The 72089-nt window shown below is 37.8% G+C and overlaps 2 protein-coding genes across 2 annotated transcripts; one reads left to right on the plus strand and one right to left on the minus strand.

Annotated features, from left to right (window-relative positions):
* Positions 1-22089: 22089 nt before the first annotated feature.
* LOC127129746 (uncharacterized) lies at positions 22090-23004 on the minus strand. The gene has a single exon (XM_051058869.1). The coding sequence runs from the start codon at positions 23002-23004 to the stop codon at positions 22090-22092; it is 915 nt and encodes a 304-aa protein (XP_050914826.1).
* Positions 23005-34129: 11125 nt separating this feature from the next.
* On the plus strand, positions 34130-34892 carry LOC127129747 (uncharacterized). The gene is made up of 3 exons (XM_051058871.1): positions 34130-34205; positions 34305-34495; positions 34635-34892. Exons 1-3 carry the CDS (start codon positions 34130-34132, stop codon positions 34890-34892), a joined length of 525 nt encoding a protein of 174 aa, XP_050914828.1.
* The last annotated feature ends 37197 nt before the right edge of the window (positions 34893-72089 follow it).

Raw genomic sequence — 72089 nt, forward strand, 5'->3', positions numbered from 1 at the left:
AGCAGATGATTCTATCTGATCTCTCCATATAGAGTCAGCCCCATAGGCAGAAAGTGTCTATCCTTTCTTCCATATTCCCCATTGAGTTATGTCCTCGTGGATGATTTTTGGTTTCAGCTTCCTCCCAAAACATGTATTGGGACGGAATTACTCCCCTGAGTTTGTATCCTCATTGGGTTGAGTCTTGTTTCATTGTGTCTCTCTAGTTTGTTCCTAGATTGACTACTCTTGTTATTTCCCCTGCAGTTCCCTGTGGTTCAGGTGACCAATTGCTCAATAAACAGTAGTTGTTCATTCTCTCCCCAGCGGATGTTGTGGCCTTCTACCCAGTAACCGGTAGTTATAAGTCCTATTTTCTTTGGTTTTCTACCCAGTAACCGGTAGTTGTAAACCCCATTTTATCCCCTTGCAGAGTTAACCCTTGATTGTTGTTCATCCTAACTGATGACGGTTACTCTCTTCTGTGGTTTTCTATCCAGTAGCCGGTAGATGTAATTCTCTCTTTGTTGGATATTTTTATCCGATATTCGGTATTGATATTCCTTCATTTTGTCGAGTATACCACCCTGTAGCTGGTGATATACCTCTTGGATAATTGCGCTGATTAAGAAATTTATCCCTAGCGAGTTATCTTTCATTTACCCTTGTTTGGTAATGATTGTTTCTCCCCTTGATTGGTCATCATTTTATACCTTGTAGCCGGTATCCCGATGTCCTTTCTTTTCGGTCGATTTATCCTTTATTAACCCAGTAACCGGTTATGGATAATCTTCCATGCGAGTATGTTATCTACGTTCTGACGGTAATAGATAATATGTCTCATGCGCCCTTCTGTCGAAGTCTTTTGCTTCCCCAGTTGAGTAAGATTCGTATGTCCTTATGGAATCGAATGTCCATCCTGTAATCGAGTTTGCTTTTTTCAGCCCTCCTTTCGGATGATGAGTGTCTTGGATATATTCCCCAATTCACGCCTGGTTGGTCACCTATTATATGCCCAGTAACCGGTATCCCTGGTGTTCCTTCCTTCTGCTCCCTATTATGACTTTTTGTCCCCTGTGGAGTCAGATTTTCCTGAGTTGAAGTATACCTCTTTAGGTCTTCCTCGGATGTTTTGGATGATTGATATCTCTCACCCTTGTACCGGTCTTAGATATTCTTTCTTCCTGAGCATGTCGTTCTCTCACCCTCATACCGGTGTTTGAATCACATGTCTCCCTTTTTTGAGTTTATTACCCAGTATCCAGTAATACCTCATTTGTTTCTTCCTCAGCTGAGTCCTTTTATGACATTCCCAGCCGGAGTCCAGATTTTTATCCGAGGTATCCTTTGTGGATAATTTTGCTGTATTGGCATATTCCCCAATACATGCATCTTTGCGTCAGCTCGAGTCTTTCCATTGATTTATTTTCATGGAATCCCTCTCGTGTCTCCCAACAAGTTTTAAGTCGTGACCTGCTCATGCATTTTATTCCCTTTTTTACTCAGTAAAGTCTCCAGAGTCTCTGTCTCCTTAGTGAGTGTATCACTCCTTTGGATTTCTTCAGTTTCTCCTGATTTCTTTTTCTTTGTGGACATATATCCCCACAGAGTATTAACTTTTGCATACATACATTTGCATCATGAGGTCTCTTAGGGACCAAAATTCGTCTCTTTGTTATTATTTAAGCCCATTCTACCTTATCGAGACGAAGATTTTAACCTTCATATCTCCAGCTAGAATAACCTTAAATAGGGGCATCTGTAAGACTCTAATTTTGACCCTAAGATCCCTTATGGCATCATATCATTGCACATTGCATTTGCCTCAAGGATCATAGCATCTTGGCTCCTTAACCCTTGGGTTGGGATTTGTGTGAGTTGGTTTGAGACCACCAAGCATGCTTGAATTGTATATTATTTACTAACCAAAAGCATAAAAATATGTCACTAACTTTGTTTGTTTTGAAGCTCAAGCAATCATGTGATCCAAGGCTCCTAGGATGGCTCTTATGCTCATTGAAGTGGCCAGATGAAGTTGGAAACAAGCATGACAATGGTTCACAAAGCTCTCAATCATCATATATGCCTCCCAAGTATCTCAATTTGTCAATTTGATCAAGATAAACCAAAGGGCTTGAGGATTTGTTTCCCAAGGAAACCCTAATTCAACTGTGCATTGACTGTGCCTTGCTCATGAAGCAACCTCAACCTATGATAAAATACAATCAAGGGGAGTTCTTTAATTCATAATTTTATGCATATATGAGCTTATGTGAGTGTCCTCAATCATTTTTTCATCAAGATTTGAAGTTTGGCTTTGAGAAGTTGATCAGTCAATTCATTTGACTATTTTGAAACCCACTGAGATCTAACTTTTGATGTGTTTGGCAAATGAAGATGACCCCAAGAGTAAAAATGTTCTTAAGAACCATATGAACAACTTTCATGTTCATCAAAATTTCATTTGAAACTTTTAAAGGTCATCATTCATTTCAAAACATTATAGGTCATTTTGACTAAAACCCTAATTTTAGGTCAACTTCCCAAGGACCTAACTCCTTCATTTTTTATGATTTTTAGGTGGTACCAAGTGAATTGGAATGTTTTAGATGTCTAATTCAATTGTTATGTTGGACAAAATTTCATAATCCTAAAAGAAACACATGTGATAATACAAAATATTATAGGTCACTTTGGACCAAAGCCATTGAAATGTGAAAAAGTCCAACTTCAAGTGCCCATGACTTTCTCATAAAAAATCTAAATGATGCAAACTTTAAGTCCAAATTGATTATCTTGAAAATATATACAACTTTTATGTTGAAGGTTTTGTCATTTGAGGCTTGCATTATTGAAACAGAAGGGCTTGAAGTTGGTCCATTTTGGAAAATTTTCCATATACATGTTTTGTACCTTGAACTTCATGGCCTATTTTCAATAATTTCCAAACTCCAAATGGATTTTTGTTTAACATAACATTTGTTCCTTATGTCAAGACCTTTCCAACCATTACCCACATGCCTATGTTTCAATTTTGCAAATGGCATTTTCGAAGAGGTGAAGTTTTAGGTTCAATTATGCATAACATGTGAAATCTTTTTGTACATTCCATTGCATGGCTATCTGCACGTCCAAACTTGATTCATGTGACTTCAACATGCAAAACTAGTTGCTTTTGGGCCTCCCATGCGCCTGTACAGGCCCATGCATTGAGGATCCAACTTCACATGCACACGAGTTTCCCACCATTTTGCATCACCCTTGGCTATAAATAGAATGCCTTGCACACTTCAAACTTCAACCTAATAATTTGGGCTTTGATTCCATTGTTTCAGGATTTAGTTTAGTAATATGTATTTAGGGTTCTTGAGATAGATAGGTTCGGTTTGGACAATAGGTTACGAATTGTTTGAAATTAATGATGGATTTAAGTAGAGAATGAACAAGTGCGTTGAATAGTATAGGTTTTGCATGGAATGGCCCTCCTCCGTCTTTAGAGGCGACGTCCTGTGCGTCGGAGGTGTTTCTTAGTTTAGAGTTTAAGATGATTCAATTTGATATAAGTGTGTTATGAAGTTTGAACATGATCCTCTTCCCTGCTCACATGAGAAGGCCAATTGGACCTTGGGAGTGCCCTGGTCCATTCATTTTACTCCCTGCACCTCTGACCAGGCCTACACCGCCATTCTCTTTCTTTATTTTTTGTTTCTCATTATTTTCTTTTTCTATTATTGTTTTTGTAATTGTTTTTGAAATTCTGAAAAGCAAATCCCTGATTTCGTACACGATGTCACAACCTCAGGGTCAACACATTACCACACCACAAACAATAACAGGATTAAAATAACTGTATGACAGTAAATAACATAATTAGTTGTTAACCCAGTTCGGTGCAACGTCACCTACATCTGGGGGCTACCAAGCCATGAAGGAAATCCACTATCGCATAATTAGTTTGAAGTCCTGAATAACCTCAAGTTTTACAAACTTCTCACCTAATCTCTATTCCTGGAAGTTTCTATTTAGGACAATCCTAGATATGAGACCCCTCTCACTTTCCTCAAACACACGACAACTTACACTTGAGAAACACAATCGACTCTTGCTTAAAAGCTTATGAGGGATTGTTAGTTACAACTCAATACACCAGGTCCAATTCAAGTATCGAGGAGATACTCGAATGGATCTCACAAAGCACACACACGAAACCTTAATTCTAACAATATACTGTACTGTTTCGATACGTTCTTAGGTTTAGAACTTCTCTATAAATAGAAGTGAAGAGGCTCGGGCTTCGGTCTTGATTTGCAGCAGATCCAAGATCTCTGCACAATCTTCTGAAGATATGATCTCAATCAAAACAGATGTTTCCTAAAATGTCTTGACATTGTAACTTCGTAAATAAGTCAAGACACAATAGTCTTAAGGTTTATGGAAAATGCTCAACAATATATGTGAACTAAATCTTCAGATAAAACATTAAAGAGACTAAATCTCACAAGATACGTAAGCTAGGTCTCGATGTAATGTTGAGACAACATATCAGGACATATTGTTTAACATCTATAAAAAATACTTGTTTTTCTAAAATGCATCCAATCACAATATGCCAGACCTTACAATCTCCCCCTTTGGAAAATTTTGGCTAAAACAATCTTTTTAAAGACCAACAGGTTAGAAACAAGGATATACCCCAGCAAGAAAACATAGGACATCCTTTTTCACATGAACACCAGAGGCATGCTGTTAGATGCCAAAGTGTGTTTACTTGAGCTATCAAATGTGGGCATCTTTCACTCCTTTCTGTCGAAAAAGTGTTCGAAACCGCCCTTGCTTTTGATGATTTGCAATACAATGTGAAATGATCTTGGTACCTTTAAATTGTATGTTATTGTGCAGGAATTAGGCATGAAAGAGTAGAAAACTAAGGCACAAGAAAGATGGCAAAGGAACCAAGAAAGAAAGCAAACATCAGCAAGCTCGCTAGGCGAGTGAGGTAGCGAATCCTTCGCTAGGCGAGCAGGCAACGAGATGCCAGCGAACACTCCCAGAATTTTACAGTAGCAAATTGATCAAAACTCGCGGTGGCGAGGGAAGTAGCGAACCCTTCTAGTGGAAAATTCTTCAACATTCGCTAGGCGTGCATCCAGCGAGCAATTCCAGTAGCAAAACATCAAACCTCGCTGGAGCGAAGGTGTGAAGCGTGGGCTTCGCCTAGCGAACAGATGCAAGCAGAACTTGGATGATTTCTCTGGGCGCAGGCTCTTCTGGTGGCTTATTTTGGGGCTCGCTAGGCGAACCCTTCTGCTCGCCTAGCGAGCATGACAGCTCAGTAACCAGTACTATAAGTAGCATGAGCTACTTTTTGGAAAGGACACTTAGATATTTTTTAGCATCTTTTCATCTTCATTTTTCTTGGGATCATACTTTGTAACCTAAAAACCCATTTTTCTCATTTTGCTTCTTCTCTTAACAATATTTCACAAAAAGAAGGTGGATTCCCATCCAATCTCGATTCTTTGACTCGGATGTTGATCAACCTTCGACCGAAACTTGTTGACCAAGCTACCATGAAAATGAGTAGCTAAGTCCTTCATTTTGTCAAGGTTAGATGTAGATGATCATAAGCTTTGTATGTATATGGGATGATCTTCATTTGTAAACTCTTTGATGATGAATATATGGTGAAAACCTTGTTTCATTGATAACTCTTTGTGTTGGTTTATTATTGAAAGGTGTTTTCCAACTCTTGACCTAGGTTTTCATCCATCCTTGTTCTTTAGCTAGAGATAGTAATGAATGAGTTTGTTCACTAAAAAGGTTAAACCTAAAAGTTGTCATTTTGATAGATTGTGTGAGAGATCAACAATGGATCAAAATTGGAAAACCCACAGTGTGTGTTAGAGATAAACACATTGGAAGGACAGTGTGTGTTAGAGATAAACACATTGGAAGGACTTTGTGAATGTGTTTAACATCTAATGGAGTTTATGAGTTTGTTTGATCGAACATATGCATGCAAAGTGATCGTCGAACCCTAACTTTGACAATCTTTCTCATATCGAAAAACCAAAACTTTTACCGTAATTTCTTGCTTTTTATGCAAGCTACCGTAACCAAACTAAAACCCCATTGTTACTATAAGTTAAGAACTTAACAACTGTTGAACGGCGGCAATATCACATAATCCCTGTGGAGACGATAACAAACCCCGATACTCTAACCCTGTATTCAACAAAATGGCGCCGTTGCCGGGGATTGTGAATTGATATTGCGAGCATCGCAATAGTTGCTAAATTTTTAACTTCTGAATTTTTGACTTCTGCTTGTTAATTTGTTTGGTTTAGTGTGCAACTTCCGTTTTATGCGAGGGCAGGTTCCTGAGGACCAACTTCTTTTTGATCCCGAGATCGAAAGAACCGCAAGGAGACTGAATAGCAGAAAGAGACGAAGGAGGCAACAAGCTAGACAATGACAAGAACAAGGAGAAGGTTCTTCTACAACACACAGACCACCTTTCATACCTATCATGGACCCACCACCACCACCGCCCGTTTCTACACCATGTGTCAACAGTCCGAGGAATACAGCTCAATTTGCCAACCACACGGGAAGGCAAGCCGAGATGAAGACGGGAACTCTTAACTTGCTATACGGAAGTCCATTCACCGAAATGGACCATGAAGACCCCTTTGCTTTTCTCACCAAATTTTACGAGATAACATTGGCAGTCGGAGTCGATCAAGCTCAAGAGCTACCGTTGTTCAAAAGACTATTTCCTCATGCTTTGCTCGGCAAAGCCAAAGATTGGTACTTGGATCAAACACATGCAGTCATGACGGATTGGAACGTGTTGGAAGACAAGTTCATTGAAAGATTTTTCTCCCACAACCGGTTCATGGAATCCAAAACGGCTATCTCTGTGTTTTCGCAAGGAACCAATGAATCATTGAATGAGGCATGGGAAAGATTTAAATCCATGCTTCGAAAGTGCAAAGGGCATGGTTTTGACGAATTGACGCAAATCCACATTTTCAAGAATGGCCTTCAACCTAATTGCAAGACTTTGTTGGATGCTACTTCAGGTGGTTCTTTGTTGTCCAAAAGCGCCGAAGAAGCTACTGATATCATTAACCGTATGGCTCTAAATGACCTCCAAAGTCAAAGTAGAGGCAATACGTTGAAGAAACCGGGAGTGCTTGAACTTGGGACAAAGGATGCTATTCTTGCCCAAAATAAACTCATTTCTCAACAAGTTGAACTCTTAACTCAACAAATAAAAGAATTGAGAGAACCTTCAAAAGCTAAACAAATAGCTTGTTGTGAGCTTTGCAAGGGTGACCATGACACCGGGTTTTGTCCACCTCCCGGGTTTGAAGAAGTGAATTACATGGCGAACCAACGAGACTACCAACCGAGACAACAACAACAACAACCGTATCAACAACATCCTCCAAATCAACAACAACACTTTCAAGGGAATCAAGGGTTCCAACCAAGGGGTAACTATCACCATAACCAAGGTTATGAGGGTGGTACTTCTAGCCGTCAAAATCCTTACCAACCTCAACAACCGCCGGTCGTGACTTCAAAGTTAGAAGAGACATTGACACAATTTATGTAATTGTCAATGGCTAATCAAAAGAGCAACGATGCGGCAATCAAAAATCTAGAAACTCAAGTCGGTCAACTTGCTAAACAACTAGCGGAACAACAACCCGGACCTTCTTTTTCGGCGAACACGCAAACAAATCCAAAAGAGCATTGTAAAGCGATAACGACGAGAAGTGGAAGGGAGTTGATTAGTGAAAGTAAAAAAAGAGATGAGAGTGAAAAAAGAGAGGATGAGAAAAAGGATGAGGAGAAAAAAATAGAGGATAACATTGATGGTGAAGTTGGGGAGTGGAGTGTGGAAGAAGTTGAAAAGAATGAAAAAATGGTGAAGTAGAAAATAAAGAAAGTGTGGAAGTTGAAAAAAATAAGAGTGATGAAGTGAAGGTGGAGGGAGTAAAAAAGAAAAGAGAGAGGAATTCTAGAGTTTCTAAAGGAAAGGAGGTAGTGGGCGCTACTCCAATCCAAAACCTTTCGTATCCACATGCTCCATCTAAGAGGGAGAATGAACGGAATTACGCCCGGTTCATGGATATATTCAAACAACTTCAAGTGAAGGCCATTGTCTATTGTGAAGAGGCTTGGAAACATTGAAATGAAGGCCATCTGGATGACTTTGCAATTGGCCGATAAGTCGACTACCCATCCTCATGGGTTAGCTCAAGATGTATTGGTCAAAGTTGACAAATTCTTCTTCCCGGTTGATTTCATTGTGATTAATATGGAAGAGGATGATGATGCTCCGCTTATTCTTGGCCGACCGTTCATGAAAACCGCACGCATGATGATTGACGTTGACGACGGTTTGATGAAAGTAAGGGTCCAAAATGAAGAAGTTACTTTTGATCTATTCGAAGCCATGAAGCATTCAAAGGATAGGAGTGATAGCTTTCACATTGATGTGATTGAAGAGGCGACTTTTGAAGTTTCTAAACATATTCATGAGATATCTCCTATGGAGTTAGCTCTTGATGACTCCTTTGAAGTTTTCACAGTTGAAGAAGAGCAAGCTCTTGATGAATGCCTAAGGGAACTTGATAGTCTAAAAGAGTTACATCCGTGGGAAGTTGAGGAGGAAGTATTGAAGAAGGAGGTTGATGAAAAAAAATCGCCGATTGAATTGAAGATGTTACCTTCTAATTTGAAGTATGCATTCCTCGACGAGACCGAAGCAAAGCCGGTTATCATAAGCAATCTTTTGTCAAAGAATGAAGAAGTCCGTTTCATCAATGTTTTGAAAAAGAATCAAGAAGCCATGGGTTGGACTCTTTCCGATCTCAAAGGAATTAGTCCTTCCTATTGCATGTATAAGATCTTAATGGAAGAGGACTTTAAGCCGGTAGCTAAACCGCAACGCCGCTTAAATCCTACTATGAAGGAAGTTGTTAGAAAGGAGGTTGTTAAGTTATTGGATGCGGGAATGATTTACCCTATTTTGGATAGCCCATGGGTTAGTCCTGTACATGTGGTTCCGAAGAAAGGTGGCATTACCGTGATTCGAAATGAAAAGGATGAGTTCATCCCGACAAAAGTGGCAACGGGGTGGCGTATGTGCATTGATTATAGGCGGTTGAATACCGCAACTCGAAAAGATCACTTTCCACTCCCGTTCATGGTCAAATGCTAGAAAGACTTTCTGGGCAACAATACTATTGTTTCTTAGAAGGCTATTCCGGGTATAACCAAATTGCGGTTGATCCGGCCGATCATGAAAAGACGGCTTTCACATGTCCTTTTGGAATTTTGCATACCGTAAAATGCCCTTTGGGTTGTGCAATGCACCGGCTACTTTCCAAAGATGTGTGCAAGCTATTTTTGCCGACCTTATCGAGAAAACAATGGAAGTCTTTATGGACGACTTCTCCGTATTTGGTGGTTCATTTGGCCTATGCTTGGACAACTTGGAAACGGTTCTTGAAAGATGTGTGAAGACGAACCTTGTTCTTAATTGGGAGAAGTGTCACTTCATGGTGACCGAGGGGATAATGCTTGGCCATAAAGTCTCTTCAAGAGGGCTTGAAGTTGATCGTGCTAAAGTTGAAGTGATTGAAAAGTTACCTCCTCCGGTGAATTTGAAGGGAATCCGAAGCTTTCTGGGGCACGTCGGTTTCTATCGGCGCTTTATCAAAGACTTTTCAAAGGTAGCTAAGCCTTTGAGTAACTTGCTAGCTAAGGATCAGGTATTTCTCTTAACTGATGAGTGTTTACAAGCTTTTGAAATTTTAAAGGAAAAATTGGTTACCGCTCCAATTATAGTCGCTCCAAATTGGAATTTAAATTTTGAGCTCATGTGTGATGCGAGCGACTATGCAATCGGAGCGGTATTAGGCCAAAGAAAAGAGAAAAAATTTCATGCGATACACCACGCAAGTAAAGTTCTTAATGAGGCTCAAGTTAACTATGCCACCACTGAAAAAGAATTACTTGCGATAGTGTATGCGCTTGAAAGTTTAGGTCCTACCTTATTGGTTCCAAGGTCATAGTGTATACCGACCACTCGGCGATTAAATATTTGCTCACCAAACCGGACTCGAAGCAAAGGCTCATCCGTTGGATCCTCTTGTTGCAAGAATTTGATGTTGAAATCAAAGACAAGAAAGGATCGGAAAATTTGGTGGCGGATCATTTATCTCGCTTAGTTAATGTGGAGGTTACCGCTTCCGAGAAGGAAATCCGGGAAGAGTTTCCTGATGAAAAACTTTTCAAAGTTCAAGTTAGGCCATGGTTTGCGGACTTTGCGAACCATAAGGCTAGTGGTTTGGTGCCTCCCGACCTAACTTCGAACCAAAAAAGGAAATTTCTCTCGGATGCTAAGTACTACGTGTGGGACGACCCATACTTGTTTAAATTGGATGGTGATAACCTTTTGAGGAGGTGTGTTACCGGCGATGAAGCGCAAAGCATTCTTTGGCATTGTCACAACTCGCCTTACGGAGGACACTACAATGGGGTAAGAACGGCCACTAAAGTCCTTCAGTCAGGATTTTATTGGCCTACTATTTTCAAAGACTCAAATGCCCATGCGCAAAGTTGTGATAGTTGCCAAAGAAGTGGGGGGATTGGTAAGAGAGATGAGATGCCTCTCCAAAACATCCAAGAGGTTGAAGTATTCGATTGTTGGGGTATCGACTTTGTTGGACCATTCCCACCCTCATATTGTAATGAATATATGCTTGTGGCGGTTGACTATGTTTCTAAGTGGGTTGAGGCGATTGCCTCACCTCGGGCGGATGCTAAAACGGTAATCAAATTTTTGAAGAAAAACATCTTTTCCCGTTTTGGAACCCCCCGTGTGTTGATTAGTGATGGAGGGTCACACTTTTGTAATGCACCGTTAGAAAGCGTTTTGAAACATTACGGTGTATCACATAGAGTGGCAACTCCGTATCAACTACAAGCAAACGGTCAAGCCGAAGTCTCTAATCGTGAGATTAAGAGAATTCTTGAAAAAACTCTATCAAATTCAAAAAAAGAGTGGTCACAAAAGTTGGATGAAGCTTTATGGGCATACCGTACCGCTTTCAAAGCCCCAATTGGGCTAACTCCTTTTCAATTGGTATTTGGTAAGACTTGCCATTTGTCGGTCGAATTGGAGCACAAAGCTTTGTGGGCTCTGAAATTATTAAACTTTGATAAGGATGTGGCCGGTGAAAAACGAAAAAGTGCAATTGCTTGAGTTGGAAGAAATGCGCAATGCCGCATATCACTCAAGTTGGTTGTACAAAGAAAAGGTGAAAAAGTATCATGACAAAAAGCTTAGGAAGAAGGAATTTGTGCCCGGACAGTTGGTCCTATTGTTCAATTCTAGGTTGAAGCTATTCCTCAGAAAATTGAAATATAAATGGTCCAGGCCATTTTGTGTCAAACAAGTCAAAGAATATGGAGCTGTTGTCATTGAGGACTTGGAGAAGAAAGAGAGTTAGACGGTTAACGGCCAACGTTTGAAGGTTTATCTTGGCGGTCTTGTGGATCGCGAGAGCTGTGCTATCTCCTTGGATGCTCCTCTGTGAGCATCTCGAACCGTCGAGCTTATCCGACGTTAAACAAGCGCTTGTTAGGAGGCACCCCAACATTGTAAGTATTTACAGCTTTCTGTTGTATGGTATTGGTGTTCAAATTGATGGAACCTTGCTGAAATGTGTTGTGCATATTGTTTTTAAAAAATAAAATATTGTCATGTTCGCTAGCAAGCTCGCTAGGTGATACAGTAGCGAGCTGATTCGCTAGCTGCTCACTAGGCGATGCAGTAGCGAGCGTGGCAGAAACCCAATTAATTTTCAGAAGGCCACTCATTTAGGCCCAAAACCATTTTAAATTGTTTTAGTCTGAACCTCACGAACTCACAACTACTCTCACACTTTTCACTCCCATCTCACACAAACCCTAACTGTTGCATTGCAAACCCTAACCGTTGCATTCCAAATTCAATCGACCTCTCCAATCAGGTTTGTTCTATCTCCATTACTTTATGCTTTCAAGTTGTAAATTCTGAAGTATGAGACATTTAGGGTGAATTTGGGAGATTGGGTATCATTAGGTTTTGCATGTATGTTTAGGTTTGCATGTATGTTTAGAACGATTCCTAGCATGTTAAATCACTGTGTTTCTGAAATGGGTACCATTAGACTTAGGGTTTTCTGAAATCGGTTTGTTATCAAGGAAGAACTCAGAATCCCGTAACATTCGCTAGGCGAATCAGTGGCGAGTGTCGCATCCGCTAAAAACAACCGGCGGGACTCAAATAAAAACACAACACAGAGCCGCCACTGCGCGTTATTTATCCCAAGATAGGGAAAGGAAACGCTCAGAGAAACCTGGAAAGGAAATGGTCTCGCGACCAAAGAGAAAGGGTAAGGGAGTCGGTTACGCAAGGGGAAGGTATTAGCACCCCTCACGTCCGTCGTACTCGACGGGATCCACGTTCTAAAATAAAGAATAGGTTGCTAAAACATCACACACACACGGGAACGCAGGTGGGGTTAAGAGAAGGGAGCTCGATAGGACGTCGCATCTTATGCCTACATATCTCGTCTGGAACGAGAATCAGAGCCACTGTAGTTCGGCTTACGCACGCCAAACAACACAAAACGCACAAACAGATGGCAAACGTGGAGCCCGACCGCCAATCACTGGACTTACGTCGGCATCCGAACCAAACACACAATCAGATAACAAGTAAACACACACAAAAAGAAAAAAAAAGTGCCCGGAGTGGTCTCGCACGACCACCTGCCTACATACCTCGTCTGGAACGAGGATCAGGGCGATGTAGTTCCCCCTCAAGGGAAAGAAAATCTAGCCAGAAACCGAGGGAAGACACACTACCAGGGAGCTGGACTCGAGCCTAGTGTTGTCATGCATCGTTACCCTACGTTCAGGTTTCTACCTACTTGCACAACTGCAAGCTACTCCTATCCAGGAAGCAAGCATACAAGCATACAAACAGAACAACCCAAGCATTTCAAACAAATATTCACATAGCACACACTATAACCAATCAAGTGAGGCTCACACAATGGGTTTGACTGCCGAAGCAAGTCATCTGTACATGGGTATTGCTCGCTCTTAACCTTGCCATTACGAGGCTAAGGTGAAGCAGATGAAAAGGTGAAGTGAGGATGAGACCTCACAGCTCTTATCCCTGACCAGGGAGAGCTTCAGACAAAGGAGCGTGGGTCCAGAATGGAGGGACCCTTCTACGCTCAAAGACTCTGACTCGATTGTGCAACAGCACGGGATCTTGGGTTTGTGTCCCAATGCATCAACACACAGCCGTGTGAGCAGAGGGACGACTCACAGAATAGTGGGGGATAGATTGCATATCCCTTTGCTTCCACCAATTGCCTTGATTAAGGACTTTACCTGCTTAGGCACAATTTTAAACAATCACAAACATCGCCTCTTAAGGAGGACTTCAGACAGTTTGCCCGGCCAAATAACAAACCGGGTCTCCAGACTACATGAAGAATAGAAGTCCTACCTCAAGTGGTTTAAAAACCAAGCAGCAGCAAGCAAGTTCTTAAAGAACTGTAAGCAACTAAATGTACCTGAAAACAATCAAGTATCATCAGTACTCAGACAGACAACAATAAACAGCAAATGTTAATCAGTCAGACTATACAGATAACATAAGCACATAAATGCAAGCTACAAGCTCAAGCTCAAGCTTCACAACCTACAAAACAAAGTTATGTTAGTGTACAAACATCCAACAAATCCAATTTTATTGACTTGGATCATTCTCCTTAAGCTTTGTGCTTCTCATCCTGAAAAATCAAGCAAATGTGAGAAACAAGACCACTAGGCCAAGCCTAGGGTCCAAAAGTGAGAAAAATGTCTAAACAGCAAGGGATTCTCAACCAAACTCAAATTAACACAAATAGAAAACCAAGGCAATTGATCCCATGTTCATATCATTCACCATATTCATTTCATGCACAAATCAAGCCAAACTAGGTCAAATGGAACATCCAAAGTCCAAACAGAACTATTGCATTCAAATCCATATCAAAATAATTCCAAAAATCCTCAAATAATTTACACCTAAACAGGACAAATTCAAGGTATAGCATGTCAATTTTCAGCTCAATTGGACAAAAGGAACTATGTCAATGAAAATCAAGAAAAGCAGACACAAATATATGATCCAAATCATAGCATCAACACATGCATTCACTTCAAAAAATCATAAGTCAATGAAAACAATAAAGAAATGAATGGGACCAAAAGCATCATGTCCTATCATGTGTCTACAACCAGCATACCAAATTTCATCATCATCCAATACCATATGAGGATTTCACAAAGATAATGCCAACATGTATCACATGGACTTACACATTTGACCAACAGAGATGAAAAATATCAATCAAATTGAAAATGCCACATAAAAATCCAGAAAAATTCACATAGCGTCTTAACATATCAATGAACATCCATGCAAAATTTCAAGTCAAACCATCAAGCATAGGTCATGAAAATAAATCCAGAAAGTTGACCTAACTAGGTGTGACACAAATTGTCACACCTGGATTCAAAAATTCATAACTCAATCATCAGGTATCCAAAATTCACAAAATTTATATGTAAATCACCATCAGCATGTCTACAATCACCACAAAAATTTCCAAGCATTTCCTTTTAAGTATGAGGATTTCACAATAGAAATGGCAAAACATGTCAAAATTACACACAAGTCAAACAACCCTAGGTCAAACCTAATTTTTACCATGCACAATTTCTAAAAATAAGTCCATAAAATTCTACAGGGAATTTGGAAACCATAGAAAAAATCCTCACATTTTTCTGACTTTTAAATAATTTTTTATGAATTTTTAAAGGTGTTGTGGAATTTTTTAATAATTATTTGAATATATTATAATTAATTAAGTTTCATTAATGGCATTCTTGTAATTAGTGAAACAGTGGCGCGGTAAACCTCCAGTTCAAACTTTCAAACGAAAATATGGATCAAACATAGCTTTTCTCATCATCTTCGCCCAGAAATTTTCCAGAATGGCAAGAACACGAAGAACAACGAATCAGCACCAAAATTCACACACTCATACTTGTTGGAACGGTCTAAGAACGAGGAGTCCAAATATCATCATGATTTATCCTAATTGTTCATATATTTTGCAAATCGAACGACTTAGGGTTTGGTGTTCTAACTTTGAATCAAGATCTCTCGAGCTACAGTTCACTATTTCCTAAACTAATCACATCACGATGCTCTATGTTCTTCACTCTACAAAACGCATACAATTATTCATAAAATCATGACATTCGAATTTTGAGCACCTGAAATGGCAGTGTCGATTCAGAGGTCCTTTGCGCTTTTTGTTTCAAAACAGATGGAGCATGATGATGTGTGAGGTGAGTGAAGTGCTCAGGTTCGATTGCAATCGCTTCTAGTGCACGAATTCCTCAATTCACCATTGATGCATCATGTGTGACAGTTGCGATTTGGAGCTCCTTTGATCGTGCCTTGCCAAAACAGTTGGAGTATGAGAGGAATGAAGATCAACACAAAAAGAATCTTCGAATTTGATCAAGAATTGAGAGAGATTTTGTGACTTTTGCTTTGATGTGTTCTTGAAGAATTTGGAGAATTTGGATCTTGATTTTGATGATTGTGAATTTCTGTTATGAATTAGTGATGATTAAGAATATATACTCATGATTAATCCATGCTTAATCACACCAATTAACAAAATGCAATGTGTTAAGCATAAGTGTCATTTTCACACCAAGGGCAAAATGGTAGTTGCATATGCCAGCTCATTGCCAGCTCAATGCCAACTCATACAAGCCCTAAACACCTGTCATGAACTGTTGCCACTTGTTTCATGTTCATTGGACATGTATTTCTCATTTTCCACATGTGATGGCTATGTCATACATTTTCAAGTCCATTTCAAAAGCCAATTCTCAAACCACAAGGCCTTGGCATGTTATGAGTATTCCAACAATTTCCAAATGCCAATTGTGAAGTGTTGCAAAAATCCCCATCCAAAAATTCCCATTATTTCTCAAGTTGGACAATTTTGCCCCTGGTTCTTTTAACTGTACAGTTGAAATTTGACTTTTTTCATTGACCATTTTTGAAGAAATCCAATTATGCACCATGAAAGTACATGTCAAATGGAGTTTGTGCATAAAAAGATCACTCAATTTGGACACTCCATGTGGAAGTTATGCCCTTCTGATTATGGGTCATTTTTGAAATTGAATGGACTATAACTTGCCAACCATACATGGGATTTTCAAGTTCTTGGACTTTTTGGAAAGGTGGGAACAAGATCTACAACTTTCATGTTGAACAAATTTTCATTTGAAGCTTCCTTGGACACGTGGTCTTGAGGTCAAAAACTTTCCATTTTTGGAAACTTCCATTACAAGTCACTTTCTATTTTTGGCAGTTTTTGTTCTGACTTGATTTTCTCCATTCTTGAGCTTTGACATGTCAAATAACACTTGTTTCAACATGAATGAAGTGTATCCAACTCATTTCCACCTCTAAATCCATAAAATCATGTACAGTTGACCACAGTTGACTTTTTCAACTGATAGATGAATCTGGCAATGCATTGGTCAGTCTGAGCTCCAATTCTCTGATGAAATGGCTCAAGGGTGAAACCCTAGCCTCAATTAGCTCAATAAAACTATGGGATGATCCCCATATACATCATAGACCCCATCTCCTGATCATGCCCTGATTGGCCCAATGCAACTGATTAGGGTTGACCAGTGGTCAAAACCCTAATCTCAAGGTATCTGACCAATCTTCTTGAATCTTCTGGATAATACAAGACCATGATGATGATGATGATGTATCACTTCAACCAAGATGAAGACCAATCCCCTTGAGAATCATGAAACCCTAATTTGGACCTCCACATCCTCAGATGATTAATGACCAGTCCAATGAAACCCCAGCTTGCACATGACCTCCTATCTTCTAATCAAGACTAAGGAGGATGGCTTGCACAATGTGATCACATGATATGCAATATGCAATGCCTAATGACCTAAAAATGATATGCAATATGTTATGCTAGTCCCAAGAGAGGAGGGCAAATTTTGAGGTGTTACAGCGAGCATTCGCTTCCACTTCGCTAAGCGAACCCGTAGCGAATCTTCGCTGGGTCCTTGCTAAGCGAAGCAGTAGCGACCATGACAGCAGTTGGTTTTTCTGTTTTGATCTCTAATCTGTTTTGTGGTTGTGTGCTGTTTCTTTTCTATGATTTTACAGATGGCATCCAGGTCAAGCTCTGCAAAAAAGAGAAAGGTCGGGAGAACTTCCCGCACTGTGCCAATACAATTTGACACAGATAAGTTCGTTGGGCCAAAGCAAGCCGCACGTTATGTGGCTTTGGAAAAAAGGAAAATTTTACCTGAAAAGAGGTTTGTGATCAACGAACAAGGCGAGTATAGGACTTTTGCAGGGTTGATTCATAGCAAGAAATGGGACCGATTGATCTCTCCACTTGAAAGCTATGACATCGAGATAGTGTGTGAGTTCTATGCGAACGCACTGCCAAATGACGACGAGCCTTTCACTTGGACTACTAGAGTGCTAGGACGTCAGGTCGCTTTCGATAGGGATGCTATCAACCGTGTGCTGGGTGAACCGCTCTATCTGGGAGCTAATGAGAGGGACACATACCACAGGGATCTGAGGCTCCACAGGGACACTGATTATATTTCTGCAGCCCTGTTGTTTGAGGGAAAGTCAGTTGAGGTGAACCCATCTGGGGTTCCTATGAGGTACCATAGGGAGGATATGATTCCCTTGGCTCAGCTGATCCTAATGCTGGTTCTGACCAATATTAAACCCAAGTCCCACATGTCGATCGTGCCGATCCCAGTGGCACACTTGGTCCACTGCATTCTCACTAATATTCAGATCGATGTGGCGAGAATCATTGCTATTGAGATGAAGTCCGTGGTTGAGAGCGGGATGAAGTCGGGGGCACGAGTTAGCTGCCCCCTTGCTTTTCCTTGTCTCATCATGGCTTTGTGCCAACAGTCGAGGGTGAAGCTACCCTCCCGCAGTCAAGTGAGGATTCCGTCAGCCATCGACGATAGATATGTGGCCAAGTACAGTAAGCCAAAGAACTTCAGGAGTAGTACAGGTGCTGGTGATACCAGGGCTGCTGATGGTCCTGGTACTTTTTCTCAGGGATTTGATCCTTTCCAGCAAGCTGTCTGCAATTATAATTGGGATTGGATGGCGGCGACTCAGCGCGCCATGATTGATATTCACGATTCTATGCAGTTGTTACAGTTGCAGGTACGCGACCCTTCTGGAGAGCATCCTCTGATGACGCGTGAGCAGTTCTTGCAACATGCTGGCTGGCCTGAGGACATGCCTGTTTTCGGAGAAGGGGCGGGTGCTGGTGCTTCTGGTGCTTCTGGTTCTGGTGGTGTTGATGATGCTGCTGATGATGATGTTAGTGATGATGGTTCCGGTTCTGAGGCCGGTAGTGAAGAGGGTTCTGAGTCCTATGAGGACTAAGTTTGTCTTTTTTTATGTTATGTTTTATTTTCTTTTATTTTCAGATATTTGGTAGTTGGTTATGTACTTTTTGGGGTGTTTTGTCCCCCACGCACATTTTTAACATTTTGAAGTAATAATTATTATTTATGTTTTAAATTATTGTGTTTGGTTTGAATTTCTTTTGTTTAATAAATTTTGTTGTTGTTGTGGATCAAACCTTCTAGATTGGTTGCTCCTCAAAGAAGTATCCAATGAAGGTGCATCCGAGCTTGGATGGCGATGATAAAAATAAACAAGCGAATAATGCTAAGGTACATGGTTACCTCCGGTTAGAATTTTAGAATGCATTAATAACTTTACTCTTTTCATAAGTAAATATTGTTCTTTTTGCAACATAATTGAATGAATGATTCACATAGGACTTAGAACCATAAATTGTGAGGAAACCTCCATTGTACACTAAAATGCTGGATTCTAATAAACTGTGTCGATTCATTTGATTCATGCTTTGTCTTTTATTATTGTGAATTTGTGGAAGCAATTAGAAATGATCAAGGCACTTGTTTTCTTTCGAGCACAACCAGTTCCAAATACAACTTACCTGTGAGCAGAGAGTATTCATGAACCCCTTTGAGCTTAAACAGTTGAATCTCTGCTTGAAATAAGGCGAGATGCCAAAATCTTTTTTCTTGAAACCCTGGAATTTTTTGATAATTATTCTTTTATCGTAAAAAGTCAAGAGCATTCACTTGGGGTGAGTAAAAGATAAGTTGGGGAGAACGAAAATGAGAATCGGTAGGTGCCACAACTCTTGAATAACCGAGCAAGCATTGAAAAAAATAATTAGAAAAGAGAAACATTTGTTTTGTGAATACGATGTAGAAAAAGAAAAAAAATAGAGAAAATGAAAATAAATGCTTGCTTGGAAGAAAAATAGTGAAAAACAAAAATTGAGTTGTGAAATAAGAGTTGTGAAGGTTTCAAATGAGAAACAAGTGGAACGAAGTTGAGATGTGTGAATAGCTTGTACAGTGAATGTCTCTTTTGCGTCGGCAAGTTCGTTTTCAATGGCCTTAGATATGACCCTTGTTTGTAAACCTAACCAAGCTACAACCGGAAAAGACCTTAGTGATCTTCGTGCTTCCGCATTTCCATTTATAATTGTTAGACATTGTATGAATTGAAGTGACTTTTGCATTGTTTGTTGGAGAGTGAAATTGTCCCCGCGGTTGCAAACGCGTAATTTCTTCAATCCTTATTCGAAGAGGAGAGATAGGGTGATTCATTCAGGATAACATTGTTGTGGATTGATACATGTTTTGCATTGCTATAAGGTTTTAGTTCTTGTGTATTGTGTTATTCTAACCATTGGGAACTTGTGTCTAGTTGATTCTCTTGTGTTTGAGCCGTTTTATCCGATTTCGGAGAAATCTTTTTCTCTAAGCAAATCCTCTTGTCCCTCAAGAGGCATACTTTGCTTGAGGGCAAGCAAGAATCTAAATGGGGAGAGTTGTTAGATGCCAAAGTGTGTTTACTTGAGCTATCAAATATGGGCATCTTTCACTCCTTTTTGTCGAAAAAGTGTTCGAAACCGCCCTTGCTTTTGATGATTTGCAATACAATGTGAAATGATCTTGGTACCTTTAAATTGTGTGTTATTGTGCAGGAATTAGGCATGAAAGAGTAGAAAACTAAGGCACAAGAAAGATGGCAAAGGAACTAAGAAAGAAAGCAAACATCAGCAAACTCTCTAGGCGAGTGAGGTAGTGAATCCTTCGCTAGGCGAGCAGGCAGCGAGATGCCATCGAACACTCCCAGAATTTTACAGTAGCAAATTGATCAAAACTCGCGGTGGCGAGGGAAGTAGCGAACACTTCCAGTGGCAAATTCTTCAACATTCGTTAGGCGTGCATCCAACGAGCAATTTCAGTAGCAAAACATCAAACCTCGCTGGAGCGAAGGTGTGAAGCGTGGGCTTCGCCTAGCGAACAGATGCAAGCAGGACTTGGATGATTTATCTGGGCGCAGGCTCTTCTGGTGGCTTATTTTGGGGCTCGCTAGGCGAACCCTTCTGCTCGCCTAGCGAGTATGACAACTCAGTAACCAGTACTATAAGTAGCATGGGCTACTTTTTGGAAAGGACACTTAGATATTTTTTAGCATTTTTTCATCTTCATTTTTCTTGGGATCATACTTTGTAACCTAAAAACCCATTTTTCTCATTTTGCTTCTTCTCTTAACAATATTTCACAAAAAGAAGGTGGATTCCCATCCAATCTCGATTCTTCGACTCGGATGTTGATCAACCTTCGACCGAAACTTGTTGACCAGGCTACCATGAAAATGAGTAGCTAAGTCCTTCATTTTGTCAAGGTTAGATGTAGATGATCATAAGCTTTGTATGTATATGGGATGATCTTCATTTGTAAACTCTTTGATGATGAATATATGGTGAAAACTTTGTTTTATTGATAACTCTTTATGTTGGTTTATTATTGAAAGGTGTTTTCCAACTCTTGACCTAGGTTTTCATCCATCCTTGTTCTTTAGCTAGAGATAGTAATGAATGAGTTTGTTCACTAAAAAGGTTAAACCTAAAAGTTGTCATTTTGATAGATTGTGTGAGAGATCAACAATGGATCAAAATGGGAAAACCCATAATGTGTGTTAGAGATAAACACATTGGGAGGACTTTGTGAATGTGTTTAACATCTAATGGAGTTTATGAGTTTGTTTGATCGAACATATGCATGCAAAGTGATCGTCGAACCCTAACTTTGACAATCTTTCTCATATCGAAAAACCAAAACTTTTACCGCAATTTCTTACTTTTTATGCAAGCTACCGTAACCAAACTAAAACCCCCTTGTTACTATAAGTTAAGAACTTAACAACTGTCGAACGGCGGCAATATCACATAATCCTTGTGGAGACGATAACAAACCCCGATACTCTAACCCTGTATTCAACACATGCCTAGCGAACAATAAGCCTCATACTGTCTTATACGATGGCCCTAAGAGGAAAAAATAAATTTCCTTTTGGACAGGATGTCAGGACATTATTCCTAACATCGTGAACATTAGTAACCCCTTTATAACAAATGTGCTCCCCCTGAGTATCACGACCAGGGGCTGAGTTACCCCAAGGGTTACTCCCCCTCCATACAAGCACAAGCTCCCCCTCAAGGAGAAAGAGGTACTAAGAAGAAGAACACACAACAAGCAACAACACCACACCACACCATACCTACTCCCCCTTTTTAGTCATAAAGTTGACAAAAATCACACTAACCAAAGCAACAATGTTAGCAAAACATAGTCAAAAGAGTTTACAAACCAGCCATGACCAATAGCACTTTTAAAGTGCACAAAGAATTATCCAGGGCACAACCCTCAAAATAAACATGAGAATACACACAAAAAACTAGATCTTAAATCCCTGTCACTCTTGGTAGCATCTTCGTCATCAATAACATCAGACCCATCTTCATTTTCCTATTCTTCATTTATTCCATCACCTTTCAAACCTTCTTCTTCTTCAGACATGGCCTTAATCAATATTTCAATCTTGCTTTTCCTTTTAATATAACTGTTTATAGTTTCATCCAAGGTCTTGCAGGTATCTTTTAGCTCAGTTAGGATGCATGTTCTGTTAGTAGGCCTGGAAGGTGTCTGTCTAGATGTCATGACAATGTCTGGGACATGTTTCCTAGTGAACAACCTATAATGCAATAAGAGGGGAGGGTCCCTTTTGCATGTATCGTCAGAGTTGATTAAGACACCAGGGTGTTGACTCTGAATAACCCCACAAATCAATGATGGAAAAGCTATTGGCATTTTCACAGCATAAGAGGCAGCGTGCTTCATAGTTTGATAAAAAACATAGGATCCAAAATCAAAATTTGACTTGGTTCCAACAATATAAATAAACTTACCTAGCCCAGTATCTATATCAGAGGTATGATTGGTTGGAACCCAATTTGCAGCTCCAATCCTGTGGAGGACAGCATATTTGACACTCAAGGCACTAGCAGATAGTTTCTGTTTCCATGGCCATTCCTTCACTTGCTTAGTAGTAATCTCTCTGTAGATGACATTGTCATAGACTTCAACTACAACTTGTTCTTCTTCATTCCTTCCCAAGAACCTGTTGATTATTTTAGGAGAAAAATTCACACATCTTCCTCTGACATACACTTTTCTAAACTCCTTGCTCCTCTTGGATATGTTCACAATAAATTCCTTGACAAGCATTTCATAGCACTTTCCAAAACCAGTTACAGTTTTCATTAATCTAGCCTCTTGAATCAGACTCATCACCTTTTTATATTCAAAAGCATCTTTCCCCAATTCCCTTTCCAGTGATAATCTTCTTTGATAAACAAATTTCCATTTTTCAACATTCTCCATATAATAAAATGAAATGTTGTCAATTGGAACTTCAGGAATATTAGTTGGTATCCTCTTCCCAGAGGCCTGCTTTCTGGAAGTAGAGACGATGTTTTGAGCATTGTGTTCGACATCATGATCAGATGCACTAGACTCAGAGGGAACTTCCTTCCTTTTTAGGGATTTCTTCTTGGATATAGGACTAACCACCTTGCTCCATCTTTTTGTGAGATGAACACTTGCTTTGTTCCTGACAAATTTGAAGGGTGTGATAAGGATTCAACAGCTTGGCCTTTCCTGTTTTTCAACCTTTTAGTTATACCAGGAGCCAGTCTTTTCCCGATAGGAACATCATCAAAGTCCAGTTCCTCAACATTTATTATGTCAGTGGGTGATCATTTTTCTCAATAGGGTTTTTATCTTAGTTACCCAGATCATCAGTCATTTCTCCAGACCTTTCTTTGTCTTGCGATTTCTCAGGAGACTAAGTATGTGCATTCACATCATATTTATCCCTAGGGTTCTCAATATTATTATCAGGTTGGGACAAGGATGTGGAGACATCCGACACGACATTAGTCTTGGGGTCAATTCCCAACACCTGAGAGATCAAAACACAAATATTCTTATCAATTTCATCTCTGCAAAGATCATGTTGGATTTACTCAAGGTAGTTACAGATCTAGGTCTATTGATGGTTTCAGAGGCTTCAACATCTTCCATAACATTTGTCACAACTGGATAATCTTTAGACACATTAACATTAGGTTCAATGCTGATGGGATCAAGATATAGACTAGTCATAGACTGGGGTTTCTTCACTACAGTAGGGGGTTCAGGAGCATTCATATTTCTTGTAGTCATGGAAGGAGTAGAAGAGGTACTTACTTTAGATGGCTTAACTTTCCTTGAAGATGAAGTTCTAGCCTTTCTTGTAGGAGTTTAATGGACATGGACGATCGAGAGGGGAACAACATCAGTAATGACATTTGAGAGATCTATCTCAGTGCCAATATTTTTAGGGTTTGATTGCTCTTTGAAGTGTCTACTTAGAGTGGAGACAGAAGGTTGTGACATTTTGGAGGTTTTTGGTATGAACTGTAGAGAGAAGATGGAGAGATGAGAGTGTCTGAGAACAAGTTTGAGAGAGAGAATGCATGAGGTAGTGTGAAAGTGGCTAGCGTTGGAAAAATAAGAAAAAGTTGTAATGATAGTACTTGAGTTTTATGTACAATTAAGTGGAGGGAAGATAAAATTTGATTTCTATATCTCCACTTCAGTAATTGTTATAATTCTTCAAGCATGCAGATGCCCAATTCGCCCCTTAACTTTTCAAAGTGATTTGCATCTAAAGCTTTAGTAAAAATATATGTCAGCTGCTTCTCAGTAGTTACATGCTCAAGAGTGACAATTTTATCTTCCACCAGATCCCTAATAAAGTGATGATGGATATCAATATGCTTAGCTCTGCTGTGCTGAATAGGGTTCTTGGAAATATTAATAACACTTACGTTATCACAGTATAATGTCATGACATCTTGCTGGACATTGTATTCTTATAGCATTTGTTTCATCCAAATTAATTGAAAGCAACTAATTTTTGCTGCAATATATTCAGCCTCTGCCGTAGATAAGGACACACTATTTTTCTTCTTACTGAACCAGGATATAAGATTATTTCCCAAGAAGAAACATCCTCCAGAAGTGCTTTTTCTATCATCAGCATTTCTTGCCCAATCTGCATCACAGTATCCTATAAGCAAGGAGTTTGCATTATGAGAATACAACATTCCATATTCACTAGTTCCATTGATATACTTTGGAATCCTTTTCGCTCGAGTAATATGACTCATTTTGGGTTCAGATTAATATCTAGCACAAACTCCTACAATAAATGTAATGTCATGTCTGATAGATGTAAGACAAAACAAACTACCAATCATACTTCTGTATAGACTTCGATCCACATTTACACATTTTTCATCTTTAGTTAGTTTCAAATGAGTTGGTACATGTTTCCTTTTATGGCTAGCATTTTCCATGTCAAACTTCTTCACTATATTATTTGCATATTTACTTTGAGAGATGAAGATAGTGTCATCCATTTGTTTGACTTGGAGCCCAAGAAAGTATGTCAGTTCACCAACAAGACTCATTTCAAACATAAATTGCATCTGCCTGACAAAATGTTGTACCATCTGGTTCGACATCCCTTTGAACACAATGTCATCAACATATATTTGAGTTATCATGAGTTTACCATGCTCTTCTTTAACAAACAAAGTTTTGTATGTTCCTCCTTTCCTGTATCCACTATTAACAAGGTACTACTCAGTGAGTATTTCATACCAAACCCTAGGTGCTTGCTTTAATCCATAAAGAGTTTTCCTTAGTTTGCAAACATGATATGGAAAGTTGGGATCTTTGAACCCCTTGGGTTATTCAACATAGACTTTTTCATTCAAGTACCCATTTAAAAAGGCATTTTTTACAACCATTTGAAATAATTTGAATTTAAGTAAACAAGCCACTCCTAGCAGTAGTCTTATTGACTCAAGGAGAGCAACATGGGAAAAGGTCTTATCAAAATCGACCCCTTCAATTTGAGTGTATCCTTGAGCAACAAGTCTGGATTTGTTTCTAGTTACAATCCTTTTTTCGATTTGTTCTTGTAGGTCCACTTTGTGTCAATAACATTCATTCCTTTAGGCCTAGGAACTACGTCCCATACTTCATTTCTTATAAACTGGTCTAATTCCTCTTGCATAACATTGATTCAAAATTCATCAGTCAAGACTTCCTTCACATTTTTTGGTTCAAACTTAGAAACAAAGCAAGTATTTGAGATCACATATCTATATCTAGTGGTGACCCATTCATTAAGGTTTCCAATAATGAGATATGTTGGATGATCTTTCTGAATTCTGATGGAGGGACCTTTGTTGACTTAGGGGTTGTCTGGTTCAATGCCTCCTGATTCACTGTCTGACTCAATAACTTCCTCATTTTCAGGTGTGTTAATCTACTGAGATAATGTCCCAACATCTTCCTCAACATCGATCCCTTTTTCTGAGATATTGTCATCCACTACCACATTGATGGATTCCATCGTGACTTTGGTTCTGGAACTAAAAACTCTATAGGCTCTGTTGTTTATAGAGTATCCCAAAAATATACCTTCATCACTCTTGGGATCCATCTTTCTTCTTTGTTCACGGTCAACTAGGATCTAGAATTTGCTTCTAAAAACATGAAAGTGTTTGATAGTGGGCTTCCTTCCTTTCCATAATTCATAAAGAGTAGCTGAGGTATCGGTTCTTAGAGTGGCTCTATTATGAATATAGCAGGCAGTATTCATTGCTTCGGCCCAAAAATGATATGGTAGATGATTGGCATGAAGCATGACTCTATCTGGCTCTTGTAGAGTTATATTCATGCGTTCAACAACTCTGTTTTGCTGAGGGGTGATATGAGAGGAGAACTCATGACCAATACCTTCAGAGGGGTAAAATTTAGCAATTCTGCTATTTTTAAATTCCTTCCCATGGTCACTTTGAATCCTGATAATTTCACTTTCCTTCTCTCTTTGAATCCTTTGACATAGATCTTTGAACACCTCAAATACATTTAATTTTTCTTTAATGAAGTTCACCCAGGTGAATCTTGAAAAATCGTCAACAACTGCATAATCATACATTTTCCCTCCAAGGCTCTCAACCTATATAGGCCCCATTAAGTCCATATGAAGAAGTTCCAGAATTTTTGAAGTCGTCTGATGTTGTAACTTTGGATATGACATATTGGTTTGTGTCGCAACCTGAAAAAGGAGATGCAAAAAAACAACTGGCGGGAAAGAAATGACAGAAGAGTCGCCACCGTGCGTTATTTATCCCAAAGGAGGGAAAGGAAACGCTCGAAGTAAACCTGGAAAAAAAGGAAAGGAAAAGACAAGGTCTCGCAACCAAATCTTGGGTTCGGGAGTCGATTATGCGAAGGGAAGGTATTAGCACCCCTACGCATCCGTAGTACTCTACGGGATCCACTCTTGTGGTTCTTGTCTAAAGGGTGTGGGTATATCTAATGTACTATTTACTAAAAGAGGGGTCAAAAGAAAATGACTCGCACGGATATCGCATCCACTGCATATGTATCTCATCTGAATATGAGAATCAGAGTCTTCGTAGCTCGGCTGCCTATGGGCTAAAGAGGAGTGTGCTCGCTAAGACATCGTGTCTTATGCCTACGTATCTCATCTGGAATGAGAATCAGAGCAAACCGTAGTTCGGCTAACTACGGGTTAAGGGTTGTGTTTTTTAGATGAACGACGTTACTACGCAATCCACCGGATGCTCGACCTTTGGAGACTTACTCGCCTGTAGTAGAAGGAGTTAACGTGTTCTTAGGAGAAAAAAATCAATGAGTTTGTTTGGGTTTTAGGAATGCTCATGCAAAAAAGGAAGTCCTAGACGAAGGAACAATGCTACCTTAATTGACATGCAAACGAGAGACTATACGAAGCCTGGCAATCCTATGGGGAGACGATCACACCATACAAAATAAACATGCATAAAGTAAAATGCCCCCAAGGGGGCTCAAACCTACATAGGTGGGGCTTTAGTCAAGAGGGGTCATATCAACCTCGACAAACAAGCCATGGAATAGGTAATCAAATGGGCTCTTAACCACTGACATTGAACGTCAGGGTGAGCAGATCAAAAGGGTAATGAGGATAAGACCTCATAGCTCTTAACCCTGGACAGGGTGAGCTCATGACAAAAAGTGGGGATTCAGAAAGGTGGAACCCTCTCCACTGACTGACCGGACAAAAGATCTTGGGCTTTTGTTCTGAAGCATTAGCACGTAGTGCGAGCATAAAGGACGACACACTAAATAACGGGGGATTGATTACTAATCCCTTTTATCCGTCAATTGCCTCTTCGTGGAGGTCTTTAGCACTGGTGCCTCCTTTTGGAGGTCTTTGGTCACAAAAGTAAACAAACAAAAGAAAACATTGCCTCCTATCGAGGTCTTCCAGCTAAGAAAGCGGTAAAATGCGGGAAAGATAAAGGGATCAAGAGGTCTACCACACGGATAAAGATCCGAAGTAATAACAGCTAAAGAAATAAGAAACCCAGAGATCTCTCGAGTTGGCACCATCAAAGAAAGCAAGTCAATACAGGTAATCGAAATAAATCTCCAAATGGTATCCCACAAATAAAGTGGAATGCCAAGCAAGCTATCCTTTTAGGAGTCATGTGAGCCCTCACAAAAAACTCAACAAACAGGTTAGAGTGACAAGATGGGGTGCAATCAAGAGTTGCCCCAAATCAAAATGTAACCACATGAATCATGCCATTAAAATTCACAAAAATAGCTCACAAAAAGCAACCAAGTGTAGGAGGCCTAAACCTCTTGTCAAACACATGCATCAAAAGGGTATCAAAATTCAAAGTCAGGGGGCAAGGATCCACACATCAAGGCATGACATACATACTAAAACATGTGCCCACATGCAAAACCTAACGATACCCACTCTCCCAAATTCACCCATAATACCTCATACATTCAGAAATTTCAGGTTGAAAGTATAAAGTATTGGAAATAGGGCATACCTGATTGGGGAGGATCGATTGAAATTGAATTGCACCATTGGCTTTGCAGAACAATCTTAGGGTTTATATGAGAGGGAATTGGTTATTTGCAGATGAGTTCCCTTCAGTCTCTGGAGGTTGCTCTGAATTAGTCAAATGAGAGAGGTCCAAGTCCAAGATTTTTCTGTTATATTTTATTTATTTATTTATTCGTTTTTTTCGTTTTTTATTATTTATTTATTTATTTTTATTTTGATTTTTATTTTTAATTTTCAAAACGCGCGGGCTTCGCCTAGCGAGCATGACAGTTCAAGAAATTCCTCTGAGCGTAGGTGATTCTGGTGGCTTTTCTTAGGACTCGCTAGGCGACCCATTCTGCTCGCCTAGCGAGCATGACAGCTCATGAACAAACTTTTGCTCCTTCAAGATTAATGTTTTGACTGATGAATAAACCCCATTTGAACATGTTGGAAGTATATCAAGCCATTCCCTTGTGTTGACTGATCACCCAGATAGGACCCACAAAGTGTCTTGGATGATATTCAAGCTTCTTGGATCTAATTCCGATTGACATGATGAAATGCAATATGAAATGTTAAATGACCTAAAAATGAATGCATGAATGAGGGGGGCAAATTTTGAGGTATTACAGTTTGCTTCCCAACTTGACACTCACCACAAATTTTAACTTCTTTAATCTTGAGTCTTAAAATACCTATGATGATTGCTTTTAATATAATCTTTTTCATGACCTTTAGATGTATATGTCCAAGTTTCTGGTGCTACAGGTTAACTTCGTCTTCTTTGAATATCAGGCATGTGGAAGTGTAGTTTTTTTCTTTAGATGACCATAAGTAACAATTGTCCTTAGACCCGACTCCCTTCATTAGAACTTCATTTTTCTCATTGGTGACTAGACACTCTGATTTTGTGAAGTTAACTTTAAAACCCTCATCGCACAGTTGACTAATGCTAAAAAATTAGCAGTCAGACCTTTTACCAACATGACATTATTGAGACTTGGGAGTCCTGTACAGGCTAGTCTTCCAACCCCTTTAATTTCACCTTTAGTCGCATCTCCAAAAGTGACATAGCCGGTTGAGTATGACTTGATGTTTTCAAGGAACTTCTTGACACCAGTCATGTGTTTGGAACATCCACTGTCAAAATACCAGTCTTCTCGAGCTAAGTCTCTAAGAGAGGTGTGAGCTATAAGGCTGGTGTTGACAGGCTTGGGTATCCACTATTTATTTTGATTAACCCTGAGTTGTGTTGGATACTTGGGATAGCCATACAATTTGAAACAAAAGGGCTTTATATGACCATATTTTCCATAGTAATGACATCTCCAGTGTAATAACTTGCCTTTAGTTTGGGATTTCTGATGACTGACATGATGTTGAGCCAAAGGTTTAGACATTACAGGTTTAGACTCTCTCCTTGGAAGAACAAAGTTGGTCATAGAGCTTTCTCCTTGGTTGTGCAAAGATTGATTTTTAAAGCCAATCCCTCTCAGATATCCAGCTGCTTTTCCAATTTTCAAAACTTCATCTAACACATCAGATCCCTTGTTTAGCATTCTTACCGTCTTTGTCATGTTGACAAGTTTGGAAGTCAACGATATCACCTTATTTTGGAGATTAGGGATGGTGAATTGAAATCCTTCTTTTTCAGCCTGCATTTGAGATATAATTTTCTTTTGTTTTTCTCCCAGCTAGCATACTTCTTCACTTCTGATGCAAAGTTCTCTGTAGGGTACAACCAGTTCCTCATATGATGATTCTTCATCACATGAATGTTCATCATATTCATATCTTCCAGTTAGAGCAACAACATGTTTATCAGCTTCATCCTCAAGTTCACTTTCAGAGTTATCCTCATCAGACCAAGAGACAGACAACCCCTTTTTTGTTTCTTGAGATATGTAGGACATTCATCTCTAATGTGTCCAAATCCTTCACACCCATGACACTAAATCCCTTTACCTTGATTTGATCTCTCTTCAGTTCTTGTTCTTCTCTAGAAATCATTATTATTCCTGATGTCGAAAGGGATGTTCTTGACATTTAGTCTTGACTTCCTGTCAATTCTCTTTAGAACCTTGTTGAATTGTCTTCCTAGAAGAACTATAGCATTGGTCATTCCTTCATCAATATCCAAGTCACATTGGTTTTGTTCATCCTTAGTGTTGGATACAAATGATATACTCTTGGTTTTCTTTTCAAATCTGTCACTAATACCCAATTCAAAGGGTTGAAGAGACCTAATAAGTTCATCTACTCTCATGGTGCTGATGTCATGAGCTTCCTCAATAGTTGTGACCTTCATGTCAAATTTCTTAGGTACAGACCTGAGAAATTTTCTCACCAATTTTTCTTCTGACATCTTTTCTCCCAAGGCACTAGATGAAATAGCTATTTCAAGAATACTCATGTGAAAATCATGAATATTCTCATCATCTTTCATCTTTAGATTCTCAAATCTGGTAGTGAGAAGTTGGAGTCTAGACATTTTCACTTTGGATGTGCCTTCATGAGTAGTTCTGAGGATCTCCTAAGCTTATTTAGCTATAGTACAAGTATTTATCAACCTGAATATATCTTTGTCAACCCCATTGAATAGGGAATTCAAGGCTTTGGAATTTCCAAGAGGCAATACATCTTCTTCCATAGACTAGTCCTCTTCAGGTTTCAGTTCAGTAGTAGCCTTCCCATCTTTGTCATTCACAATAGGATATTCTCATCCTTTAATGACAACTTTCCATGTCTTGTTATCCATGGATTTTAAGAAGGCCACCATCCTTGCATTCCAATAGTCATAGTCGGATCCATCTAAGATGGGAGTTTGTTGATAAATCCTCCTTCCTTGTCCATGGAGCCATAAAGTATCTTCCTTGGATCTCACCTAGAAACAGAGCAGGATGCCAGCTCTGATACCCATTGAAATTCTGACTAGCAGATCCCTGATGTCGTAAGCGATATCGCAACCTTAGGGTCAACATATTATCACACCATAAACAATAACATGATTAAAATAATAGTATGACAATAAACAACATAATTAATTGTTAACTGTAATACCCCGTATTTTCTTAAATACCCAAATTCCTGTTAATTGAGATCAATTAAGTTCCTATGTGCTCTAAAAGTTGTCAATTAGGATAAATAGAGTAAATAGTGAGTTCATACCGACTTAATTAATATTAATTGGGACTGACCTTTTATTAATTGAGACATTTTGGTAACACTAATAATGGGTCAATAGCTCTGGTAGAACAAATGTTATGGTTAGTACCGCTTAAGATATTTGTTTCTACCATTTACTAACCACACATTTCTCATGGCCACTTGCAACTAGTCTTGGACTCACTCACCATCACATGTTATTATCATATACCACCTACCATAAGCCACTTCATTTCTCAATGTATCAGAAAGGTTAGTGGAGTAAAGAAGAAGCTTAAGAGAAGAAGATAAAACAATCTAGTAGAGAAGAAGAAGAAGAATAAAAGCTTGGAAAGATCAAGAGCTTGGAACCATCACCATCATCTTCATCCTCATCTCATCTTCAACAACTTCTCCTCTTCCATTCTTGAGGTGGGTTCTAGTTAGAAACCCTAGGGTTTCTAGAGATTAGGGTTGTAGAATCATATATGAATCATGAAAAGTCCATGCTATATGATGAATATCTCTCTTGCTTTTATTGATTTCCATGAACATGTGCTTTGATGTGTTCTTATGATTATTGTGATTACATGAATTATTGTGGTTGTGGGTAAATGATTGGTTGTGGTTATGACCTTGAAATCCTTGTGGTTATGAACTTGGAATCCTTGTTATATATATGTATATGAGCATGTAGTGTGATGGGTTTGTTGGAAGAAGGAGTGGGTGTTTTGTTGGAAATGGATTAACATAGGAAATGGTGTTCGGTGAAGTGAAAAAGTGAAAATATGTGAGGACCAATCGATTGGTCCCTGCAACCAATCAATTGCACAACCCTTTTGTTTTGCAGAAAATGAAATTTTAGCAGGACCAATCGATTGACAGTGTATTACAATCGATTGCATAAACTTTCTGTTTTGGAACAGTTAAAAATTTTAGTGAGACAATCGATTGACACTGAGGATCAATCGATTAATCTTTTGCAAACTTTGAAAAACAGAAATGTGAGAGGAACCAATCGATTGAGCTTCCCCAACCAATCAATTGACTTATGTTAAAAACTTCAAAATCCATTTCTTAAGTGTTTCTAAGTGCATTCTTCCAACCATTAATCAATTGTGATGCTATGCTTGTGTTGAATACACGCTAATGGTGAAAATTAAATGATGAATCTAGTAAGTTAACCTAAGATTGGTATTAGGCCATGAGTTAGGTTTATAACTTAGACAACATGAGAAGATGATATTCATTCGTATGACACTTATGTGGAGGTCGTGGACGAATGGTTGTTGTGATTGAGAATGAGACGCATTGTATGGAACATGCAATGTTATTGTTTGTGTATTCTAGTGAATGAAGTCACTTGTGATTGATGGATCTTGTTATGGTTTGTGGAACCGATCATGTATTCAGAATGTGTGATTTTCTGTGATGGTGCACATTTCTATTTGGTATGCTTAGATGAGTAAGCATTGGGATGTGAGACCGATGATTCATGCCTCAATTGGGTTTGAGTTCCAAACACGGAGGACGTGGGGGAAAGGTGGACACTTAAGTGGGTTAGATTCCCATACGGTGAAAGAGACCCTAAGTGGGTTAGATTCCCATACGGGTGACGGTCGTTTGAACTGGGGATTAAGCCTCATAGAGGACCCGATATCCACCGCGAAATTAGAATCATACGAACATGCATGAACCTGGCCTAGCTTAGACGTAAGCCCGTTCGAGAATTGATGTTTCGTGATATGAATAATGATCGTGGTTGAGTTGTGAGAACTCAGGCGCATGTTGCCATACATTGCGAGTTAGTTTCCCCATTGCTTAAGTCTTCGTTCCCTTGTTGACTTGAGTTGAATATTGATTAGAAAACCCTGTAGAGCCGAGTGAACCCATAAGATAGGGAACCCGCTGAGATTATTATCTCACCCCATGTTGTTGATTATTTTTTAGGTGGTTCTGAGCAGGCGAAGGGTAAGGACAAGATAGAGTGATGTCTTGCTTACTTGATAACTAGATGGCTTTTCCGCTGTGTAGATATTTTTGGGATCATTGTTTAATGGTCTAGATCCTTGTAGTTTTCTTTTGGGCACTTTTGTGTATATTTTGTGCCATGTTATGTTTCTTTTGGGCATGTATGTATATGTAAACCGTGCCGCTAGGTGCTTTTGTATTTCAGTACCAGAATTACACTATGTATAATATGTATTCTAGACATATATTATGTATGGGTGTTACAGTTGGTATCAGAGCAGGTCGTATCCTCAACCTAGCCATGAAATATTATAAGTATTTATTTTTGTCTCATATGTGGGTTGTCATCATTGTCCTTGATGTTATATTCATAGTATTGAGCCTGATCAACTTAATCCTATTTGTATGACATTCAGGATCATGGCTGATAGACACAGAGGTCGTGGTAGACCCAGAACCCAGAATTTAGACTATGAACCGCCAAGTGGTAGTGAAGGTTTTCAATGGCCTTAGCTTGTGCAACAGATGTAACAGCAACAAAACCAGTTCATGCAACAGATGATGCAGTAATGGAATGGTGGTTTGCATCCTCAAGGGGTTCCACAAGAAGCTGCAGGTGGTAGTTTCCGAGAATTCTTCTGCATGAATCCTCCTGAATTCCATGGTGGGTTGAATCCTGTGAAGGCTCAGGAGTGGATAACCAGCATGGAAAGGATTTTTCAGATAGTGCATTGTAGTGAAGAGAATAAGGTTGTGTTTACTTCTCACATGATGAAGGGTCCAACTGTGAGATGGTGGGAGAGTGCTTCGACTCTTATGACCAATCAAGGAGTACCTAGGGATTGGGAGCATTTTAAGACTATTTTCCTGGATAAGTATTTTCCTAGTTCTTTGAGGACTCAAAAATACTTTTGAGTTTCAACAGCTTAGACAGGGTACTATGATAGTAGTTGCGTATGCTGAGAAGTTCGAAGATATGGTTGCTTATTCTAGACAGGCCGCGTACGCACATGATGAGAGATGGAAGATTGATCAGTTTCTTTTTGGTCTAAGGGGTGAAATTTCTCATAGTGTTTCACAAAGGGAATTCACTACTTATGCTAAATTGTTAAGGCAATGTTATGTGGCTGAGAACAGTTTGAGGAAAGTTCAAGAAGAAAGGGATCAATATAGGAGTGGATAGAGAGACCAAGGAAGGCCAGGTAGCCAGTTTATGCCTAGATCTCAGGATTTCAAAGGAAAACAGGTGCAACAAGCAAGACCTAACCATCCACCTCAATGTCAAGTGTGTAAGAAGTCTCATTTTGGAAGATATGCTGGAAGTAGAGTTAGGTGTTTTACTTGTCAGAGGGAGGGGTACATGTCAAGGGAATGTCCTCAGAATAAGAATCAGATGCAGGGGAGGAGCACTGTCTGAGTTTATACTTTGGATGCAAGGAAGGCTAAGAGAAATAATGCCTTAATTGTTGGTACGTGTCTCGTCAATAATCATCCTTGTTTTGTATTGTTTGATTGTGGGGTGACACACTCTTTTGTATCAATTCAGTGCATGAAGCGTCTTGGCTTACAAGCAATTCCCTTGTCTCCTCCTATGGTGGTTACTACCGCCATGGATGATGTGATTGAGACATCGTCGATTTGTGTAAATTGTTCGCTCTCAGTGAATGGTAGAATTTTCCAGATTGATCTCATTTGTTTACCACTTAAGAAGGTTGATGTGGTTTTGGGGATGGATTGGCTTTCCGCCAATTCGGTGTTTATTGGATGCGAAGAGAAGTTGATTATCACTCCATCTAGTGAAGCTACTCCAAAGGATGTATTAACTACTATCTTGGAAGGTAAGGTTGGTATGGTTAATTTCTTATTTGAGAAGAAAAAGTCAGTTCTCTTGGTACTTACTAAGGAATCTAGCGATAATCTGAGTGTTACACAAATACCTGTCGTTTGTGAATTTCTGGAAGTTTTCCCTGAGGATGTCACCTCTCTTCCTCCTGAAAGGGAAGTGGAATTCTCTATTGATATGATACCTAGGACGACTCCAATCTCCGTTTCTCCGTATCGCATGGTGCCACTCGAGTTGAGAGAGTTGGAGAATCAATTGGAAGAGTTGTTAACCAAGTATTTCATCCGACCTAGTGTCTCACCATGGGGAGCTCCAATGTTATTAGTAAAGAAGAAGGACGATAGTATGAGGTTCTGTATTGACTATCACCAGTTGAATAAAGTTACCATTAAGAACAAGTATCCTCTTCCAAGGATAAACAATTTGTTAGATCAATTGAAAGGAGCCTGTGTGTTATCGAAGATTGATTTACAATCGGGCTATCATCAAATAAGGGTTAAGAGTTCGGATGTACCAAAGACCGCATTTAGAACCCGATATGGCCATTATGAGTTCCTTGTAATGCCGTTTGGTGTGACGAATGCCCCTGCTGCTTTCATGGACTATATGAATCGGATATTCCAACCTTACTTGGACCAGTTCATGGTGATCTTTCTTGACGACATTCTTATTTATTCTCGTACTCCCCAAGAGCACGAAGAGCACCTAAGGATTGTCCTATCAGTACTGCAAGAGAATCAACTTTTTGCCAAGTTAAGTAAGTGTGAATTTTGGATGAACGAAGTGAAGTTACTTGGTCATGTCATATCATAAGGAGGAGTATCAGTGGATCCATCAAAAGTTGAAGCAATTATTAATTGGGAAAAGCCAAAGAATGCTTCCGAAGTCAGAAGTTTCTTAGGTTTGGCAGGTTACTATCGAAGGTTTATAAAGGGGTTTTCGCATATAGCATTACCAATGACTAGAATTACCCATAAGGAAATTTCTTTTAAATGGGATTCTAAGTGTGAGAAGAGTTTCATGTGTTTGACGGAAAGGCTAACGACTGCTCCTGTTTTTGTCATCCTTGATCCTAGTAAGTCTTATGAAGTATTTTGTGATGCCTCTAAGAAAGGATTAGGAGGGATGTTAATGCAGAATGGTCAGGTTTTAGCCTATGCCTCCCGTCGGTTGAAGCCTCATGAAGAGAACTATCTGACTCATGATCTTGAACTAGCTGCTGTTGTTTTTGCATTGAAGGTGTGGCGACATTACTTTATGGGGTACATTTTGAGATGTTTAGTGATCACAAGAGTTTGAAATACTTATTCGACCAGAAAGAGTTAAACATGAGACAGAGGAGATGGATGGAGTATTTGAAGGACTTTGATTTTGAGCTTAAGTATCACCCAGGGAAGGCAAATAAGGTTGCAGATGCCTTAAGTAGGAAAGAGATACATAAAGTTGAGTTGATGATGTTAGAATACACATTGTTGGAAAAGTTCCGAGATTTTAATCTTCAGTTTAGTTGGACGCAGGATGGTGTGATAATGGGAAATTTGAATGTTACTTCTAACCTAAGGGAAGAGATACGACAAGGACAAATGATAGATGAGAAGTTGCAAGAGATGTCGACTCAACCAAGTTTCGCTCAGTCACCGGATGGAGTTATTCTGTTTAATCAAAGGATTTGTGTTCCGAATGATGCCGAGCTGAAAAGAAAAGTTTTTGAGGAAGCTCACAAAGGGGCGTTTACTATACATTCAGGTTCATCGAAGATGTATCAAGACTTGAAGAAGGACTATTGGTGGTATGGAATGAAAAGGGATATTGTAGAGTATGTGTCGGGGATCAAACATTCATTCTTTTATTTTGTTCTTAAAACACTTAAATCAACTTAAACAAATAAGGGCCGTTGGGATCAAACATTCTGATATAACTATTTGAAAAATTGATACTTATCAAGTGTTCGTTGTCCATCAAACAATTTTCTCAATTAATCTTGAATTAAAAATGACTGTTGGAATCTAGCATTCTGGTGGAACCTCAATGATTGGTCTTGGGGCTTAGGTCTCATTCTCATCAAACATTCGTCATTCACCTATAAAATACATCAAACCAATCAAACTCTTTTTTCTCGCTGTCGTGCAATCTTAAAAACCTTTTTATAAATGAAAGACATTTTGTCTTAAGATGACGCAGAACAATGCTTCATCCATAATTGTTGAGTTAAGATAAGTGATGTTTTCCCGTGAATGTTGATTTGTAAATATATTCCATATGATGCAAACACCTGCTCCTCATCTGTTTTGGGTAAAACAATATTCTTTGTCGATTAATATGAGATAGCTTTCGCTAAAGTCGACCAACAAACAATTTTTTTTATTACCCATAACTATGTATGCCTTGAGTTCTTCATCGTTGTAATACCCTGTATAATATACGTCTAGAGTATACAATATACACATCATTAATTAGTACTGATCCAACATAAGTGCCTAACGACATAATTGTATACATGTCCATAATATAAAATACAACATATGGCACATGTCATACAATAATTCCTAAATAAAACTCTAAGAACTATGTACAATATTTACAATTATACAAAATCCACAGCGGAAGATCACAGTAAAAGCTTCCCTTAAAACATCAATGCATAACTCCTCTTGTCTAATATAACCTGCAAACAACACCTGAAAAGCAACAACAATATTGGGGTGAGATGATAATCTCAGTGAATTCTCTTATCCTATGGGTCCACTCAGCTCTACAGTGTTTCTAATCGATTCTAACTCAAGTATTCATCTTCTGTTACTTGTGCATCACTTGCACCTTGTAACTTAGACTTGAGTAACTAAGGGATAACCGAAATGTATGGAAGCATGCAACTTAAGTTCACATAACTTAATAAATCACTATCCGGATTCATGAAACATCAATCTCCAAACAGACTTACGTCTAATCCAGGCTCGGTTCACGCATGCTCGTATGATTCGACTTTCACGGTGGATATCGAGTCCTCTATGAGGCTTAATCCTCAGTTCAAGTGTATGGGCCTCTAACCCACTTAGGGTATCGTTCACCGTATAAACCTCTAACCCACTTGGGTGTCCACCTTTCCCCCATGTTCGTCATGGTTGGGGCTCAAACCCAATTGAGGCACGAATCATTAGTGCCACATCCCTACTTACCGCTTTACCTAAGCCTTTGAAGTTGTATGTGCACAATCACAACTAATTCCGAATACGTGAGTAAGTCTCAATAACAAATATAACTTTTGGAACAAAGGTTCCTCACCAAAAATAGGACTTTTGGAACAAAGGTTCCTCACCAAAAATATCAACTCAATTTTCATGGTATTCATTAAATACTAGGTGTTCATATCCACCTATTCACATATTATTCCACATGTCCCATACAAAGCATATTGATTCACAATCAAGCGAATACTTGTTCGTGATACACACCGATGTATCATTGCATCCAAGCATCACCGTATACTCATTTCCATAACCTAAATTATCTTTCTATGTTATTAATCAAGTTATAAACCTAGGTTTCCTCACTCATCTTCATAAGATTTTAAAACATGTTATTTTACATTCAACACAACAACAATGTTTAACATTCATCATAATATAATTCATAGCATTCTTAAGACACATAATGTACTATAATATGGTACAATAATAATATTTTACATTATCTTTCTAACACATCCGTCTGCGTCCAAAACGGAGTTACAACACTCGAATAATATAAAAATTTAACTTAATCAAGAATATAGGTTAAAACCTGTTCCTTGCACAAATATTCAACAACAAAAGCTTAACCTGGTGGTAAGGCTTGTACCATACCAAGAAGGTCCTAGGTTCAATCTCTATTGGTGGCATATTTAATTTTCAAATAATCATAGAAAGCTTCATAGTTCATAGAAAGCTTCATAGTCAATGATGGAAAAGATTTGGTTTGATGATTGATGTTTCCTCTTCCTTCTTATTCTTATCTCTTACTTTCCCCTTTCTGACAAGAGATAGAGTATGGTCCTCTTTCTGATAAGAGATAGAGTATGGATCGCACCCGGAGATGCGTAAGAGCAAGACCTACAATCTTGTTAGACACAATAATAAAAAACTTTTTGTGACCCCTTTCTTTTTCTCTTTACACTTTTAATAATTCGAATAAAACAAATAATATGAGCTAATATACAAATCACAAGTTTAAATAAATGGTTGCCATTGAGTACAACAGACTCTGTTTGAACACATGTTCCACGAGCGTGTGATGCGCTTCACGAAGAATCGTATTTTTCGAGGTACATTAGTAGGGGAAAGAGCTCATTTATCATGGAGAGCTACTAAAACCCTAGGGCTCTTATTTTGGACTTTTCCAAAATAAGCCAAATCTCATTTAATTAAAACTATTTTAATTAAATAGACATTATTTATATTTAATTAAATTATTTTAATAACATAAAATAAAATATTAATTAAATTAAGTCATATTTAATTTAATCAACTATCAATTCTCATTTATTTAATTTAATCAAATTTAATCAAATAAATTATATATGTGCTAATGTATTAAACAATTTAATACTATTAACATATAATTAAATTAATTATTATTTAACTTAATCGTCGATTCCACTATCAGTACTTTATGCGTGTGACCCGTAACCGACTCCCGAACCCAAATATGGTTGCAACGACCATGCTCTTTTCCAAAAAGTTTTATCGATATTTCCATATTTATTCATTGGAATAAATAAAGTTCGGAGGTGACTCTGTTTGAATACATGTTCCACGAGCGTGTGATGCGCTTCACGAAGAATCGTATTTTTCGAGGTACGTTAGTAAGGGAAAGAGCTCATTTATCATGGAGAGCTACTAAAACCCTAGGGCTCTTATTTTGGACTTTTCCAAAATAAGCCAAATCTCATTTAATTAAAACTATTTTAATTAAATAGACATTATTTATATTTAATTAAATTATTTTAATAAGATAAAATAAAATATTAATTAAATTAAGTCATATTTAATTTAATCAACTATCAATTCTCATTTATTTAATTAAATCAAATTTAATCAAATAAATTATATATGTGCTAATGTATTAAATAATTTAATACTATTAACATATAATTAAATTAATTATTATTTAATTTAATCGTCAATTCCACTATCAGTACTCTATGCGTGTGACCCTGTAGGTTCTCATAACATTGGCAATAATATTAAATTACTTATTTAATATTATAAACAGTGAGCGAAATCTAGCAACACATCACTGTTACTCAAGTAACGAGAATGTCGTGTGATCTGACATAATCTTTATGTGATAATGATCATATGTGTAATTACCATTTTGCCCTTATATCTATATTGGACACGCCATAAAAATGTGTCGCCCTTGTATAATCTAATATTTTATTCATTGATCCCTAAGTATACTTGATAACAACAAATAAGCCTAATATCTCATATCGGCTTTTTGAGCACGACCATGCATTTTACAGTCATACTCTATCAAGGGGCCCATAGTTATTACTCCCGTATATTTAGGAGGTGCAAAACGCATCTAGGTCACTCATGTCCCTCAACATGATTTGGAAAGTACCCATAAACCATCTTTATAGTCACCATGTTACGAACAATGTTTGATTGGCAATAAAGTACTCGACTTCACATCTAGGGTCCATAGTGGTTTCAGGTCGAAGAGTGGTATACATCATTATTACTATGAGAATAACTTATGACAATTACATAATATACTATGTAGTATTCTCATGGTGGGTTAATCAATTATAAATATTACTCCTAATATTTATACCTACGTGAAGACTTGATATCTCATATCCATGACTTGTGAGATACATTCATCAATCTACTCACATAATAGTCTATATGCACTACTGTTGTCTTATTTGACAGTAAAGCTTGATTATGTATACTTTAAGAATAATGTTCTTATGTTTAATGAAGTCTTACAATTAAGTCACACTTAATGTATCATTAAACAAACTAATTATTCTAAGGACTCTATTATGTCATATACAAGTAACACAATAAATACAATGTCCAATACGTATATATATTAACAAACAATATTGACTGGTTATTAGGACTACTCCAACAAAAGTAAGTGTCACCATTTCATTTCAAATTTTCTTGATAGAAATTTCTTGGTTTCGTGAATCATGCCTATATCATTGGCGGCAAGCAGTATGTCATCAACATACAGGATACAAAGTATGTACTTGCTCCCACTGAATTTGTGATACACACAATCTTCAACAACATTCACCTCAAAACAAAATGAGAGAATTACTTCATGAAACTTATGGTACCATTGACGAGACACTTGCTTTAGTCCATAAATAGATTTTGTCAATTTGCAAGCCGTATTTTTTAGTCTCCCGACGCAAAGTTTTTTGGTTGCACCATGTAGATCGTTTCATCAATGTTGCCATTGAAGAATGTAGTATTGACATCCATTTGATGAAGTTCCACATCATAATGTGTAACAAGAGTCATGATCGTCCTAAAAGAATCTTTCGATGAAATCAGAGAGAAAGTCTATTTAAAGTTAATCCCTTCCCTTTGATTATAACCCTTAGCCACAATACAAGCCTTATACCTTTCCACAATCCTATTTGGTCTTAAAAATCCATTTGCAACTAATAGGTTTCATACCTTCTGGTAACGAGACAAGTTCCCAAACTTTATTGTCTTGCATGGACTTATACTCTTCTTTCATTGCTTCAATCCGTTCTTCCAAATTGGAATCTTGCATGGCTTGGTGGAAGTTGATTGGACCAGCTTCCATCACACTATTATTTTACTCATGTTCTTAAAGAAAGACTGTGTAATCATCCATAAGAACATTTCTTCTTTCTCTAGTGGATCTCCGCAAAGGTATTGATTCTTGTAACACTTGTTTTTTAGGATCTTGAGTTTGTTCTTCATGAATTGCCAACTCATATTGAGAAGGAGGGAATTCAATAATGTCTTATGTAGGCTCCATACTTTCTTGATAAAAAGCAACTATATAAATCAGTTCTAGAATTATTATTGATTCTTCCTCTAAAACAAAGTCTCTAACCATATTCTTCCCCCAAACTCAATATCCTCAAAGAATGTGGTTGTTCCCATCTCAAAAATTGTGTTTAAATTGGAGTTTAACCACTAAGTGTTTCCAATTACTGAAGCTAAATTAACCTCATAATAGACCAAAGCACGACTCATGCGATTGGAGCGATCCACTTCTTGATGGCAGTCTGTCATTGCATAAAATCGATCGAAGAAACAGATCAAAATAAGTCAAAGATATGCAAAAATGAAGAAGAAAAACCAAAGAATAAGGAGAAAATAGCTAAGTGTGAAGAAATTGGACTTAGTGAAAAATCAAGTTAAAAAGGAAGCAAAAGCATGCATCCACTGGAATAATCACGTCCAGCATCGCGCACACGATATGGACATAAGGGCTATATCGTGATGCAAAGAATCACGCGCACGGTGGCTCTTTTTTCTTGGCTTTTCTGACGCGTTCTAAAAAGGGATTTTCTGCACTTTCTCAAGGGTTACGAATTTTGACATAGAGAGTATGATTTTACAACATTATAAGTAGTTTTTAGGAGCATTTAAAGCCATTGGAGGCCAATACTTCAAGGGACATTATATGTTATTCCCTTCAATTGTTTTTGGTATTGTACTTTTCATTATGAGTAGCTAAACTCCTCTAGGTTAGGTTTTGTTATGATGAACTTATTTCAATATTATTGGGCAATATGTTGATTTGACTTTGCATGAATTCTTTATTCTATAATTGTATTCAATTGTTTCTCGTTTGTAATGATTTTTAGGTGAGACACTCTTTTAATCTGATTTTGGGCACATAGAAAATACTGACCATTATTCTATGTTTTGGACCTATGGCAATTGTCATGCTTACGCTGGTTAACTAGGAATAGGAAACCCCGAGTTGTGGCTAATGAATTAACGCTCTGTTGCATCGGTTAATCCTGCTTACGCTAGTGGACTAGAGATATGAAGCTCCGAGTAATGATTATTGAGCTATATCCTAAGGGATTCGTTATATCGGTTTTGTTAATTAACCGTGGGATTTTAGTGATGAGATTATTCATGTAAGGCATCAAACATCAATAATAGAGAAACAGGGGATTCTGTACACAACCTGACCACTTTCATAATTATGTTGAACTCTTTGTTATCTTTGTTTTGAAATCTAAAACCCTCATTTACTATTTTCTATGCATTACACATTTTTTATCATGTTAAAAAATAGTCCCTGTGGTTTCGATATTTTATTACAGTGACACTATCAATACACTTGCCGAGAAGTCATCAAGTTTTTAGCGCCGTTGTCGGGGACTGTTGATATTTCAACAAGGAAACGCTTGTGCAACGTTTTATTTTTGGTTTTGATTTTTGTTTTATTTTCTTGTTAACCATAGTGCTATTGAGGTGTTTTCTGTTTGTGTATGTGTATTTCAGGATCAACGTTGACACCGTTTGATCTAGAAATTGAAAGAACCGGATGTGCTATCAAGAGAGCAGTTAGAGAAGCGACTATAGCTCAAAGGATCATAGTAGAAGATCAACCACTGATTTGTTCTGACTCTAAAGAGAAAATTACCATGGCACATATACTACCCCAAACTATGGGGGATTGATGTAAAAGAACCGATGAAGTACAAACTTCAAGATGGTTTATACCGGTAAACCCCGTTAACTTTGATATTAAGAATTATGTAATTCCAGGTGTAAGAGACACTTTGTTCAACGAGAACGCAATTTGAGACCCGTGGGAGAATCTTGCACACTTCTACGAAATAACTTTGTTGTGCAAATTAACCGATGTCACTAAAGACCATGTCAAGTTGAGGTTGTTTGGGTTCTCACTAATTGGAAGAGCTAAGGATTAGTTACTCTGCCTTCCAAATATAACAATTCAAACATGGAAGGAGTTAGAGGACAAATTCCTAAAAAGATTCTTCACACTACTCAGTTTGTCGAGTGAAGAGCAAAAATTGTAAATTTCGACCAACATGAAACTAAGCCGCTTTATGACTCATGGGAAAGGTTCAAACTTTGTTACACAGGTGCCCGAATCATAATATGAATAATATGGACCAAATGCAGAATTTCATCAAAGGTCCCCAAGATTCAGACATGCATGTTGTTGGATGCTTCAGTGGGAGGCACGATCCAATCAATGACTGAACCACAAATGAAAGACCTTATTGAGAAGATGTTCTTGAATGAGTACTGTTCAAAGAGAAAAAGGTCGGTAAAAATTGAAAATATGGGCATACCCAAAGGTATGTTAGCTGTTGATATTCATACTGCACTTTTAACTCAAATTGAATTGTTAAATAAAAAGCTAGCTGAAAGCAGCTTAGATAAAACTAACGTGAGCCAGGTACAAGTACTTAAGTGTGATTTCTGTGGAGGAGAACATGCAAACGGAAGGTTCTTTTCAGAAGGGTAAAGTAAAACGGTTCAATTTTCTAATTTTCAGAAGAATAACCCTTATTCAAACACCTACAATCTGGGATGGAAGGATCACCCGAATTTCTATTGGAGAAATAACCAAAATTCAAGTGTTAATCATGGTATGCAACAAGGCCAACAAGCTCCAATCCAAAGGAAACCCTCACATCTAGAAGATACCTTGCAAAATTTCATTAAAGTCACTCAAAGTAGTTTTGATCAGGTGAATAAGAACCATGAAACAATGAGTAGAAACCATGACACGTCTATCACAAATTTGGAGATGTAGATTAGTCAGTTATCTAGACAAATATCTACTTTACCGAGCTCGAGTGGAGGATTTACAAGTGATATTGTAGATAATCCTAAGAATAATCTTACAAGATTGTAGAAACATGGTTTGAGGTGATCACCAAAAAGGGTGAAGATGAAATAGTTGAAGAGGATATGATTGAGAAAAGAGAAGTGAGGATTGAAAAAGATGAGAGTAACAATCAAGGTGACCAATAGGAAAGAGGAGTCACCATTGAGAAACTAATAGATAAAAACTCCCCTTTGAGAAGAAAAAAAGAAGCTAATCCTAGATGATCCAAATCCAAAACTACCATATTACATAAAACCATTGTATCCCATAATTAAGAAGAAACTGGTTCAGGACGATGAAATATGGATGTTTTCAAAGTTCAAGGAGATGTTGACTACACTTCAGGTAAGTATTTCATTTTAGGATATTTTAGAACTAATGCCTAAGTTTGTTAAATTTATGAAGGCATTACGAAAGGGGAAGAAAGAGAAAGTGGTCAAGGAGTGGGTAACCATGACTGAAAAGGGTGATATGGTAATGCCTTAAACATTATCACCAAAGCTATAAGACCCATGTAAGTTTAATATTTCTTGTAATACTGGTGGAGTATATATACCACAAGCTTTATGTGATTTAGGATCTAGTATAAATGTCATGCCACTGAAAAAGGTTAAAGAATTGAAAATGGGTAAGATCATACAAAATAACATGATTCTCACTTTAGTTGATTCATTTGTTACTCAACTGCTTGGTATCTTAAGAGATGTGTTAGTGCATGTCGATGGTTTAACCTTCCATATAGATTTTTTGGTGCTTGATACAAAAGGAGATTCAGGAGGGTCTATTATTCTCGAATGCCCATTCTTGGCAACTGGGAAAGCAAAGATAGATGTAGAAACAAGTGAACTTGAAGTTCAACAAAGAAAAAATGGTTTTCAAGGTGTGTGACTGGACACTGCATATGGAGGACTTGGATACTTTATAACATTTGGAGGAAAAAGGTAGTAAGGTAGACAAAAGAAAAGAAACAAGTAAATTGATCGGCATGAGGGTATCCCTTGCGCCTAACATGCCTTAGGCATGAGGCGTCAAGCTAATGATAAAAAAGAAACACTGGATGGGAGGCAACCATCAGTTATAACGAGTTTTTTTGTTTTACTGAGTTTACATTATATTATTCGAGACCTTCTAAAAGAGGAATTAGTTACTCGAGTATGCCCCTCCATTGTTATCTATGATGTCTTTAATGAACAAGTTGGTAGCTATGTGTTTTTTTCTTCAGATTTAGAAGTTTATCACTTTAGAAATGAACAAATGATCCAAAAAGAACTTGATCATCTGGAAAACAACTTACAACTTGAAGGTAAAGGTGAAGGAGAATTGCGATCCAAAACGCAGCGGAAATTAAAATTTTCTCCTTTAGAGATCCTTACGAATGGTCATGATCAGTGATAGAATATTTACCTCTTGTGACGATTGAAACCTTTGGTGCAGATCTTTTATGACGATCAAAACCTTTGATGCAGATCCACGGAGCGATCACGAACGTTGAACGATGACAACGTCTCTACTCAGTCTACACGAACGGATTCCTTCAATCTCATTGCTAGCTGGTACGAATGAAGGCTTTGAGTGAGAGAGAGAGAAAGAAAACGAAAATAATGCAACCGCAATTAATGCTTCTGCACAAGGGTTCTATTTATAGAACCACTTGTGTGGGCTTCAAGCTAAAAATCCCACTTAAGTGTATTTTGGCCCATATCTTATAATATGCCCAAAATCACTTAAGCGTGTGGTACCTTACCATATTTCGTATTCTACTTAAGTACATCGTACCTTACGATGTTCTATAATTCACTTAAGTGCACCGTACCTTACGGTGTTCCTTAGTTACTCTATCTCTCATCAATCCGTCCTTTGTGTATGACCCTATAGGTTTTCGCGAAATTGACAATTATATTAAATCACGCATTTAACATAATAAACAGTGAGTGGTATCTAGCAACACATCAATGCTACCCAAGACATGAAAATTTCATGTGATCTGACAAATCCTTCTGTGATAATAATTATGTGCATAATTACCCTTGTGCCCTTATGTCTATATTGAACACAAGGCATAGACCGTGTCATCCTTGTCCAGTTCAATATTGGGCCCATAGACATTTATCCTGTTACGCAGGATGGGCAAATTCCATCTAGGTCACTCATGTCCCTCAGTATGCTTCGTGGAGTACCCATCAACTGTCTTTATGGTTATCCAGTTACGGACAACGTTTGATCAGCAATAAAGCACTCGACTCTACATCTAGGGTCCATACTGGTTTCAGGTCGAAGGGTGGTATACACCATTATCACCATGAGAATAACTTATGACACTTTGCATAACTTTCTATATATAGTATTCTCATAGCGGGTCAATCCGGTATAAATATTACTCTTAATATTCATACCTATGTTTAAGACTTGATAACTCCTTATCCATGATCCATGAGATGTGATCATCAGTCTATATACATAATAGTCTTAATGCTTTAATGTTATCCCACTTCATAATAAAGCTCGACTATGGATACTTTAAGAATAGTGTCCTTATGTTTAATGTGATCTCATGATTAAGTCATACTTGATACATTAAACGGACTAGCTATTCTAGGGACTTTATTAAACAAACATAATAAATAAAAAACCTTTTATTATTAATAAATAATTCAATACAAGTACCAAAAGTATTGACCTCTAGGGCTTACACCAACAAAAGGATGAGAAAAGAATCAAAGAACTTATACGCAACCTTCAGATACCTCAAATAGTAAAGTTTGAGCCAAATAAATTTCATTATTCATTATTCTTTCTTATTGGGTGTATCCATGCATTATTATTTTATTTGCTTTGAACTATTTCCAATTAAATTTGTATTGATTGATTAACACACACTGAGGCAGTTGTTTGTTTATAACTTTGAGCCTTTTTAAACCACCATGTAGTAATGGATATATCCTTTGCTAACCACTTTAAGCTTAGGTTTTTTTGGTGACTAAGCCTTAATTTTTAGCCGTATGACTTGAAAGATCTTATCTTTCCACCCTCTCTTTGGAGTTAGGTAGAATTTAAGTTCTTAAGTGGTATTAAATATATTAAGTTTGGGGTTGCTCTTGGAAGTGAACAAAGTTTTAAGTTTGGGGTTAATTAAAAAAATTATGAGAAAACAAGAAGTGGAAAAAGACACTTCTTCAAAAAAAAAAGAGAATGTTAAGCATAATAAGGACCACAATCGAAAAATATCTAGTACCATCAAGAAAGAACAAAGGGGTATGATGATAGAAGTTGAACTAGACACCTAACTCCAAAGATTTAAACCTACTTTTCCAAAAAAATATCCTACCCGAACATAAGCCAAGTTCCAACCTAAAAAGTCCTAAAATGTGTGTTCAATTTCTTTGATGAGTTATATTAGAACATGATCAAACTAAGCATAAACGATTTTGCATGTTGATTGAGATATGACCTTATCCATTGAGTGAGTCAAAGTGAGATGAGAGAGAAGTTAAGTACTCGTCAAAATTTGAAGACATTTTTCAAATTTGTCGGATAGAAGTTGGAAGCTAGAACGATGGTCAGGTAAAGCAAAAATAGTATATGGTGATGTTCAATTGTTATTGTGTGACTTCCTTTATGTTGAAATGTGTAGTTGCAGGCGAGTTACTTGAGGATAATTAACAATTCAAGTTTGGGGTTGTGATTACAGTCTGTCATTGCATAAAATAAGTCAAAGAAACAAATCGAAATAAGTCAAAGATGAGCAAAAATGAAGAAGAAAGACCAAAGAATGAGGAAAAAATAGCTAAGTGTGAAGAAATTGGACTTAGTGAAAAGGGAGAAAAAACGTGCAACCACTGGAATAATCACGTGCAGCATCACGTGAGTGATAGGGACATAAAAGTTGCATCGTATGCGGGATATGGACATAAAGGTTGCACCGCGCGCGATGCAGGTCATCACGCGCACAATGGCTCCTTTTTCTGGGTTTTTCTGACGCGTTCAAGTCTATTTTGAAGGCTATAAAGGGGATTTTCTGCACTTTCTCAACGGTTATAAATTTTGGCATAGAGAGCATGATTTTGCAGCATTAAAAGTAGTTTTTGAGAGAATTTGGAGCCATTGGAAGCCAATACTTCAAGGGATCTTAAATGTTATTCTCTTCAATTATTTTTGGTATTGTATTTTAAATTATAAGAGCTAAACTCCTATAGGTTAGGTTATATTATGATGAACTTATTTCAATATTATTGGGCAATATGTTGATTTGACTTTGCATGAATTCTTTAATCTATAATTCTATTCAATTCTTTCTCGTTCATAATGCTTTTTATACGGGATACTCTTTTAATATGATTTTGGGCATATAGGGAATACTGACCATTAGTCTATGTGTTGGACCTAGGGCAATTGTTATGCTTATGCTGGTTAACTAGGAATAGGAAACCCCAAGTAGTTGTTAGTGAGTTAACGCTATATTGCATCGCTTAATCCTGCTTACGCTAGTGGACTAGAGATAAGAAGCTCTGAGTAGTGATTAGTGAGCTATATCACAAGGGATTGGTTATAGCAGTTTTGTTAATTTGTCGTGGGATTATAGTGATAAGATTATTCATGTAAGACATTAAACATCAACAATAGAAAAATAGGGGATTCTATACACAACCTGAACATTTTCATAATTCTGTTGAACTCTTTGTTATTTTCGCTTTGAAAACTGAAACCCCCCTCATTTACTATTTTCTACGCATCGCACACTTTTTGTCTTCTTAAAAAGTAATCCCGGTGGATTCGATATTTTATTACACTATCCGTACACTTGCCGAGAAGTCATCACTTATCCTAATCTTTTCTCAGTTCAGAGGTACTAGATTCCACATGAGAAGGTAAACTCTTTATCCTTAATGCAAGGTCAAGATCCATGCAGCCAAGAAAAATTCCCATGTTCTCATTCCATTCCTTAAAATTTTTCCCATTAAAGACCATAACTGAATTCATATTAGCAGGATATCGAAGCAATTATAGCTGAAAAATAAAACAAAAGAAACACTATAAATATACTCACAAAATAAGTTGAATCTTTAATATGTTCAACTAATGGCATAACCCATTTCACGATACCTAGTGCACCATAAATATCAAGTCTTTGGACAATAATATTTCCTACTAATGGTATTCTTGTTTTAATGATCAAACATTGATGATAAAACATGTTAAATAATGAACCAATCTTTGGATTAATTTATCATTCACATGTGAAACCTTATAATTATCACATGTTTACCATCACATATGTCTATACATTCCACCAAACATAAACTTTTATTTGGGCCAATTGATACTCACATGGATAAACACACAGGCAAATATAAAACATTTAATATTTCTTATAAGAAATATCCAAAAAAGAGGTCACTTTGGTGACATTATCTATGGGGAAAAAATAAACAACAAAGCCAAACCCTAAAGCCACAAAATCCAGAGTTGAAAGAGTTACTGAAACACCTGAAATATGTATTTTTGGGTGAAAATCGTTACAACCAGCCATAATCAGTAGTTCTTTATCAAAACTCGAAGAAGAAAAATTATTGAGGGTTTTGAGGAAGAACAAGATAACATTGGGATGGAGTATAAAATATTTGAAAGGTATTAGCCCAGCCTATTACATGCACAAAATTAAGTTGGAGGAAGAGTTAAAGCCCGTGGCACAAGCACAAAGGAGACTAAACCCTGCCATGAAATAGGTAGTGAGGAAAGAAGTTTTAAAGTTACTAGAAGCTGGAACGATCCACCCCATCTCTCGCAGTGTATGTGTGAGTCTTGTGCATTTAATTCCCAATAAAGGATGTATGATAATCATTCATAACAAAAAGAACGAGTTGCTTCCATCTTAAATTGTTACCGGATGGCAAATATGCATTTTACCATCCAGAAAAGATAATTTTCCACTACCCTTCATGGATCAGATGTTAGAGAGGATACCAGGAAGAGCCTATTATTTATTTTTAGATGGTTATTCAGGGTACAATAATATTGTTGTAGACCTAGCAGACCAAGAAAAGACATCATTCACTTGTCCATTTGGAGTGTTTGTGTACCGTTGGATGCCTTTTGGCCTTTGTAATGCCCCCGCCACCTTTCAAAGGTGCATACTATCCATTTTTTCAGATATGTTTGAGTCCTCAATAGAGGTATTTATGGATGATTTTCAGTTTTTGGTAATGATTTTGACAAGTGTCTTGTTCACTTAGATGTCGTCCTTGATAGATGTGCCAAAAGGAACCTAGTTTTAAATTGGGAAAATGTCATTTTATGGTTACTAAGGGTATCGTTTTGGTTCATAAAATGTCTCAGAAAGGTGACAAATTAGATCAAGCTAAAATTGAGGTAATTAAAAAACTACCCTCACCTATGAATGTGAAAGGGGTAAGAAGTTTCCTTGGGCATGCCGTTTTTTACCGACGATTTATCAAGGACTTCTCCAAGATTATCAAACCACTATGTAATTTGTCGTTGAAGGAAAATGACTTTGTTTTTTATAATGAGTGTTTTAAACTTTTTTCTGTTGTTAAGGAAAAACTTGTGACCGCACCTGTAATTGTATCACCAAATTGGGACATTCCCTTTAAAATGATGTGTGATGCTAGCGATTACACGGTGGGCACGGTTATTGGTCAACACTATGATAAGTTTTTCCATGCTATTTACTACGCTAGTAAAGTTTTAAATGATAATCAGGTCAATTATACGACCACCAGAAAAAAGTTACTAGCTGTAGTATTTGCTTTGGAAAAATTTTGGGCGTATCTGATTGGGTCCAAAGTTATTAACTTTTATAGATCATGCATCACTGAAATACCTGTTCAATAAAGGAGATTCTAATCCAAGGTTGCTTCGGTAGATCTTATTATGTTCAATATAGATATAAGGGCAAAAGGGTAATTATACACATAAGTATTATCACAAAAGGATTTGTCAGATCACATGACATTTTCGTGTCTTGGGTAGCAATGATGTGTTGCTAGATACCGCTTACTGTTTATTATATTAAATACGTGATTTAATATAATTGCTAATATCGCGAAAACCTACAAGGTCACACACAAAAGGACGGATTGATGAGAGATAGAGTAACTAGTGAACACCGTAAGGTACGGTGCACTTAAGTGAATTGTAGAACATCGTAAGGTACAGTGTACTTAAGTAGAATACGAAATATGGTAAGGTACCACACGTTTAAGTGATTTTGGCATATCATAAGATATGGGCCACATACACTTAAGTGGGCTTTTTAGCTTGCAGCCCACATACGTGGTTATATAAATAGAACCCCTGTGCAGAAGTATTTGCGCAGTTGTAATTTCATTTCTCTCTCTCTCTCTCTCTCTCTCTCTCTCTCTCTCTCTCTCTCTCTCTCTCTCTCTCTCTCTCTCTCTCACTCAAAGCCTTCATTCGTAGCAGCTAGCACTAAGATTGAAGGAATCCGTTCGTGTGGACTGAGTAGAGGCGTTGTCACCATTCAACGTTCGTGATCACTCCGTAGATCTGCATCAAAGGTTTCAATCGCCACAAGAGGTAACTATTCTATCACTGATCATGCCCATTCGTAAGGATCACTAAAGGAGGAAATTTTTAAATTTCGCTGTGTTTTGGATCGCTCTTCTCCTTCAGTGGTATCAGAGCCACTTACGAAACCATGCATCTGATAGCTGTTTATTTTCTGTATTTTCTATATTTTTTGTATTAATATGATTAAAAGACATAATGAATCAAAGAATAAACGAGTAATTAAATTTGGCATCATATGTGTACGATTTCGGAATCCGACGTTAGTATGGTGAAGCAGCGATACATCGATCGTCCATAGGTTACATAATTGAGACCGATCAAGTTATATATATGGTATAAGTAATTCTGATGCAAAATACGGTATATATGATATATTGTTTCTGTTTCGTTCATTCAAACACTTAATGGTTATTTTCCTTAGAGCGATCAATGGTCATTTGCTTCTTGATCCGACATTAGTATAGTGAAGCAATGACGTGTTGATCAATCATACTGAATTAACAATCGAGGTGTGTTTGACAGTCTAAAATTGGTGCATTAGAGTTCATGACGGTACAAGGATTGTGATGTCAAAGAGTTATGCGATTAGGGTTGTGACTACGCAAGAGTTGTGCTTTAAAGTATCAAGTGTTGATGCGAAAATCGACGTCGATTTCAAATGAATTATTCATTAAAATTTTGCATCGGGGCGCTGCCCCTAACAACCCCGCAGGGGGCGCTTCCCCCTTGACCCCTGTCCACTGAGCGGAACCCCCGGCTAACTCTGTGTAATGTAATCAGTCGCCGAAATTTAATTTGGTTTATTTAATTAACAGAATTTAAATTAATAATAATAATGTGTTTATTATTATTGTCTTGTGGTGATCAGTTATGGCCTTAGTTTTCCTTTATTTTGTTTTGGGATTTTAAAATATGACTTGCGTGTCGTGCCTCTCTTTTAATCTCTTAATGTAACTTCTTTTCTCATCTCACTCCCTCGTATGTAAAATGAGTTTCTTTTATGTAATATAATGTTATGAAGAAAGAGAAGAATACAATATCAAAGGAGGACAACCTTGAAGATCTTGCTTGGAGAAGCTTAGATTGTTATTAGGTTAGCTTAGGTTCTCTCATTGGCTTGGGAGAACAATTGCGCTAGGGGCCATACCTGTTTCATTATGAATGTATGTTGATGCATGTGAGAGACGACTTATATGATAAACAAGCCGGTGAGATCAGAAAATTGCAAATTCCCTCAAATTAAATATTAAGTTTATGCTTTCCAAGTTTTAGCACTCATCAAGACTAGTATCGAATAATGTAGGTTTCGCCTACGCGAGGTGCATATTCTATATTAGTAAGATGCGATGGGATGATTGTAATATCCAATTGCTAAAACAATGGGTCAAACTTAACTAAACAAATTATAATAAGATTATATATGTTTAGAAGCAAGAGTTGGAAATGATCCATGTGATGGATTGGAATAAGGAGTTATTCACCCAACTAAAATATTCGAGAGTTATATTAGATACAATTGGAAGGAGTTCCTACCTAAATAACCTAGTTTTGTATAATCCGCCTACGCGGACTTAAAACAAAGTGAAATATGGATCTCGACCCACTAAAAAATCTTCCAACGAGATTTTCCGAATCAAATGGCGAGGGTCATTTGTTTTGAGTAAAATAGTGGGAGCATATTTAATTAAAGGCCTAATTATATATGTTATTAATACTTATATTTTCATTATTTTCATGTAGATTACCATGACAACAAACACCTCTAACAACATTTTACGATCAATCCTTGATAAGGAAAAATTGTCTGGGACAAATTTTCTGGATTGACACCGAAATCTTAGGATTGTCCTCAAACATGATAGAAAGTTGTATGTCTTGGAGAAACCTGTTCCTGAAGAGGAACCTCCCAGTTCTGCACCTAAGGCAGAAAGAGATGCTTATAAGAAGCATGTCGATGATGCCAATGAAACTGTTTGCCTCATGCTAGCTACCATGAACTCAGAGTTGCAAAAGCAACATGAGAACATGGCAGCGTTCGATATGATCAAACACCTGAAGATGCTCTATCAAGAGCAAGCAAGGCATGAAAGGTTTGAAGTTTCAAAAGCCATTTTTCAAGGCAAGTTAGCTGAGGGAGCCCCTGTAGATCCCCATATGCTCAAGATGATTGGGTATATGGAGAACCTTGAGAGGTTGGGTTTTCCCCTCGGAAAGGAACTTGCGACTGATTTGATCTTGCAATCGTTGCCAGATAGATTCAGTCAATTTGTCCTTAATTTCAATATGAATGATATGGAAAAATCTCTTCCTGAACTGCTAGCCATGTTAAGAACTGCTGATCAGAATCTGAAGTCAAAAGGGAAGTCCATTCTGATGATTGGAAATGGAAAGAGACAAAACAAAATACCCACCAAGCAGGCCGATAAAGGGAAATGCAAGGAAGTTGCCAAACCCAAACCCACTACTCCTGCTTTGAAGCTTAGTGGAGGCATAACAAAGGAAGGTACCTGTTTCCATTGCGGTAAGACCGGACACTAGAATAGAAATTGCCCAAAGTACCTAGAAGATAAGAAGAATGGAGTAGAGACTTAGCAAAAGGTGAAGTTGACCTACGAGTTGGCAATGGACCAAAGGTTGCTGCTTTAGCCGTAGGAACTTATGTATTGACTTTACCTAGTGGTTTAATAATTCAGTTAGAGAACTGTTATTATGTACCTGCAATTAGTAGGAATATTATTTCCGTTTCTTGTTTAGACAAGTTTGGTTTTTCATTTATAATAAAGAACAATTTTTGTTCCATTTATTTGAATGATATATTCTATGGTACTGCACAAATGAACAATAGACTATATGTCCTTGATCTTGAAATGCCTATTTATAACATTAATACTAAAAGGATGAAACCTAATGAGTTAAATCCAACTTACCTTTGGCATTGTCGATTAGGCCACATAAATGAGAAACGCATTTCCAAACTCCATAAAGATGGACTCTTGGACTCTTTTGATTATGAATCATATGAGACATGCAGATCTTGTTTAATTGGTAAAATGACAAAGTCTTCATTCAAAGGAAAAGGTGAAAGAGCTAATGATCTTTTGGCCCTCATACATACTGATGTATGTGGACCACTGAACATACCATCCATAAGAGGTTTTCAGCACTTCATCACATTTACTGATGATTTTAGTATATATGGTTATGTGTATTTAATGAAACACAAATCAGAGTCCTTTGAAAAGTTCAAGGAATTCAATAATGAAGTACAAAACCAACTAGGTAAGAATATCAAAACTCTTCGATCAGATCGAGGTGATGAGTATTTAAGTCTAGAGTTTGATGACCATCTGAAAGAGTGTGGGATCTTATCCCAACTTACTCCTCCTAGAACACCCCAAATGGAACGGTGTATCTGAGAGAAGAAATCAAACCTTGTTAGACATGGTCTGATCCATGATGAGTCACGCCGATCTTTCAAACTCCTTTTGGAGACATGCACTATTGACAACAACTTACACACTTAACCGTGTTCCATCCAAAAAGGTTGAGAAGACACCATATGAGATATGGAGTGGTAAGAAACCACATATGTCTTACATGAAGATTTGGGGTTGCGAAGTTTATGTGAAACGACAAATTTCAACTAAGCTTGAGCCCAAATCTGACAAATGCTTATTTGTGGGGTACCCTAAAGAAACAAGAGGGTATTACTTCTACAATCCTTCTGAGGGAAAAGTGTTTGTCGCTCGAACTGGAGTTTTCCTAGAAAAGGATTTTATTTCCAAAGGAATCAATGGGAGGAAAGTAGAGCTTGAAGAAATTCAAGAATCACAAAGCATTGATACTCCTATGGATGAATTAGAGCAGGAAACACAAGTAGTTATGGAAGAGAAACCTGCTCAAGTAGAACAAGACCAACATAGGTCAAGCAGGATACGTCACCTACCTGAGAGATATGGATATCTCATAACTGATTAAGGTGATGTATTACTCATGGATCAAGATGAGCCTGTGACCTACCAAGAGACCATAACTGGTCCCGAGTCTGAGAAGTGGCTAGAAGCCATGAAATCTGAAATGGATTCCATGTACACAAACGAGGTTTGGACCTTGGTAGAGCCTCCTGTAGGAGTTAACCCTATAGGATGCTAGTGGGTTTTCAAAAATAAGATTGACATGGATGGTAAGGTACATACCTATAAGGCAAGACTGGTTGCAAAAGGATATACACAAATTCATGGGGTTGACTATGATGAAACCTTTTCACCAGTTGCAATGCTTAAATCTGTTCAGAATTTACTTGTTATCGCTGCATATCATGATTATGAAATATGGCAGATGGATGTAAAAATTGCTTTCCTTAATGGGAATCTTCTTGAGGATGTGTACATGACACAATCTGAAGGATTTGACATACCAGAAGAAGCCTAAAAGATATGTAAGTTACAAAGATCAATCTATGGATTGAATCAAGCTTCTAGAAGCTGGAATCTTCGTTTTGATGAAACAGTAAAACAATATGGATTCATCAAGAATGAAGATGAGCCTTGTGTTTACAAGAAGGTTAGTGGGAGCACGATCGTCTTCCTGGTATTATATATAGATGGTATATTACTCATTGGAAATGATGTCTCTACCCTACAACAAGTAAAGTCTTGGTTGGGGAAATTCTTTTCGATGAAGGACCTAGGTGAAGCAACCTATATATTAGGAATCAGGATCTATAGAGATAGATCACATAAACTGCTTGGCCTAAGTCAGAGTACATACATAGACAAAGTGCTGAGACGCTTTAATATGCATGATTCCAAGAAAGGATTCATACCTATGCAACATGGCATGTGTCTATCAAAAACACAATCCCCTTCAACTAAGGAAGAAAGGGATCACATGAATAAGATTCCATATGCATATGGAATAGGATCTATCATGTATGCCATGTTATGTACTCGACCATATGTCTCGTATGCTTTAAGTGCAACAAGTAGGTACCAATCTGATCCCGATGATGCTCATTGGGTGTAAGACCCTAATTTTGTCCCTAAGATCCCTCATGGTATCATAATATTTCATTTGCATTGCCTCAAGAATCATTGAGCATCTTGGTTCCCTTTACCTTTGGGTGGGACTCCTTGTGAGTGGTTTGAGATCACCAGGCATGCTTGAATTGTATATCATTGCTTTTCTCAATTTGTTTACTAACTAAAAGCACAAAAATATGTCACTAACATCTTTTGTTTTATAGCTTGAGCAATCACAAGGTCAAAAGCCTCTAGGAGATCCTTAGTACAAAGACATGATCAAGAAGAGATGAAAGCAAGCATGGTAATGGTTCCCAAAGCTCTCATCCATCAAATATGCCTCCCTAGCATCTCAATTCATCATTTTGATCAAAGCAAGTCAAAGGGTTTGAGGTCTTGTTCTTCAAGGAAACCCTAATCCATCTATGCACCACAATGCCTTGCTCATGAAGCAACCTCAGCCCATGGTCAAATACAATCAAGGGAAGTTCTTTAACTCTTAATTTCATGCATATTTGAACTTATTTGAGTATCCTCAATCATCAATACATCAAGATATGAGGCATGGACTTGAGAAGTTGATCAGTCAATTCATCTGACTATTTTGAAATGCACTGAGACCTAACTTTTGATGTGTTGGTCAAATGGAGATGGTTCCAAAATAAAAAATGTTCTTAAGGACAATATGAACAACTTTCATGTTCATAAAAATTTGATTTGAAGCTTGGAAGACCATCTGCCATTCCAATACATTATAGGTCATTTTGACTGAAACCCTAATTTTGGGTCAACTTCCCAAGGACATAACTCATTAATTTTTTATGATTTTGATGTGGGATCAAATGTATTGGAAATCTTAAGATGTCTACTTCAAATGTTATGTTGAACAAAATTTCCAAATCTCAAAGGAAATACATGTGATAATGCAAGACATTATAGGTCCTTTTTGACCAAATGCATTAAAAGTAAAAAAAGTCCAACTTCAAGTGCCCATAACTTCTTCATCAAAAATCCAAATGATGCAAAATTTAAGTCCATTTTTATTGTCTTGAAAAGATATACAACTTTTATGTTTGAGGTGTTTTCATTTGAAGCTTGCATCATCAAAACAGAAGGGCTTGAAAGTTGGCCAATTTTAGAAACCTTGCCTTGGCATGTTTTGCACATCACACTTTAAACTCAAAATTCATAAATTTCCACACTTCAAATGAAGTTTTTGTCCAACATAACATTTGTTCCTTATACAAAAACCTTTCCAACCATTACCCATATGCCTATGCTTGGATTTTCTAAATGGTTTTTTCAAAGAGGTGAATGATTAGGTTCAATTGTGGAATTCATGTTGAAATCTTGTTGCACAAGCCAATTCAGAGCAAATTACACGTCCAAATCCTTGGCATTTGAACTCAACTTGCATTTGGCATTGCTTTTGGGCCTTGTGCATGATCATGCAAGCCCATGCAAGTGGTATCCAAATTTATGCACACAGATCATTCCACCCTTTCCTTGCCAATTTCTCAATAAATAGAGGCTTCATTCCCTCCATTTAGGGACCCAATTTCAACCTGAAATGCTGCAGAATTCATTCCCCGACCATCACTAAAGAAGCAAGTCTCATTTCTCTTAAAATTTTCAGATCTCGAATTCAGCTTCATCTGGTTGTATTCATAGATTAATGCTTCTAGACATTCACCATACACTTCATTGAACTTCTGTTTTGATAAAGCAAGCAAGGTTTCAAGCTCAAATCACCAGAACTCAAACTTGAACTCCAACTGGTATTTTCTTCGATTCTCCTAGTCCATTGACCTATTGGCTGTGATTTTATGTTGGCTGAAGTCCTCTCAATAGAGGCATCATGTTTATGCTTTTAATTTTTGCAATTCATTGAGTTCATGATGAACACCATATTTTTCAACTTCTGATTTCTCAAATCATAGAGATCTAGAATGAAAATGGATGGTATAGGGATGATGTACATCATCCCAGCTTTCTATTGATGTATAAATCACACGTTTTGGTTGCCTTTTGAATTTCTGCATTTTGGCCGGAATCTGGAAGCTCACCGGAGAAGACGGTGGCTCCATCATGTCCAGTTTAAATCCAGACCGTTTGATCTTGTTTCCAGATTGAATCGTGTCCTTTGGATCTTATGACTTTCAATAATGTTGGATGCTTCGTTGTTGACTCATGCCTTTCATGCGCGCACATCTCACATCTGTCTGATCAGCCACGTCAAATAATGAGGCTTGATCAGACGCTTGTGGTTTTTTTCCATTTTCTGAATTTCTGATTTAATTTCTTTAATTCCATTAATTTTCAAAAATCAATATCTTCTTCATTTTTAATCCAAAAATTATGGGACCAATTGCATTATTTCCCAAATAAATTCTAGTTTCTATTTTTGATTTTTAATATTTTTTATTTTGTCATTTGATATTTTTTTGTGAATTTTCTCTTTTCTGGTTATTTTTAATTCATTTTAAATAGTTTTTGATATTCAAAAAATGCAAAAAATAGTTTCCTAACCTATTTGAATGATGATGGATCTATGAAAAATATTCTCATCAATTTTTGAATTGATTTGAGATTTATTTGAGATTTTAGTTCAATTAGGTTATTTTTATTCATTTTTAATTGATTAAAAATAGTTTCTGACTTTTAAAAATGCTGAAATTTTTTGTCAAACTTTGTTTGACCTTGTTGAACTTAGGATAAATCACTTGGACCTTTCAAGGTTGATTTGAAGTGATTTTGAAGTTTGACCTTTCCATTTATTTTAATTCAAGTTTATTTTTAATATTAAAAATGCCAAAAAATAGTTTATTCTTTTCTTGACTTCCAATCTTCATCTCACTTCTGTTTTTGATTGTTTGACCTTGACTTTCAATGTTATTGGTCAACATATGAGGATTGGTAAATGATGTTCCATTTAATGCATTTATATTTCTTTTACCATTTTGTCATTTCCATTTCTCTTATTCATCTCTTTCTTCTTCTTCTTTTCTTTTTGATCAATGAGTTGAAGGTTGATAAGTTAGTATTGATTAGGGAGATTTAACCTTCCTTGATTCAAATCTAATTCATCTTGATCAATTGATCAAGTGAATGGCTTTGCATTAAGGATAGGTTGTCTTTTAAATCATGCAAAAGGCTTAAACCAATACAAGATCATTTCTCATTTTCTTTTTGGCATGGCAAGTTGTTGGGACTTGGTTCACTAATCAAGACTCCTAACTTGTGTTTGTTGCCTACATTATTATTGACCGGCCTCAGATAGTTGTGACTTCTACATAAGTCCAATTATGATTGCTTAACATAGCGCTAAATTTGACTTATGGCACACTAACTACTAACACTAACTATTAACAACTAACTTTTACTTTGTGCAATTTACTTTTATGCAATTTACTTTTCTTGAACATATTATCCATTTGCTTTTCTCTATGTTTATGTTAATGTCATTTGCCTTTTGCTCACTTGAGCACATAATTGTGTATATACTATTATGCTTGTGTTTTGTTTTGATTGTTGTGAACCAAATGCAAAGAAATGGACTTAGCTTCTAGGACTTTCCCTATGCAAAAATGGAGAATTGGACTTAGATTCTAGGACTTTCCTCATGCAAAATTGGAGTAAAGGATCTTAATGATGAAGATGGATTAGAAGGACCAAATCTCTAAACTCACTCTTATCCATTCTTGTTTTACTCCATGAAACTTTTGATGTGTGTGCTTTTGTGCTAGGAGTTTCCATTTGAGCTTAATTGGAGGACCATTGCCATGTTCATCCAAAGTGGAAGATACAAGACATATTGAGGATCTCTTATGAGACTTGTTTGATTGCTTATGCTTTGTGGTTGCTTTATTCCAAAGGATGGGAGCTACTTGGATCATCAATATGATCTCAAGAGAGGAACTCCATTGTGGTTTTATTTCTTTATCCCTCATCTTTTGCTTTCCTTAGGACTTAGCCCTTCTTCTTCTTCTCCACTCTCACCCAAGCCAAAAATTTTGTGCAAACATTTAACATTTGTTTTCAACATTAGAAACCTAAGCCTTATGCTTTTGATTTTCAAACTTTCTTTTCATAACACTTATTTTGAATTGAATCCTAAAATCCACTTTGACCATTTTGTATATACTTCTAATTGGTAAATATAACCCATTCAAATTTCTTTTTGTGGTTCCAATGGCCACTTCTTTAATCAAATTTTCCATAACCTTTAGTTATTAGGTTTGAGTTATCCTTGTGGTAGATGTAATACTCACCTATATCCTTAGTGATGGACAAGGAGTCTTCCATGCTTATTATAGGGTTAACCCCTCATTAGCATGTTGAAGCTATCCTCACATGGTGGATTTGTGGTTTGGTTGAGTTTTCTCCCTTTGATAACAAAAGACCTTAAGGCTTTTGGACCAATCAATTCACCAACTCATTTTGAGATTTTTACCCCGAACTACGAGGTTTTGATCCTAATCTTTTTTTACAAGATGGTACGTAGGCAATGGGTTTATCCATCCAAACACAAAATGTAAATAACTTGTACATTCTCTTCTCATCTCTTCAATCATGTTTGCACAAACAAATTTTTCACAAGACAACAACCTCCACAAGTATGAAAAGGGCTCCCTAGGAGTACCTAGGATGTTTTAGGTGCCTAACACCTTCCCATTACATAACCAACCCCCTTACCCAGATCTCTGTTTCTTTTACTAGTTTTTGTTAAAACTATTAGGTTTTTGTTCGCTTTCTAACCATTCCTTTGGATAAATAGAAGTGCGGTGGCGACTCGACTTTGTATGATTTACCTTGGATTTAGTCAATATCTCTAATGGTAACGAATACCCCGCTACATTGGGTAGCTGTCAAGAATATCCTTAAGTATTTGAGAAGGACTAAGGACTCATTCTTGATATATGGAGGTCAGGAAGAGCTTGTTGTAATTGGATACACCGATGCTAGCTTCCAGACAGATAAGGATGACTTTAGATCACAATCTGGTTATGTGTTTTGCTTAAACGGTGGTGCTGTGAGCTGGAAAAGTTCAAACAAGATACAGTTGTTGATTCTACAACCGAGGTCGAGTATATTGCTGCCCCAAGTGTAGCAAAGGAAGTTGTTTGGATCAAAAAGTTCATTAGTGAACTTGGCATAGTTCCTAGCATTGTGTATCCCATTGATCTCTATTGTGATAACAATGGTGCTATCGCACAAGCTAAGGAGCCTAAATCTCACCAACGATCCAAGCACATACTTAGGCATTATCACCTCATTTGAGAGATAATAGATAGAGTAGATGTGAAAATATGTAGAGTATCTACACTTGACAATATTGCTGACCTGCTGACAAAGCCTCTTGCATAGCAGAAGCATGATGGCCATACTCGATCTATGGGCATTAGGGGTATGCCTGATTGGCTCTAGTGCTAGTGAGAGATTGTTGGTGTAAGCCCTAGAAGCCAATACTTTTGGTACTTGTATCAAATTATTTATTAATAATAAAGGCTTTTTCTTTATTATGTTTGTTTAATGAAGTCCCTAGAATAGCTAGTCCGTTTAATGTATCAAGTGTGACTTAATCATGAGATCCCATTAAACATAAGGACACTGTTCTTAAAGTATCTGTAGTCGAGCTTTGTTATGAAGTGGTATAACATTAAGGCATTAAGACTATTATGTATATAGACTGATGATCACATCTCATGGATCATGGATAAGGAGTTATCAAGTCTTAAACATAAGTATGAATATTAAGAGTAATATTTATACTGGATTGACCCGCTATGAGAATACTATATAGAATGTTATGCTAAGTGTCATAAGTTATTCTCATGGTGATAATGGTGTATACCACCCTTTGACCTGAAACCGCTATGTACCCTAGATGTAGAGTCGAGTGCCTTATTACTGATCAAACATTATCCGTAACTGGATGACCATAAAGACAGTTGATGGGTACTCCACAAAGCATGCCGAGGGACATGAGTGACCTATATGGAATTTGCCCATCCTGCGTAACAGGATAAATGTCTACGGGCCCAATATTGAATTGGACAAGGATGACACGGTCTATGCCTTGTTTTCAATATAGATGAAATTCTGGTGTAGTCAGAATTCAGATGTTCTACTCCACGTCATGACATCTGATCTAACATTGTAACTAATACAGCAAGATAGTTATTAACCACTGTACTAATATGCACAAGTTCACAGATGTCACGACATCTCATTCTATGTCACCCTAGAATGTATGAACACCTGGTTCTGTGCATCAGGAAGAAAGACTCAACAGAAATCAAACTTAGCACTCACTTCTGTTGTTTTCTTCCATAATTATCAGCATGATGTCTTACTGTTGTTTGTGGACATCATCTGTTACATTGTTCTAGTGTGTATATCTTTTACTTGTATTTCCTGAATTAAAGGTTGAACACGTTAATCTAATTTCCACTTATTAGATTGCTAACAACTAGGCTATTTGTTAGGTTCATTAATTGTAGCTTAGTAGTTGGTTTCCTGGTTTTTCTCTAAGCTATTGAATCCCTGAAGAATAGCCTGAGAAAAATACTGAACCAGAAAAACCAATCATCCTACACTTTAGCACCTGCTGTTGGGAATGAATGTCACAACATTCAGTTCGACATCCAGAACATATGCTGATTCTGTTATGTTCCTGGAAACGTGCTGTGCTAAGTTTGCAGTACTGTAAAAGACCAACTAGTCTCTACTTCAGTATCAACCTTCAGTATCAACTGTCAGAACGTCCAGTTTGACAGTTTCACAATGATCCTCCAGCCAGGTCTGTTATCCTTGAAAAGAACAGACTTAAATAAATACTGAACTGAAACTAACATGCTTATTATTCAGTATACGATGTCACTGATGAATGTTACAACATTCTGATTGACATTCAATCAGAAGGTTATATACCAGGTCTATTATCATCTTGATAACCTGACTGGGAAACCAACTGAGTTATGACAGTAATAAATACACATGCAGAAGGAAAACAAACACAGGAAATTGTTAACCCAGTTCAGTCCAACATGACCTACATCTGGGGGCTACCAAGCCAGGAAGAAGATCCACTATTAGTAGTATTAATTCAGAGTTAAACTCACCCGTTTACAACTCTTCACTTAATCCCTACCCAATGCAATCTATACCTAGGAACTCCTAGATAGAAACCTCCAGTTTCCATTCCTATCACTACAAATACAATGTAATGTTACCACACCTTGAACTTGCTTCACAGCTTCATTCAAGAACAAAATCACTCTTGCCTACAGGCTTTAAGTTACAAATACTCTCAGCTTTTACCACTGAGAAACACATGGTAACCTTCCCACAGATTGGGAGGTTTACCTCACACACACCCCTAAATTTTCATTCTAGGAGGCTTACAAATACTAGGTTACAATCAGCTATTTATAACCTTATCACCCAACTGGATTTGGGCCTTCAGAAATCGCAGCAGACTTGTTCTTTGCTGTTACAACTTCAGCAGAAAAATTCTGCTACAAACAAGGTCTTCAATCCTAGAATCTCTCCATATATATCTCCATATTTTGAGCCTATATATCTTCTGATTGAGTCTTCAAGACCTCCACATGGGAGTTAGGATATTCACCAGATATCCTTGTTGATCCCAGAATATATACTGAATTAATTAATTCAGTTTTCTACACATGTGCGATGTCACAGACCTGATGTCGTGACATCGTACATGACATGTTGGTCCAGATGTTGAATTTCTTCAACCCAACATATTAAAACAACAGAGATGATTACATTATTTGTTTTCTAAAATTAATGCCAATCCTAAGGACTTAACAATCTCCCCCTTTGGCAAATCTTAGCTAAAACAAATAAACAATACACTGGACAAAACATCCCAATTTGGGAATGCTCTTCATCTCTGTCATTGGCTCCACCACCACAAACACCAAAGTTGGTGTACATGGGGAAGAAGAGGGACAAGACTCAGTTGTACCAGAACCCTTCCCCTCAACCGGAGAGCTTCCTGAAGAATATGTAATGCTGAGTACATAGACAATGTAACTCAGATCACAAGGCACAACTGTCTTCTTAACTCAGATCACAAGACACAAGTGGTAAACCCAGTTGGTGGATTTTGTGCCTGATGCCAACTTCTGTTTGTTGCCACATCCACAGTTGGCTTGCTTCTGGTACATTCTCAACCCCAGGACTATATTTCTCTCCCCCTTTTTAGCTAAACATTTGTAAAGGCACCCTTCACAAAACCAGATCCAGGCGCAGCTTGCCCAAACCTTAACATACCCCATGATTATGAGAATGGAGTGTTTTTCTTGTGAGAGGAAGAGGGCTATTGCATCCTTTAAATAGTCCAGCCCGTGCTTAGGAATTTCCGGTAGAAATAAATGCTTGGTCAAGATGCATTTATTTTTGCTGAGAAACAGTCAGAGAATCACCAACAAAATCTCAGATTATCTTTTAATACCTTTTATAGCTCTTGACTGTTTCTTTTCCAAAACAGCCGTTCCAGTGCATGGAGACTATTCCATATATGCAGTCAGACACGTTGCACGCGATGTCTTAACATTTCACGCGGCTTTTTCCTGCATTCTGCTAGTATTCAACATTTTCCAAGGTTCCTGTCATACCTCCAGTAGAGACTTGACATCTGGCACTGATACAGTCAAATTCCCACACTTCAGCAGATGGTTACTCCCCCTGTACCACACAGCTGTAGCCATCTGGCTTATTCTGATTTACCAGAATTTGACACATCACCTTCATAATTCCTACTGACTTTAAGTTTTAGAAGGAATTAGCAGCATTGTCCAGGGCAATGTCATGACATTCGGTCAGACATTCTTCAGCTCACTCAACCTTGACACAGCATCCTGATAACTGACAAGGTGCCATACCTGGTTATCTGAGTACACATAGACCACAAGCTTGATGATTACTTGCAGCTTCAAGGCCAGAACTCCCCCTATCATGGACACCCCACTCTCCTCTTGAATATTGGAGATCACACATGGGCATATCCAACATCCCAAAGTTGGACCTTCACATACTTCGTGATTCATAGAGAATCCAGACCACTTGATGAATGGAAAACACAAGACGCATCTTCATGTCTTCAAGAGCACACCCTCTGTTCAACCCTCTTAGCTGAACACATTCACACTCTGTGTCAATCTCTCTTCTAACCAGAACAGAAGACCACTTCACTGGATGTTCTAACATCAGCTGGGACATCCTTCATAACAAGACAAGGCACACCATCTGATAGTCTTCAGATATCACTGAGTCATCGGGTTGATCAAGAAGAACCCAGACATTCATTGGGACATATACATTTTCATCCCATTACAAGAGATAATCTTCCATAGATAGCTCAGAACTCCTACCACAAGCTCCAAGGGATGAATAGAAAGCACCTCCTTTAGTCTTCAACTTACTACTTTTCTACTCAAGAGTAATTTGTCTCAGACTTTCCTCAAGAATAATCAGCTGCCATATGTTGATTATCTTGATTCTTCGAACTCACTTCTGAGGTAGACCAATTGCCATTGGTTGATTACCTCCTTCATGAATCCTCATATGAAAAGGTCAAATGCTGCTTTTTGACCTCCCCAAGTTTATCAGACTTCTCCCAAAGATATTCTGACCTTCCAAGTGAGACTAGAACTTCAAGCTTTTTGAAGTATCCAATCTACAACCCTGTAGACCTTTCTATCTCAAGTTGATGTGCCACTTCACCAACTAAGAATCTGATGTTGAACCAAATGTCACAACATTGTGTTTTGACATCTAGTTGTTGAATTCAGCTCCTTCTTCTGCCACTTGAAAGAACTTCCTCCCTTCACAGAACAGAGTTCAATGTTCTCATAGACTTGATTGTGGAACCAAGTTTGAGTAAACAACCTCCATCCTGCAGGTTTGCAGTTAAGTCATCCAAGCTCACACCTTGATGAATCCCTGCTTCTTCTCCAAAGACATCAGACACTCTGATGTATGAGTCTTCAGAAGGACCAGTTAGAAACTAACCCTTCAGCTCTACCAAGGATTCCACATCCTAAGGCAAGGTTGTTTCCATGATGTCAAGACTGCTGCCACTTGTTCTTGACTCCACAGTGTGCATAAGCTAATGCACTTCCTTACCTAGATCAGAAATAAACTGATCCAAGTAACCACCATCAAGACTATGATGTCTTCTTCTTCTTGTACATACCAAGGCTGAATCATGTTTCTTGCCAGGAAACCTTTTCAGAGATCATATGCTTTTGCTGCCACCAAAGAGATAGATCATAAGCCAATGTACTATCCTTCCTGTGATTCTGCACAGGGTCTTGAAGAAGTGATGTTCCAACATCTTTAAGAACATCCGTTATCTTGAGCTCCAAGGATAATCAATTAAACACTTGTACTTGGCACAAGTAGACATTGATCTTAAATCCTTTCCCAATTTTCCTTTCAGATACTTCCACCATAAGAATACTTTGAAAGTACTCTTCTTGTGTCAACATCTTCTGCTTGCAAGCACCTAGACAATTTTGAAAGTCTTCCCAGATTAAATTCACCCTTAGGAAAGAGAGAGATGAATTCTTCCTTGCAAATGTGTCACACAACTACCAGAACCCATGTGACACAGGTCAACAGCTAACCAGACCCTAGGCTGACCAGACTTGAGGAGGTTAACCAAAACTCCCCCTCAACTTAACAATCATGGAAACTCCACATCAATAACCATGCATTGTATAAAAATGTCTCAACCTGACATACACCATCCCTACCAGTGGCAACTAACTCTATGAGTTATACCTATACATACTCCAATCACACCAATCAGACTCCAGCTGACCATAAGTACTAGTGATACAAAACAGCACCAGTCAATGGTAAATATGCATTGCTAGAGCATACTACCTCAACTAACCTCTGAATCTTCATATTCTCACTCCTCGAAAGAACTGCCACTTCTGAAACGTGGTGTTTGAATAACAAGATTCATGGTTCCACTCCTCTTAAATGGTATAGCAATCAGGTTATCCCATTATTGACTACTAACATCCAGGGGACTTGTCTTCCAACACAACATAGTACTTCAGGGAACAGCTATCCAACCCTGATCAATCAACAGGAATATGCCAAACAGCAGGAGATTGCACAATGTCACATCTCAACCAGCTCAACTTCTAGAGATCAGACTTCTAAAGGTGACCTTCTTGAGCACACACACAGTTGACCCTACCCTTGTTAACTTAGCACACACAGATGTCTCCTCTTCCAGGTCAGGAGTAGGTTCCAAACAGAAGTATCCCTTTGTTTGATACCTAAAAACATCTGCTCTTCAACCAGTAGCTGCATACTTGTTGAACAACATGTTCTAACATCGCATAGAACATTAGTTCCACCTCCTTGGAATAAACCTTCCTTGAAGGTCTTCAAGGTCTTCATACACCCTACTCAAGTGAGTAAAAGAATCAGTGATTAAGTGATTCTTACCATCCTGAAGTGAGAACGTCATGATGAGTGGACTTGAGGAGACTCAAGTATCTTTGACATCTTCAGTAGATTATGATGAGATCTTGAATACAGCAGCCTTTCATCCACATGAGGGGAAACAACATCAGAGTTTGAGTTTTGCCAGGTATTATGCAGCGGAAATCATAATACAACTCAACCTATGAACACACACTTCACCAGATCAGCCTCCAAGACCATACCAAGTTTGAATGTGATTCAATACTGGCACAGCTGTCCCGCACACAAGCCAATTGCCACCCTCCAGAGACAGGTACACACCATTCCTGTCATGAACAGTCCATCCACCTACTTCAAGGGACCATTCAGGGAAATTACAGAACCTTTCACAGGTTCCAGCATCAGTACTAACATAACTCCTTGCAAGATACCAGAAAGTATCACCCATGGATCTCATCCAGAAGCAGAACATGATGCCTGCTCGGATACCAATTGAAATTCTGGTGTAGTCAGAATTCAGATGTTCTACTCCACGTCATGACATCTGATCTAACATTGTAACTAATACAGCAAGATAGTTATTAACCACTGTACTAATATGCACAAGTTCACAGATGTCACGACATCTCATTCTATGTCACCCTAGAATGTATGAACACCTGGTTCTGTGCATCAGGAAGAAAGACTCAACAGAAATCAAACCTAGCACTCACTTCTGTTGTTTTCTTCCACAGTTATCAGCATGATGTCTTACTGTTGTTTGTGGACATCATCTGTTACATTGTTCCAGTGTGTATATCTTTTACTTGTATTTCCTGAATTAAAGGTTGAACACGTTAATCTAATTTCCACTTATTAGATTGCTAACAACTAGGCTATTTGTTAGGTTCATTAATTGTAGGTTAATAGTTGGTTTCCTGGTTTTTCTCTAAGCTATTGAATCCCTGAAGAATAGCCTGAGAAAAATACTGAACCAGAAAAACCAATCATCCTACACTTTAGCACCTGCTGTTGGGAATGAATGTCACAACATTCAGTTCGACATCCAGAACATATGCTGATTCTGTTATGTTCCTGGAAATGTGCTGTGCTAAGTTTGCAGTACTATAAAAGACCAACTAGTCTCTACTTCAGTATCAACCTTCAGTATCAACTGTCAAAACGTCCAGTTTGACAGTTTCACAATGATCCTCCAGCCAGGTCTGTTATCCTTGAAAAGAACAGACTTAAATAAATACTGAACTGAAACTAACATGCTTATTATTCAGTATACGCTGTCACTGATGAATGTTACAACATTCTGATTGACATTCAATCAGAAGGTTATATACCAGGTCTGTTATCATCTTGATAACCTGACTGGGAAACCAACTGAGTTATGACAGTAATAAATACACATGCAGAAGGAAAACAAACACAGGAAATTGTTAACCCAGTTCAGTCCAACATGACCAATATCTGGGGGCTACCAAGCCAGGAAGAAGATCCACTATTAGTAGTATTAATTCAGAGTTAAACTCACCCGTTTACAACTCTTCACTTAATCCCTACCCAATGCAATCTATACCTAGGAACTCCTAGATAGAAACCTCCAGTTTCCATTCCTATCACTACAAATACAATGTAATGTTACCACACCTTGAACTTGCTTCACAGCTTCATTCAAGAACAAAATCACTCTTGCCTACAGGCTTTGAGTTACAAATACTCTCAGCTTTTACCACTGAGAAACACATGGTAACCTTCCCACAGATTGGGAGGTTTACCTCACACACACCCCTAAATTTTCATTCTAGGAGGCTTACAAATACTAGGTTACAATCAGCTATTTATAACCTAATCACCCAACTGGATTTGGGCCTTCAGAAATCGCAGCAGACTTGTTCTTTGCTGTTACAACTTCAGCAGAAAAATTCTGCTACAAACAAGGTCTTCAATCCTAGAATCTCTCCATATATATCTCCATATTTTGAGCCTATATATCTTCTGATTGAGTCTTCAAGACCTCCACATGGGAGTTAGGATATTCACCAGATATCCTTGCTGATCCCAGAATATATACTGAATTAATTAATTCAGTTTTCTACACATGTGCGATGTCACAGACCTGATGTCGTGACATCGTACATGACATGTTGGTCCAGATGTTGAATTTCTTCAACCCAACATATTAAAACAACAGAGATGATTACATTATTTGTTTTCTAAAATTAATGCCAATCCTAAGGACTTAACAATAGACATAAGGGCAAAAGGGTAATTATACACATAAGTATTATCACAAAAGGATTTGTCAAATCACATGACATTTTCGTGTCTTGGGAAGCACTGATGTGTTGCTAGATACCGCTCACTGTTTATTATGTTAAATACGTGATTTAATATAATTGCTAATGTCGCGAAAACCTACAGGGTCACACACAAAAGGACAAATTGATGAGAGATAGAGTAACTAAGGAACACCGTAAGGTACGGTGCACTTAAGTGAATTGTAGAACATCGTAAGGTACGGTGTACTTAAGTAGAATACGAAATATGGTAAGGTACCACACGCTTAAGTGATTTTGGCATATCAGAAGATATGGGCCACATACACTTAAGTGGGCTTTTTAGCTTGCAACCC

The sequence above is a fragment of the Lathyrus oleraceus genome, chromosome 3 (assembly GCF_024323335.1).
Source record: "Lathyrus oleraceus cultivar Zhongwan6 chromosome 3, CAAS_Psat_ZW6_1.0, whole genome shotgun sequence".
NCBI classification, from domain to species: Eukaryota; Viridiplantae; Streptophyta; class Magnoliopsida; order Fabales; family Fabaceae; genus Lathyrus; species Lathyrus oleraceus.

Coding starts and splice junctions, on each gene's coding strand:
- LOC127129747 (XM_051058871.1), top strand. CDS start 34,130: ATGGCTGATAGACACAGAGGTCGTGGTAGACCCAGAACCCAGAATTTA. Junction 34,206..34,304: donor ACCGCCAAGTGGTAGTGAAG/GTTTTCAATGGC, acceptor TGCATCCTCAAG/GGGTTCCACAAGAAGCTGCA. Junction 34,496..34,634: donor ACATGATGAAGGGTCCAACT/GTGAGATGGTGG, acceptor GAGTTTCAACAG/CTTAGACAGGGTACTATGAT.
- LOC127129746 (XM_051058869.1), bottom strand. CDS start 23,004: ATGGAGAATGTTGAAAAATGGAAATTTGTTTATCAAAGAAGATTATCA.